This window comes from Crotalus tigris, unplaced genomic scaffold (genome assembly GCF_016545835.1).
Source record: "Crotalus tigris isolate CLP2741 ecotype Arizona unplaced genomic scaffold, ASM1654583v1 scf7180000017611.44802233496:7321179, whole genome shotgun sequence".
Taxonomy (NCBI): domain Eukaryota; kingdom Metazoa; phylum Chordata; class Lepidosauria; order Squamata; family Viperidae; genus Crotalus; species Crotalus tigris.
The window spans coordinates 1342481-1403428 of NW_024096511.1; the positions used below are offsets into that span (position 1 = coordinate 1342481).

Below are 60948 nucleotides of genomic sequence, written 5' to 3' on the forward strand. Positions count from 1 at the left end.
AGGCACTTTTTTCAGTGCCATTGTAACTTCAAACAGTCACTAAGCAACTGTTGTAAGTCGAGGACTACCTGTACTTTATTCCTTTCCCCCCCCTTTTTTGTCATCAAGTTTTTCACACCTCGCTAGGTGACTGGTGGTACTCAGATGTTGCCATATCCTAAAAGTGGTACAATGGGTGAAAAGGTTGAAAAGCCCTGTTCTAATGGCTACTAAACAAGCTGTTTGTAAAGGTCTACCTATATTCTTTCAGCTACAGTAATTAGAAAGGCAATATCTGGATTTGGTTAATAAATGTTGAAGAAAAGTTTTAGCATTCGTCAAAAGTGTTCGGGAGTGGGGGAGAGGAGGTCTGATGGAGACTCAGGGCTTTCAGTAGTATGGCCCCAGTTACACTGGCATGTGACCCCTGCCTCACGTGTTTGCTAACCACCAACTCAATCCAGCACTGAAACAGGTTCGCCACCTCTGCGAACCACTAGATAAGTCAAATCTAAATAAGAACCTGGGGAGTGAAGGGCTTGAAGCTTTGCAGGAAATTATTTGCAGTAAAAGCACAAAAGTAACATTTTAGGCCTTAAACAGGACTGGTGATGTTTAAACGCACTGCCTGAATTTGTACCAAGATGGGAAATTGGACTTGAATTCATGTACAGACTTTAACAGACTGAACTATACTAATAAATGTGTCGATTATAGCGTTATAGAATCCAGTTAGAGATCACTGCTTCATCAATGAGGAAGTGAACTGCTCAACTCTTCTGCAAAACATCTGTGTTAGTGTGCATTTCTCCCACAAATAAAAATCTTTGTGAAAAAGTAATGTTGCCCCTTGTTTGCAGTATAATGCCATTTTCTGTTAAATTTTATCATTAAGTACCCTGTAAATCCATTACTCTATCCAGTGCAAGAAGTAAAAAAAAAAAAAAAAACCTTTGAAAAATAGAAAGGTTAATAGAAAGTTGGACTAAAGATTTATAAAGGACACTGCTCGCCAGGTGGCAAGAATCCAAGAAAATCTAAGAGAAATCTTACAGTAGTGCTTCTTTACTTAGGACCAAAGAAAATAAAGACAAGGTCCTTTTCTCAGATATTTCATCCATCAGAAATCAAATGCAAACCCCACTGAATCAGGGGTGGTGGTGGTGTTATCATCAGATAAACCAGGGGTCTTCAAACTTGGCCCCTTTATGACTTGTGGACTTCAACTCCCAGAATTCCTCAGCCAGCGTGCCTGAAGACCCCTGAGATAAACCTACTAAGCAGAGCTAGTTCGGTGTTCAGGTTGAGGCACCAACTTGTAAACCATGAGACTGTGACTTTTAGTTCCACATGAGGCACAAAGCCAGCTGTGTGTCTTGGGCCGGTCCTCAGTTCCAGGAAGACAGCAGTGGCAAATCACCTCTGAAATCTTGCCAAGAATGCTGCAGTTGCCAAGAGTCAAGACTGACTTGAGGGCACCAAACAAAGAAACCTATTTTGCTTTTTCCCCATATGTATGTTTTGCTGATCGGAGAAGAGGTGCTTTGTTCACATTTCCATGCATTACAAGGCATCTCTTCTAAAAGATTTGCAGAGCTGTTATTACAGGAAATCATTTTTTCTTCAAATTTCTGTCAATGTTATATATTTTTGATGGGATCGCTGCTTTTTTTCCTCACCCAAATGATCTGATAGGTGACTTTTTTTGCTCAAGAATTATCTAATAGTGTATGCGACTAATTGCAGCTTCTTGTTAGAAAAAGTAGCATTGAAACTAATTTTTATTTAGTTTAAAGGCATACAGCTGGGGGAGTTTAGGATGATAAAGAGTGTGACTCGGCAGCTGTAATCTGTATTAATGACTTTGCAGTGCTCTAGCTAGAGCAATTTGGATTTAAACAAACCCTGAGGAATAAGTGCATTATAATAACATAATAACATAGAGTAGTTGCAAGTTCAGGGACAGTTTATCACCAAACACTTTTTTGTCAGCTTCTTCTAATTTTTAGTATGAAACTCGTCTAGTCTGATAAAATATTTTTTCCAATTCATCCGTGCTAGAAATGCATGTCATGTACCAAGCCAATCTTACCATTTTGTTATTATAATATTATACATTTAATATTAAATGAATAGAGGACTTCTGAGAAAAATCGCCCTAGATCAGGGATAGGCACTCTTGGCTCTTTTATGACTCGTGGACTTCAACTCCCAGAATTCCTGAGCATGGCTGGCTCAGGAATTCTGGGAGTTGCAGTCCACGAGTCATAAAAGAGCCAAGGTTGCCTACCCTTGCCCTAGATCATGTAGAAATTCTTATAGGTGGACTTAGAATAAGTGGGCTGTTCTTCTCTAAACCTGCCTGACTGGTCTGGTACATTACAGCAAGCTTTATTAAACCAGAAGAAGCTCCAACACAACAGGTGTGCATGAAATCAAAATATAATGTTCTTCCTACTTCACAGAGTAAACAAAAAACTATGGACATTCTTTCCAAAGACTAGGCACAGTACAAAATAACATGGGGAAAAACATTTCCTGTTCTGTATGACTGGGGTACCGGTCTGTTGGTTGTAAACATGGTTTACAACCATGTTAGGTCTCTACTTACCATTTGTGGCTAAATTCCTGAGACAAATACAAGCTTGGTTTGAAATCTAGTTGAAGGAAACAAGCAAATCAGGAGGTGAGAAAAAGCACTCTTGTCTATAAAAATAATCTAAATGTTTTCAAGCTGGCAGATTCATGTTACTTTTATTTAAACACTTTATCACTAGGATACTTGATGGAATAGGGTTCAAATGTAAGAAATATTTAATGTAAAAAGATTCTCTGGCGCAACATAGCCCAGCTTTGAAATTTTAAGGCTATACCATCAGTGTTTTACATGTGTGAGAGAGTAGCTTTTGTAGGTAGATTAAATAAATCCTTAAAGTCCTTAAAAATCCTGAAATCTTCCCCACACCTCTCCAAAGACCAAATCATTTCTTCCACCAACTCCAGTCATAAAATCACCGTCCATGTCTTAGAGCAGTGGTTCTCAACCTGTGGTTTGGGACCCCATTTGGGGTCGAACGACCATTTCACGGGGGTCGCCAAACAACGCAGTCCGCCATTTTTTCCCCCCTTTTCCTTAGGTGTGCTACTCCCTTTTATTCTATTGGCTTTTGAAAGCCAATAGAATAGACTCTCTTGAGTAGAGTCTAATTCTATTGGCTTTCAAAAGCCAATAGGAATTGTCCGGGCTGTCTCTGCCCTGCTGAGCCCACCAAAAGTCCCATTCTGCGAACGGTGCTGCACCAGTTGAGTAGTCCTCGACTTACAACCGGTTGGGGGTCACGGCATTAAAAAGGTTGAGAACCACTGTCTTAGAGCTTTGCAGGAAGGCTGCAAAGACAAAGTTATATGGAGCCCTGGTGGCGCAGTGATTAAAATGCAGTACTGCAGGCTACTTCTCCTGATTGCCAGTGCGGCAGTTAAATTCTCACTGGCTCAAGGTTGACTCAGCCTTCCATCCTTCGGATGTCGGTAAAATGATTGTTGCCAATATGCTGACTCTGTAAACCGCTTAGAAAAGGCTATAAAGCACTGTGAAGTGGAATGTAAGTCTAAGTGCTATTGCTATAATACCCAGAGGGAAAAAAGTTACTGCTGGCATTTGTATCCGTATGATTACATGTGAAAACAGCACCATGTTTGTAAACCTTGATTCAGACTACAGCATTAAATTGTGAACAAATTCATGGAGGCTCTCAGTATTTGAGAGGCTGCCACAAAGAAGAGGAGGTCATTTATTCTCCAAAGCACCAGAGGGCAGGACATGAAACAGTGGTTGGAAACCGATCAAAGAGAGAAGCAACTTGGAATTAAGGAGAAAGTTCCTAACAGTGAGGACAATTAACCAGTGGAACAGCTTGCCTCCAGAAATTGTGGGTGCTCCATCATTGGAGGTTTTTAAGAAGAGGCTAGACAGTCGCTTAGGTCTCCTCCAAGATTCTATTCTATTCTATTCTATTCTATTCTATTCTATTCTATTCTATTCTATTCTATTCTATTCTATTCTATTCTATTCTATTCTTATTATTCTATTCTGTTATTCTATTATTATTCTATTATTATTCTATTCTATTCTGTTCTGTTCTGTTCTGTTCTATTCTATTCTATTATTATTCTATTCTATTCTGTTATTATTCTATTCCATTCCATTCTATTCTGTTATATTCTATTCCGTTCCATTCCGTTCTATTCTATTCCATTGTTATATTCTATTCCATTCCATTTCGTTCTGTTCTTCTCTATACTGTTATTATTCTATTCTATTCTATTCTATTCTATTCTATTCTATTCTTATTCTTATTCTTATTCTATTCTATTCTGTTATTATTCTATTCCACTCCATTCTATTCTGTTATATTATATTCCATTCCGTTCCGTTCTGTTCTATTCTATTGTTCTATTCTATTTCATTTCATTCCATTCCATTCTATTCTATTCTTATTATTCTATTCTATTCTATTCTATTCTATTCTATTCTATTCTATTCTATTCTATTCTTATTCTATTCTGTTATTATTCTATTCCATTCCATTCTATTCTGTTATATTCTATTCCATTCCGTTCCGTTCTGTTCTATTCTATTGTTCTATTCTATTCTATTCTATTCTATTCTATTCTGTTCCGTTCCGTTCCGTTCCGTTCCGTTCCGTTCCATTCCATTCCATTCCATTCCATTCCATTCCATTCCATTCCATTCTATTCTATTCTACTCTACTCTACTCTACTCTACTCTACTCTACTCTACTCTACTCTACTCTATTCTATTCCTATTCGATTGCATTCTTTTTTCAATGTTTGACCCCCAGCTTAAAAGTTTGATCTCTTAGGGTAGTCTTCTTCAACCATGCACCTTCCAGATGAATTGTATGATCCAGGATCCCAAACCAACATGGATACATTCAGCACATGCAGAAGATACTAAAATAGGAAAAGCTGCTCCAAGGAATTCATGAAGGATGCCACATTCAACATCTATGACTTTTTCATATTCCCACATAAAGAAATGTATTTTAAAATAAAATACAAATAAGGACATTCGAGTATATAATTGTAAGCGTATTTATAGTCCACTGAAATCAAGATAACCTTTGGGAGACAAAAACCCCATATGACTCAACTTCTAGAAAAATGGCAGACAATACTCTTGATTGGTATCCAACAATCCCAAGCTTTACCTTGTTCACACCTGAAGACAGGAGAGAAAGGAGTGTCTGCAGAAGAAACCTGTCACCAACGTGAAGCATGGCTTTGTGATGCTGTGAATTTGTAGCCACATTGCTGAGAGCAGCACAGCTGTAGTACTGTAAGGACAGTAGACAAAATGGGTATAGATGCAGTAAAGAGACAAGAGTTGGCGGATTCTACGATGGGTGGGAAAAATAAAGATCAGGTCGTCTGGTCTACTTCTGAATAACACGTAACTTAGTAAGAATATTTGACTCATCACAAGAAATGAAAAATATATAAGGAGTTTGAGATGGAGTCACTTGTGGCCTAACGTTCTAAAACTGTATTAACAACCCATCACACACCTATAAAAGACCATAAATGGTTGAAGTTAAAAGCTCAGGATCCTATCCAAAGCTCTAGGAGGTTAAGTGAGAAATCTGTAAGCAGTGAATATAAATGGAATTGCTCAGCTCTTGAGCAAATAAATGACTGTAATAGATGTGAGGATTCTAATACCAGAGCTGAGGTTTGAGAGAAAAGACCATATGTTATGCTAATATAATATTTAAAATCAGTTTTCAACAGATTCTTGGGGAATGCATGCCACTGTGTAGAAATATATTCTTTTGACTCTTTGCAGAAAACTGTAAAAAATACAGAAAAGTGAACTGGAAAAGAAAATGGCTCCCAAAGCTTCAGCAATATTATCTAGGGGCAATTCTATATGAAATTTTCCTTCCTATGTTTCTGGTTGGGCTCTGTAGCAACTTTCTGAAAAAGGAAAAGTGACCACAGTCCATTGAGATGGAGCTGGTCTTACATAAATTGGGGCTTAAGATTAGCTGATAGACTGAAATTCATATATCTATTCTGTGAGGCTTACAAGCATGAAAATTATTGCCTTCCTCAATTACTTCTATTTTCCACATGAAGACCCTTGATGTTGTCCCAAATGAATTCCTATTAATATTACTCTTAATCCCAATACAGTAAATCCAATTTCTTTACTTGATTGTGTACAAAAAGGAAGATTGTGTAAAGAAACTTTGGGGCACCTTCTTCAGACAGTAATGCAGCAACTTTGGGGGGGGGGCAAATACCTTCTACTCCCATGTTAACCCATAGTTATAGGCACAGGTTTGCAGTAGATGAGGGCAAAATGTTCAGGCCCATTTTTCTATATGATAAAGGATTTAAAGATATTCCAAGGATTTAAAACATTTTGCGCATAAAACATACAACACACACACACACACACACACACACACACACACAGCCAGAAAATCTTCTGAAGGGAAAGGAGGAGCACATCACTTTTTTTCACAATTCTCCCTTACCGCAATATTGATGGAAAGAAAATCAAATAGGAGTTCAAAACTTAAAATTTAAATAGGGCAATGGCCATCTGTGATTATTTCAGACAAAAAGTCAAGAACAACAAGTAGTGCTCGGATTGTTCCAAAGTACTTTTTTCAAACCTTGGAACAAATGCAACAAAGGAAACAAGACCACAGTTGCTTAAGCTGCTAAGGCCTCTCTCACAACTGCTTTCAAAATATCTACACTTGGTGCTCAGATGTCACAAATATCTCTTATAGAAAGACTCACTCATCTATAAAACTTTATTTTAAATATCAGTTGGTTACTAAACACATTGATAAGGTGTCAGACTCCTGCCCACCTAACTGTTCAAAAGCATGCAAATGCGAGCAGCTAAATAGGCACCATGTCAACGGGAAGGTAACAATGTTCCATGAGCCTCAGCATATAGTCCATGCTGGTCACATGACCAAGGAAATGTCTTGGAACAACAATGGCTCCCTCAGCTAAGAAACGGAGATGAGCACAGCCCTCTAGAGTCAGATATGACTGAACAGGGGAAAAAATCTTTACCTTTATCTAAGGCAAGGGTAGGCAACCTTGGCTCTTTTATGACTCTTGGACTTCAACTCCCAGAATTCCTGAGCCAGCTTGCTCAGGAATTCTGGGAGTTGAAGTCCATGAGTCATAAAAGAGCCAAGGTTGCCTACCCCTGACCTAAGGTATCAGAAACTGTTGTCTTTTGTTGTGTCTTTTCAGCTCAATTGAGGATTCAGGTTCTGTCAGGCAGTTTTGAATTTAACATTATGCACTATGTTTCCAGAATCATCAGACCAGTATTTATTTACTGAGTTTGTTCGGTTTCAAAAGTTTCACTGGATGGATGGATACTAAGTTTACCTGTACTTCGGTGTCAGGAGACTCTAATAAACGGGTGAGGATTGGGAGAGCACTTTGACGAACCAAAACCCTTTGGATCCATTCTGTAAGGAATAGACAACAATCAAATGACATCTGCAATCAGTTGCTTGGATCTTATCACTGCTGTGTAAGTATATACTTAAAAATGAAAGAAACTGCAGCTTCCAAAAGACGTATCTGCAGCAAAGCCAGTTTATTTCATTTCTATCATGTACACAAAAGCTGCAAATAGAATTAAAATAATGTGGCTATCTTATTCTGCATGACAACAAAATCCGGATTGTATGTCCTAAAAAAATGTGTCCTGATGAGGTAGCATTTCTATGTGATATGGATTTATTTAAGAAGTGGCTGGAAATGATTGCACTATATATATATAAAATACTGTATTTATTAAAATGCAAAATGGCAATACAATGTTAATAATTCAGTGCATCCTCAAAACAATACATTGTTCATAAAAGTCTCCCCCCCCCCCGATCCCACACATGGAATAAAGCTTTAATAGTCAGCAACCAGCTTCACAAATTCACTTTTTGCTGTATAGATTTTCTGTGTTTCCTAAATTGTTCTATAACAATTATTCAAATACCACTATTACCAGAAAGTCCTCAATGGAACCTATCTCTAATTCTCTTTTTCTTACTATTGTTGTACAGTATTTGGCATAGTCAAAATATATCACGGCTGCCACATTACCTGATCCTGTGAGGTTGAAAATAGCTTGAACAGCATTTTGTTGAACGCCAATATCATGAGATTTAGAAAGGGAAAGTAAGGGTATAGTTCCACCTGCTGCCGCAATTGCATTCCGACAGGCCTCTGAGGGAAGCAGAAGAGTAAAAGAGAAATTCAGGGAAGTTTAGCTATGTTAGGAGATAGCCTGGAAGCAGTCATTCAAGATTAGAGACTGAACATTGTCCTAAACCAGGGGTAGGCAACCTTGGCTCTTTTATGACTCGTGGACTTCAACTCCCAGAATTCCTGAGCCAGCCGTTGAAGTCCACGAGTCATAAAAGAGCCAAGGTTGCCTACCCCTGTCCTAAACTCTAAAGCCATGGTTTTGTGTGCAGTGAATAACGTTAAAAGCCTGCAACAAGAACTATTGCTACAAGTTGCCTTGGGATAACAACTGGCCAGACGTTTTAATCAAGCAAAGCATATCAAATATGTATCCTAAGTGCCAAGCTGGAGGAGAGCAGTTGAAGTGCCCTCTGGAATGAAGTATGGCAACAGAAGAAGCAAGCAATAAGGAGCAGACAGTTTGTCTGCCTGGTTTAAAGCACCTTTCAAACACCGGTTAGTCAGATTAACTTGGGTTTGAGTACCAAGCATTGAAAGCTGAACAACCTTTTGAGGCTGCCATCTTCTTTTCTCTTTATATATTTAAGACGCTAGTCATTTTGCACAGTGACATTTGTTTGGGCGCAGCAGGATTCTGTAGGATGGATTTTATGGCAACTGTTGCAATAAAAAAGGGCTGGGCATTTATTGCAGTGCCTACTTGGGAGGGAGAAAGAATACTCCCAAGAATCTTGAGGGGCCCATGGCTATCTCATCCTAATGGGCACCTATACATCTTACTCTGCGCTCCAAGATGAACTAAAGATAAATGAAGCAAATAACATTCCTAGCCATATAACGCAAATGTACATATCTGCATAATTCAACAGTTCTTCAGACAAATTGAGGTGTGTTTATGTGGGAGGGGGGAATAGAAGTATCCATAGCTGTAATCAGTGCAGTATAATAATTATGATGTTGAATTTTGGGCTAGAGAAAGCTAGTTTTGATTCTCCGCTTAACCACCTTACTGAATGACTTTGCGGCAGCCACTGTTTTCCAACCCATCTTCTCTTTTATAGAATTGTTTTTGTAGGATAAAATTAGGGGAACTTAAATGGATGTAGATTAGAGCTCAAAAAGAAAAGCCAGGATATAAGATAAGATAAACTTTATTGTCATTTTTTTTTTTACTGCAAGCACACTGGCCCACATTAAAGATTCAATTCTGTTGCCTGTTCTCAAATGAAAGTATATATCTACCCATACACATACATAACACACATATACACATGCTACACACACACACACACACACACACACACATATAAAATATTAATCACTGTCCATTTTGAACACATAGCAGAAAGAGGAACGTTGAGAGTTCACAAGGTTGATACTATATGCAACTGCAGGAAATGGAACTGTTGCTGAACTTAAGCATTACTGTAGGCTTGACTTTTGGGAACCCTGCTCACCTGAGTCAGCCAGCATCATTAAGCAGGCACAGGAATTACCCTGAATATTGATATCATCTGATTCCAGTAGCTCTAGGATTGGCTCAAGTAAATCCATTTCTATGACATGCTCCTTGGTTACTGTTTGAAAACGAAGGTGATAGCAGCAAATAATCTTAAACATTATTATAAATTCAATACAAAATAAATTCGGTAGTAATTAATCTTAAGTACAAAGTTTAAAAATGCAATACTGAAGAAATTTAGTATTTAGTAATACTGAAGACAGCAAAAAGACACTGTCATTACTCAGCACTAGAGAAATGTGTTCCACTTGACTGGGAAGTACAATCTACTTTCAGAATTCCTATGAAATAAATCATTTCATTGGGGCAAGAATCTAACAAATTTATTATCAGCCACACACTTCAGATGCAAAAAAACCTGAGTGCCTAGGGCTATATGTGCTCCTGTCAATCTTGAGTTTTACTGTCCCCAAATTTCACTCAACTGTAAACAAAGTACAATTTTAATAGGACGAGGAAAATTATTCAACACAATTAGAAGTTTTACTCTATTCATTTTAATTATATGTAAATGAAATAAAATCAAATGAATTGGTAAATATGTATATTTTAATCTAGTCCATAATCAGAAAAATATTCTGCTTTACTGATGCCTTTTCCTCTCTTCAAATGATTCTGCAGGGCAGTTCAACATACTTGTCTATCTTCAGGGGCAGAGTCGAAAAGAACTCACATTTTAGGCAGGTGTTGCATTCAACTTTCTCAGAAAGAGAATTCTTGGTTATCCACTCACCATTTCCTTCTAATAAAAAACTGAGCAGAGATAAAGATGAAATCTGCTGAACCTCCAAGTCATTAGACTTCAGCAAAGCATAGTATGTTTCCAAATGCTCTTGGGACAGTTGAATGTTTACTGTTAAAATGAGAAGAAATATTTGAACATTCAGAACACTGGTGCTTTTGTCTTGGAATTGTGGGCGTTCAAGCACAGAAGCAGTCATAACTAGGAGATATCTTAATCCGCTTTCAGAAGATGCCTTCCGCCAATCTATCCTATGCAAACCTTCCTGATTTATACACAGTGCAACTAGCAATGCATTCTACCACACACCAGCCTTTCATACACACCCATTTCTAATGTAGCAGCTCCTACAATTCTAAGGCAAGGCCTCACAGTATATTGGATTGTCATTTCACGCTTTCCATTGGAGCAAGTTGCTAGAATCGAGGCAGAAAATTTCTCCATGGTCCCTTGAGCTTCTGTACTAGAAAGAGAACGCTAATCTCCTGTACATCCAGTGTATAAACCAAAGAAAAGGCCAGCCAAAGTGTGCCCTCCATCCTTTAAGCACCTGATTCTATGGCGAAAAGTATAGCACAGAAATAAGAGCAACGTGACTCCGTCCTCACAGATTGAGAATGTCTGCATGCACCTTTCAACTGTAATCTTAACTTTCACCTGAAAATGAAGGACTTAATGTTACAAAGAAGCCCCTCTTTGCAAGTATAAGTCCTATTTAACTAAAAGTTTGCCACCCTAGTAAACTGCTGCTGACTAGCAAGATTATGTCCCAAGATATAACATTCCACATCAGTGATACATTTTGATCCCTCCAAATGAGCCTGCAAGGCAGCTGAACAACCAACTTGCCATTCCTTAAGAGCAGAGGTGAGAAGAACTCACATTCAAGTTCTTGAAAGGAAGGTGGGATTTGATCTGAGAATGAAATTAAGTACATCTATAGAAAAATGGTACGGTTAAATTGGATTAGTATATCCACTTTATATATATGATTTTTTTCTTCTTTTTATACACCAAACTTCCTAGAGATCTGTGACTCAAAGGCTCCCCTTTCCCTGATACTTCTCAATATGCAAGTCAAAGAAAATACTTTAAGCATTTGGTCAGGGTGATATTGTCAGCTCATCTAAAGGCCTCTTGTCAGTCAGGATTCTCTTCTCTTCTTTCTGCCTTAGTTTCTTCAGCTCTCTAGTTTCTATCAAACGAGACATCTATCTGTTGGACTGCTGCTCTCTGGTATAATTTTCACTTTGACTCAGTGGTGGGATTCAAATATATGAACAACTGGTTCTCTGTGTGGATGCTGCTTCTGGAAATCCATTCTGGGCCTGGGCAACCAAATATTAGCTACCAGTTCTGCCGAACTGGTGCGAACTGGCTGAATCCCACCACTGCTTTGACTAAAATCTTTTGTATTTGCACTGATGCCTCATTCCACCTTGCTTTAACTTACACCTGTATTATCTTACTACAGCCACCTTAACACTCCTTACTTAGCACACTCTTGAACCCCTGTGAATCCTAATAATCCATATAATTGTGCATGAATGAAATTCTAATGTTAAATTAGTCTATGTTTTAATTAAAAAAAAACCCTGTTCATCCATGTTCAGCTAGAGAGGACATGCTTTGTTATAACCCTGTGGTGGCAAGTCTATGGCACGTGTGCCACAGGTGGCACGCAGAGCCCTCTCTGTGGGCATGTGCACCATTGCCCCAGTGCTAGGCCTTCAGCTGGGTTTTATAAAATCTTTTCGCTTTAGGTCTCCGCTGCCGTGTGCAAAAAAAAAAAAAAAAAGTTCAATCAATCAATCAATTTCAACTTCTCGTGGGGAAAAAAAATCTCGCAAAGTTGGAATTGATTGATTGAAGTTTTTAGTCCCACCCAGTCTGTCGTTACCACCATAGCCCTGCCCAACCAATGGGCCACGTCCACCCAATGGGCCACACCCACCTGGCACCTGAAGAAACATAAGTGGGTTTTAGGTTGCAGTTTGGGCACACGGTCTCTAAAAGGTTCGCCATCACTGTTATAACCTATTACTTACAGTCTTGGCTTATATGTAGATAATAGAGAGCAGCAAGCATTTGCAAGCCTGAGTGATCTGAAAATGCCAAGGTCTTCAAGGCCTCTAAAGAGATCTTGCCAAGTGATGACATTTCAAAACCTTAAAGAAAAATATAAAAACAGATTCTGAATTGTGTCAGAAGTAGTGAAAATATTGAAGAATCCAAAAAGAAGTAAGTGAAGGGGGAAAAAAAATCTTCAATATGAAAATATTCTCTATGCGTGTTTTGAAAACATAGTGGATAGAGCAATTGAAAAGATGCTCTCCTTGTTCTTAATTCTTTTTTAAAAATAGCTTAGCATCGTTTCCTTCCCTTAGTTACCTTTCCTTCTTGATATAATTTCTCTCCATCTTCATTTGTCCTTATTGATTTTGGATTCAGATTGTCTTTACTGAGGGAATATGAATCTAATCTAAATGAATTTAGATTTACAATATTTAAGATTTTATTCCTACAGGAGTTATCATAATCTCATTAATAAAATCATGTAGATTGTCAAATTTACTCTGATGAAATTGTGAATTTGTGATGCTGCACATGGGAATCATATAGTCAAAAAGGGAAATAAGTACATGCTTAATGTCTATGGAGATTCTCAGTCATCCAAGTGATAGTTGTCCCAAACTATCAAAAGGCAACTGGACATTTGAGGAAAAAAGAAAAACGTCCAGTTGCCTTTTGACAAAGTACCGTTGGATCAAGTGCATGCTCAAGAACAACCCAATATGTTTAACGGGAAAAATAATCTGGAAGGCAGCAAAGTTCTCCAAATAATTCAGTGAGGATTTAATGCGTTCTGAAACTATAAAATGCTGAGTGACTGCAGGGAAAATTGATGATAGATTTCAACCCTATATGTATTTTAAGAGTTTCCTATAAACTACTTTGAACTTAATTTATAAAGAAAAAGTAAGTATAAATTTGAAAGGTTAAAATTCATCATTATGTATTTCTTTATAAAAAAACCCCACAAGTTTTCTAGTTATGTATAAAAATTCTCTCTCTCTCTCTCTCTCATTCACTCACTCTCTTTCATTTGCTACTAAAATTTCAGATATCCCAGATCCTAACATTAGGATTTTCTTCTTTTTAGTAATGAGTGTGGAGAGAATGTGGTATGAAATTGGAAAAGTAAACATTCTTTTTTGTTCATCTATTAGAAGAACTAGAGAAGACTATTATCTCAAAGTGAAGATTTGTTTTAAGAAAAGAGTGCTTGGTAATCCATAGTTGCTTTGGCCCTTATTATTGTACAGTAGTTATTATGAGCCATCATGGTACACCACTGAACCCAGAGGTATTGTGCTTCTTACCCAGCCAAGGGATGAGAATGGTTGAATGAAAATATAACAGTGCACTGTGGCAGCTTTGGCAAGAAAAATCAAGGTAACTGACATGTAAGTAAACCTCTGCACATTTAAATGCAGGGATTTGGTCAATAAGTCTAGGATTGAGAATCAGCTGCCCAATTATTGTTTGGGATACTTTCAAATTTCAGCGTTTTCCTCTGTTCCACCCTTATTCACAAAAACAAAACAACCAGGAACAAAGTAACACAACTCCCTGACCTCACCATAAACTGCACAGACTTAAGCAAAGCAACAAAAACTCTAGCAAACAATTCAACACAGTTGGCTGACACACTTTCAAAAGCAGAAATGTCTCACCTCTTTCAATGTGTTGCAGAAAGTCTTGGGCAGTCTCCTCTTCATAGGGATGAAGAACAGGTTTGTAGAGCCACCTCATTTCAACATTTTTTCGTTTTAGGCAAGGGCAGTCAGCGATCTCAGCCAAACACTCTCTAATGTCCCGCAACACACCTGACAACAGTGTTTTCACCGAGACAGCAAAGTCGTAAAGCAATTGAACACACTTGGTACACAGCTGGCCCATTTTTATTTTCCTAATCCAACAGAAAACCGGAGAGCAAAAAGGAAGGGAGTGTTTATACTTTTATTGTTTATTTTATTGCTCATATATTCCCTGTACTGGAAAAATTTTTATCTAGATAATGCCAAATATGATGTGCATGAGTTATTTAAAAGTTCAAATTGTTCCTTGAATACAGACAGAAAATCTAACTCTGCATCTAACCACTCCAAATTAATCCTTTTCTTCTATTTTACATGGAAGAACAATAAATAAAAATGAAACATTCAGGAGCAACCTATGTTCTGTGTCAAACAAAGGATATTAAAAGAAAGCACAACAGTCCTAGAAAGCTAGCAACACACCCCAAGATAACAAAGAAAGGTGATGCTTATATAGAATGACATCACATGTGAGAGCAACAAATATACTGGTCCCCACCCACTTAATTGATCAGCCAATCAGTAGAGAAGAAAACAAAAACTTAAACAGGTTGTTCCAGTTTCTTCCAGACAAAGCAATAGTCCCTTTTGATTGGCACAAGCCCAAAACAGCCTTGAATACCTTTGTGTCTGCAAAAACAGAAAAATATTTACATACACCTTTTTAATTTCCTATGTTCTACATTTACCATTCAAACACCAAGAATAAGAATGAACATAGGAAATAAACCAAATGTTTAGGTCCAGATTCTAGACAAAAGTATTGGTAAGCAGGGTTGTTGTGGGGAAAATGGCAGAGAAAGTTGTGTTGGATAGGTTCACTGCTTTGAGTTATTTATAAAAATAATAAAGGTGGATATAAATACATAAAAACAAAATATATACATATGTAAACTTCCTCCTTATTGGACTGAACAAAAAAGATTAATAGTATAGTAACTTTAGTAGTGAATGTATGATAGAAATTAAAATTTGGTGTACCTTGCTTTCTTTGTTCTCTTATTATAAAGTTGCTATGAAATTTGTGCCATGCAACTACAATGTGTAACCACAGTAACTCTAATTGTTAATTATCATATGGTTAAAAAATAATAAAATATCAAAGTGGCAAAGAATGGATATGAAGAAGATATGCATTTGCTATTTGTCCTTCTTATGATACCCTTGCATATCCTTATCTATATTTTATTTTCCCTAATTCCTCCACTTTAACCTTCACTTGTACTCTCCTTGCAACCCTATCCCTTTTTCCGTTTACTTCAGTGGAGTAAGCACCATTCTCATCTACCTCCAAGTAAACATATTGCCTATATTCATGTAACACAATGAACTATCACTTTCATTCTTTTTTGACCAAGCATACTGTGCAAATCCAGCCCTTTTACTAATTTATGATTTAGCCTTTCATGTGAACCTAGAATATTGGGTTGAGTCCATTATGATTAATGTTCTGAATATGTTTTGTTCATATTCAGTCATGTAGGATTGCTCTGTTAAAAGACTATTTTTAAAATCCTGTTGAATCTAACCACATGATCATCTAGCCCTCCTTCCTCTTTCCATCAACAGAGAAACAGATAATTCAGGGACACAAGCAGGAAATCATTATTAAAATTATAACTCTCTAATAACTAGTATTTTAAGAGCCAGTTAGTCTGATGTAGTGATTAAGGCACCAGGCTAGAAACTGGGAGAGTGTGAGTTCTAGTCTCACCTTAAGCACAAAGCTAGTGTGACTCTGGGCCATTCATTCTCTCAGCCCTGAGAAGGAAGCAATGGCAAACTACTTCCAAAAACTTTGTCAAGAAAATTGCTGAGACTTGTCCAAGTAGTTGGCAGGAATCAACACTAAGTCAAAGGTACCAACCGCCCACTGCCCAAAACCCTACTAGTATTTAGGAATATATTGCTTCTGGGTAGGAAAGTTAATGATCATGTTGAGTACCCATTTATAGGATATGTTCTCTATTGTCATATAGCTCATTTGAAGCTATCTTTAAGCTCTAAAAAAGGTAATCTCATGTAAGTCAAGTTTGACTCCTGGTGACTCGTACATAGGTTAACGTAGCTTTGTTGTGTGTGTGTGTGTGTGTGTGTGTATAAATCCCAGTATAGTCTATACACATCGTATTTCCTGAGCTTGAGGGTTGGTTTCCGAATGTTTCATTACCAGGCTAGGTAACATCTTCAGCGGTGTTTAGTGGATGTCTGTGTCAGTGTTCTACTTATATAAGGGCTTCAGGTGTGGATGTGTCAAATAAGGGTCTTGTGATGGGTCAGGTGTGAGTCATCAGAGAGAGGCTTGTGAAGGGAGGGTACTTCAGTTAAGGGTCATTGGAGAGTGTGAATTAGTGGGTCAGGAGCAGTGGTGGGATTCAAATATGTGAATAACCGGTTCTCTGTATGGAAGCCGCTTCCGGAAGTCCATTCTGGGCCTGGGCAACAACAAATTAGCTACCGGTTTTGCTGAAGTGGTGCAAACTGGCTGAATCCCACCATTGGTCAGGAATGAGTCATCAGTGGGAGGCTGGTAATGGGTCTTGTGATGGGGAGATTATATCAGGTCAGGGTCATTGGAAGGTGAACTGCTGAGGGGGAAAGAGGGAGGCTTGAGGGTTGGTGCTGTCTCTGGATGGCTGTTCAATTGATTTGTATTCTGAGGGGTTCATATGCTGGTTGTAGGTCAGTGTGTCTGTTGATGGAATTGCTTGTGGAGTGCCAGGCTTTGATGAACTCCCAAGTGTGGCGGGTGGTAGCGTGGCCGATGATTTTAGTGTTGCTTCAATTGAACTGGTGTTGTTTGGTGCCAGTGAGGGTAGCGATTAGGGATTTGGGATCGGGGTGTTTGACTGCTAGCCAGTGTTCGTGGATCCTGGTTTTTAACTGACATGATGTTTGTCCCACGTGGAAGTGGTTGCAATCGTTACCGTTGATTTTGTAGATGATATTGTTTCTTTCATCCTTTTATGTCTTGTTTTTGACTCTAGATAATTCCTGATGGAGTGTGGCTGTGGGCTCCTCCCCTGCAATTCACCTTCCAATGATCCTGATCTGACATAGTCTTCCCATCACAAGATGCAGCCTCCCGCGGATTCACTCCCGATCCACTAATTCATACCCTGCAATGACCCCTACCTGAAGTACCTTCCCATCACAAGCCTCTCTCTGATGACTCACACCTGGCCCATCACAAGACCCTCACTTGCCATTCCCACACCTGAAGTCCTCATGTAAGTAGAACACTGACACAGACATCCTCTAAATGCTGCTGAAGATGTTACCTAGCCTGGTAACAAAATGTTTGGAAACCAACCCACAAGCTCGGAGAATGAACCTTCACCCTCATCCTACACCCGAGCTATTATTGCACACTGTATTGTGTAATTGTTTTCCATCCAAAATTAGCTAGGCCAAATCTTCCCTTCTGAGCTTAGAAAGATTGGTCAGGTGCTATAGCCTATTAAAACATTACTTCAGGGTGTATATATGTTTTAAAACTAGTTCTCCTGCCAGGATATCTTGTTATATGAATTAAGAACACCACTGGTTGATAATTTTTCTATTGAATGAGTGAAAATGCAACCTATTGTTTTATAAGGCATTTGCTGAGACTACTGGACACCCTCCGCTTTTTCTAAAACTATTTCATTAAATATTGCACATGCTGCAGGCTTACAATGTATACTAACACTTTTAAACAATTGATAGTTCAACTAATTTGTATTAGTTATATTAGGGGATGATTGTAATGTATCAAAGCAGTTTTAGCTAAAGATTCATCCTAACAAGTTCTACACTTTCCTAGCTAGATTGTGCTTTTGCAGCACTGTATTGTATGGATGTTATCTAATTAAAAGCCTCAGAAAAGCATTATAGGCCAATAATAAAAGTTCAGATTCTTGTTGTTTCAAACCCAAATAAGCAACATACAACCTTATGTTAAAGTTACATAGGATACTTATATTCCTATTAAAAATACAAAGACACATTATGTGCCATCAAGTTGCTTTCAGATAGATCTTTCTGAGACAATATATTCCCTAACCCATTCTTTTAGGTTTCCCAACTCATCACCTCTGCAAAAGTCATACAGACAGAATGACTTGGTTTTATGATTCCTCCATTGTATTTGACAAAATACATCTGTATTGTGGTTACTCAATCAGTCTTCTAACATATAGCTTGACGATTCCTGCAACTTTTTAAACGTAACATATATTCCAATAAACTAACATGTCAGAGAAAAGCTTATTTTTTTGTGCATACTTCATCTGATTGTTCTTATTCTCTAGACCAAAACACAAGGGCCAGTTGGGGAGTAAAATGTTCCACCAAATTTAAATATAACAATAAATCAGGGGAACATTTCATCTCAAAATAAGAGAGAAGTACTAATAAGTTCCAATGTAGTACACTTGAGTGGGATCACAAAAATTGGTAAAAGTTCAATATACAGTATAACTCATTGGATAACCCTAATTTCTTTACACTTAGTTCCTTGTTTCAGCTTCAGCTAGAACACACAGCTGTTAGGAACCACATCACAAAGACAACTTTCACTCTGCAGATGATAACAAGTTATACTGTATATTCAGAGAGATAAGAGATCTCAAAACACAGGCATTCTTTGCAATTATGCCCCCTTGCTAATACTTTGCACTGAAGTGGTTATCTCTGCAATAGTGGCAAATATCTGTAGCTCAGGTATAGAATGAGGATGAAGATTGGTTCTCAGAGTTTGTGGGTTGGTTTCTGAATGTTTCGTTTCCAGGCTAGGTAACATCTTCAGTGGAGTTTAGTTATCTCTGTTTCTCTCTGCCACGTTCTTTCCCAGGACACAGAAGCATTCCTTGGCTGCCATCTAGCAGTCAACTGGAGTTTTGCAGTCCAGAAATGGCAATCTCAGGGAAGGACTTATCATGTGACTCTGAAAAAAATATCACCTCTAGGAGTTTAAGTAATTTTCCCTGTTATAAGTGCCATCTTGACAGATCTTGACAGACTTGAACAATGAGCCTATCTAAGAAAATGATTTTTAAGGTGGTGTTAGAAGTAAGTCTTCATCCTGGTTCATCCAAGCCGGGAATAAATAAGCAACATGGCGACTGCTTTGGGAAGATGGTTACAGTTTATTGAAGACGCAGAAAGATGGTTCTTCAGGAAAGAGCAGAGGAGAGAAGAAGGGCTGAGCACATGGGCAGTAACTTTTTATACCCTCTCTAGCTTTTTGTTTGGAATAGTTTCCTCTTCCTGTGGCATGAACTTTGAACTGAGTCTGAGTGCTTTTCTAGGCCTTAGTATCTGTGGTTTAGTCCTATTATGTCCCAAAAGTCATCTCCTGCTTCCCTGGGGCTGGGCTAATGACTCTTAAGAGTTTCTTTATCTTCTTGAGTTCCCTGGCTCCAAGCTTCCTGATGGTTTTACATCTGCATTTGTATAGGGCTGGCTCTTGCTTGGGGTTAGAGAGATAGATTTGGTGCCAGGTTTGGTTTCTGCTTTTCAAAAAAATGCTTTTAAAAATCCTTTTGGTGAAAAATATATTTTCCTGCCCATTTAATAATTCCTTCTCTGGGGCTCTGACTTCCCTCAGTGGAGAAAAGCAAGGTTTTACACCTGGGCAGGAAAAACCAAAGGTACAAGTACAGATTAGTCGAAACCTGGCTCAAAAACAGTAACTGTGAGAGGAACCTTGGAGTCCTTGTGGACAATGACTTAAAAATGAATTAGTAGTGTGCAGCGGCAGCCAAAAAAGCTAATGCAATCCTTGGTTGTATAAACAGAGGCACAGAATCAAAATCATGTGAAGTATTCGTACCGCTTTATAAAACCCTAGTAAGATCACACCTGGAATACTGCATCCAGTTTTGGTCACATTACAAAAAAGATGTGGAGACTTTGGAAAAAGTGCAAAGAAGAGCAACTAAGTTAATTAAAGGCCTGGAGACTAAAACATATAAAGAACGATTTCAGGATTTGGGAATGGCCAGTCTAGAGAAAAGAAAGACTAGGGGGGACATGACAGCAGTATTCCAATATCTGAGAGGCTGCGACAAGGAGAGGGTCAATTTATTTTCCAAAGCACCAGAAGGGAAGACAAGAAATAACGGATGAAAACTAATAAAGGAGAGAAGCATTAAGGAGAATTAAGGAGAAACTTTCTAACAGTGAGGACAATTAACCAGTGGAACAGCTTGCCTTCAGACCTTGTGGATGCTTCATCACTGGAGGTTTTTAAGAAGAGACTAGACAGCCACTTGTCTGAAATGGTATAGGGTTTCCTGCTTGAGCAAGGGGCTGGACTAGAAGACCTCCAAGGTCCCTTCCAGCTCTAGTCTGATCTTTCTAACGGCCGAGAGCAGGATAGCAACTTCCCTATCCTTTTCCGGCCGCCTTCCGGCGGCGGAAGTGACGCATTCATTTATTCTAACGTCGCAGCAAGCGTTTTCTCTATGGTTTTTCCCCTTCCTTTCCGCCCTCTCCACCTCATTTCTTTTCCTGCATCAAGGCTGGAAATGGCCGCCGAGTGGTGAGAGTCGGACGGGAGGTGTCGCCCAGAAAGGGTGAGCCAAGACTAGGCCGGGATCCGAATAGCCGATTAAGGATCGAGTCAGGGAAGGATTCAGACCCTGGTTGTGTTCATTAGTGTGCTATTTTTTTGGGGGGGGGAGGGGGGGATTCGGCCGTTACATTTTCACGCGATGGTATGTACCTCGTTTCTTCCCCTCCCCGCTCGTTGTGGCGCGCGAATCTTTCTCAGCGCGCGACGCTGCTTTCCCCTCCCACTTTTTGGTTCTCTCTCTTCCCCCCCCCTCCCCGCCGTGTGCTAAGAACGCTCTTAATTTCTCCTGTCGGGATCGCCGCCCCCATTTTCTCGCGCGAGCGAACCGCGGTGAGCCGATGTGAGGGGGGGGGGAAGGGAAGAGAAAAAGGCGAGGCGGAAGAGCTTCGGTTGCTCTTCCACGCCTTTGCCGAGGCCCGGTCAGCTGCCTTATCTCCTCCTCCTCCTCCTCCTCTCCCCTCCCCCAGTCCTTCCGTCTTCTTCCCGCTTGTTTGGGCGCGGCCAAGGCAACCTGGGCGCCGTCGCTCGCGAATATTTCGGGCCTGCCAGGAAGGGGGGAGGGAAAAAATAGCCGCCTCTTTTCAGTGTTTCTCTATTGCGGGGCCGGCGATCCCTGACCTGGTCGCCTTGTGACTGCAGCGCCTTATGTAGCGGTATCGGGAGAAGAGGTAGTAAAAGGGGATAAAACCATAAGCCATCCGTGGGTTGGCATTGAACCCCTATATGCAAAACGGACTCTCTGGTATGTTGTGCCCTTTCAAAACTTACGAATTCATTTTTTTTTTAGTAAATTCAAGAATCGTACCAAATGGCTATAAAACTGCTGCGTATTTTATTTGTATTTAAAGGACAGAACGTGTAAATCCGTAAAGGTATAAATCTCTGGATTTCTCTGAAATGTAGTAGGGAAAAATGGGCCAAAAAGTGATTTTAATTTAATGTAAGCCGTTGGAAATGAGAGAGTGTACAGATAAGAGCCGTTGAGTAAAAGATATTGTAAATATTGAGAAAGGCTGATCTGTTATCTGGGGTTCTTTCTATTGATTTTTTTCTCTTACGCTTAAAATCCCATGCTGTCAATTATTCTTAGGCATTCCATTTTGAGATTGAGTTGGAGCTATAGGAAACATTTGTGTGAGTAGTGTTAGGGTAGGGTAGAGTGTTTACTTTAATCTTAATTAAGAAACATTGGATTGGATCCAAATGTACACAGATTCGTTTTGGTTAACTGAAGAAGATGCTTGCACCTCTTCCCTCATACTAGGCCTCCCCCCCCTCCCAATATTTCACAAGGGTCATAGAATCTTGTTGACTTGGATTAAGTTGTGCAGGAGATAAGATAAAGATAAAATTGTCTTAATGGACTTTGCTTTTTAGTCTGTTTTAAGCTATGGTACACAATAAAAATGGAGATGTATGTATTATGATCTATTTAGATTAAAATACAAAATAATTTATCTCTGCTAATGATAAAATTAGGACCACATGTTATCTTCTATTGGACAGGTATAAAGTGTGGAAAACATGGGTCGCTCTAATACTAGATCCCATTCCTCAAGATCAAAGACTAGATCTCCCTCCTCTTCAAGATCCAGATCCAGATCACATTCTAGAAAAAAACGTTACAGGTACTTTGCATTTTATATGTTAACTCAGTTGCTTGATTTTTACATGCTGATTTTTGGTAAAAGTTCAAAATACTGCTTAAAATTGCACACCTTCTTTCCTTTTTTCTGTGAATCCTGTCGCTCCTTGTTGCTCTTTATTTTCTATGAGATGTTAAAATCTTCCCATTGACTCCAAGCTTCTGCTTGCTGTTAATTTGCATTTTCTCAGTTTCATATCCTTCTACCCAATTGTTTCAGATTAATTTCCCAGTTCTACATTTTCACTAAATGTTCATAGCGCAAACCATATTTGTTCCATTTTCGTAAAAGTGAGGTAGAAAGATATTGCTGCCTGTTGAACAAGCAGACAGAATAGTGGATTCTTTCTATGGGGTGTGTGTTTTTTTGATTACTGAACCCAGAATGTCTATCAAGACTCTAAAAATATGTAGAGTGCTGTATGGTTAGTGAAGTTAGCAGCGAGAACTGCTGTTGATTATGGGGGCAAGAGAGAAAATACCATAATCAAATAAGTTGCAAATAGTCCTGATGAATAGGGAGGAGGGAAGAGAGAGAGAAAAAAGGAAAAGGAGTTTAAAACAATAGTAGATATGGAATATTTAGGCCAAGGAAGTAAAACATAAAATAGTCTGCTTAATGTAGGAGATAGGGGAGGAAAACAAAGCACAGAGTTTCTCTTTTGTTGAGAAAGATACTTTCTTTCAAGTTGAAAGAACTTGACTCATCATGATGTTTAGCCAATAGCCCTGGGAAGTCTTACTTGACTGCTAAGATTATAAACTTTAATGAAATCAGCCAGGAAGGAGGAAAGCCTTAAAAAAATGTATAGTAGTTGTAGATAGTTAAGTTTGTAGATACCAATGAGTCTTTTTCCTATTGTAAACATTTTACCTATTAATCTCTGAAATGTATCATTCTCAGTTCAGGATACTAATCTGCTTTCAACAAATAGGATAGTATTACATTGTCTATAGATAATACTAGAGAAATAGTCATTGGTCTCTGTTAATTCATTATTTCATTATTTCCATCACACTCTGTCAATAAAGATAAAATATTTCTATTTGCAAATCTGGGCCAGGTGATATATTCTGGTGGTAATTCTTAACACTCTTGGAACTTGCTGTTCCAAAACATCTCTTGCCTTTCCGTATAAATTATATATTATTGTTCATACTATAAATAATTTGCTGTGGATCTTGGACAATATAATGTTCTTTGAAAATTTTGAAATTTGAAGATACTAACATGCTTTTTATCTTAGTTCTAGGTCTCGATCTAGAACATACTCACGGTCTCGCAGTAGAGATCGTGTTTATAATAGAGATTACCGCAGAGATTACAGAAATAATAGAGGAATGAGACGTCCTTATGGCTATAGAGGAAGAGGTAGAGGGTATTACCCCGGAGGTGGAGGCAGATACCACCGTGGAGGTTATAGGCCTGTCTGGAATAGAAGGCATTCTCGAAGTCCCAGACGAGGCCGCTCACGTTCCAGGAGTCCAAAAAGACGTTCAGTCTCTTCTCAAAGATCTCGAAGCAGATCACGTAGATCCTACAAATCTTCTAGATCTCCAAGATCCTCTTCATCTCGGTCTTCATCTCCATATAGCAAATCTCCAGTCTCTTCCAAAAGACGTGGGTCATCAGAAAAACAGCCGAAGAAAACTGAGGCAGCTGCTTTGCAGGACAGCCCATTAAAAAGTAAATCACAAGAAGAAGAGAAAAATACCTTCGAGCACGACCCTTCTGAGGCTTTAGATGATTTTAATAAATCGGCAGCAGCTTCAGCTGATATTTGGCCTGGTCTTTCTGCTTATGATAACAGTCCACGGTCACCTCGTAGCCCTTCTGTTGCCTCTCCACCTAGTCAGAGTTCTTCATGCTCCGATGCTCACTTACTCAGCACAATCCACTCAGCAAAAGACACCCCTCAGCATTCACATTCCATTCAGCATAGCCCTGGAAGATCTGGGTCTGGTTCCCTTGGAAATGGCTCTAGTCGTTATAGCCCTTCTCAGAATAGCCCATTACATCACATTCCTTCAAGGAGAAGCCCTGCAAAAGCAGTTGCATCACAGAATGCCGCACGTGAAGAGACTCGCATGCGCTCCTTTTATCCGGAGGCTGGGGAACAGGAAAGCGCAAAAGGAGGAAAGTTTCTGAAGAGGTGAGCAATAAAAAAGAATGGCGCTTCATTAGTCAACATAAAACATTTCTGTTATGCCGTGCAATAAAAAGTATCCGCATGTTTATTCAAAATACATTTTGGTTTTAGAATATAAACAATACTTGATGTTTATATTTCACTGAGTCAGAAATATAAATGTATTTTTTAGAATATTATAACGAATTCATAGGAAATCTGTCAACATTAAAAGTACGCTATCTATATCAGTGACCCCCCAATCTTTGAGGCACCAGGAATTGGTTCCGTGAAGAGAGGTTTTTCCGAGGACCCGAGGAAGCGTGGTTTTGCATGCTGCCTACATCCCGTGAATGGGGCTTTGCTTGTTTGTGTGGCCTGGTTTCTGCCATGCTGTGGCCCAGTGCCAGTCCACAGACCAGTGCGCTATATCACTTTGAAAAAAATTGTTTTGAGAATATTTCTGTATTTTTAGCAAATATAATATACCTTTTCTAACTTACATTATACACATTAATACCTTGTTGAGTAGTAAAATAAAGAAGAATCCTTAATAGGATTATGTGAACTCCAGTGATTTGAGAACTGATTTTTCCAGCAAACGTTGGAACATTACCTCTCAAATTCTGTCCAGTTTGGGGAATTTACTTCTGGAAATTTTCATGGTGTTCCTGAAATAATATGTTCTGGAGGGGAAATGATGTTTTGGAGCTCTCCAGAATATTCCATTCCTGAATTGCCAAAGTTTGTACATTCACACTTAAAAAGAATCATTATTATAATTTACAGTGATGTGCCATAGACCATGCATAATTTACTTTGGACTGTTAAATTTAACTGATTGCTTTGCAAGATACATTTAAAATGTTTTTCATTTATGAAGATGACAATATTTGTTTATCCTATGTATGAAATATAACAGTAAGCTATATTTGTATGCATAGCTATTCCCTTGTCCGGCTACTAAGTTAGTCAGAAAACAAGTTACACTTTTATTTAAAAAAAACCCAACTATAATAGGTCAGGGCAGCAGCAAAAGGGAAGGAGGAGTGTCTTCTATTTGTGGACTTTCTATATCTATCTGGTAGACCACGTGAGATAAAAGGCTGATCAGATGGGTTTAGTCCTCTTCCACCAAGCTATTTTCATATTCTTATGAAAAAGACTAGTGTTCCAAATGCTGCATTTGTATTGAAAGCTATGAGCTTGAATATATAATTCAAACTGTTTCTGTCTGTACAGTTTTAACTTCTCTATCAAAATTACAAAGGACTCAGAAGTAATCGAATTTGTGCAAAAACAATGTTTAGATTTTGAAATAATGCACTTTCAAAAAACTGTTTGCATGTAGAGCTGTGCTTAAACTAACATTTAATTGCATTGGTTTTGGATTTTGCGTTATTTTTCAATTGAAAATAGGTGTTATTTTCTTCTTCTTTGCTATCTACAGGTATACAGATGAAGAATCTAGGGTATACCTGCTTGATAGGAATAACACTAGAGAAAAAGATGCTCAGAAAGATAGAGGACCAGAAAAGGGGAGGACAGAGGGAGAGAGAGAGTGGGAAGACCAGGAAGCTTTGGAATATTATATGGATAAGGAGCCTGGAAAACAAAAATTTAATGAGTCAGAAGGGGAAGACACAGAAGAAACTGAAGACTATAGACAGTTCAGAAAGTCTGTTCTGGCAGATCAGGGTAAGAACTTTGCTGCATCTCATCGTAATGTTGAGGAAGAAGGCTCCAAGTACAAGTCTAAAATCTCTCTGAAGGCAAATAGAGAAGGTGATGCATTTAGAGAAGATAAGGGTTATAAAGTTAAAGAGACAACTAGCTACGTAGTTGAAAGACCTCTTTTAGTAAAAGATAAGCACAAGGAAGATGAAAAAATCTCTGAAAGAATGATGAAGAAAGAGATTCAATCACCTGAACAGGTAAAGTCTGAAAAGCTCAAAGAACTCTTTGATTATAGTCCTCCTCTACACAAGAATCTGGATATGAGAGAGAAATCTACCTTCAGAGAGGAGAGCCCACTTAGGATCAAAATGATAGCCAGTGACTCCCATCGACCTGAAGTTAAACTTAAAATGGCACCTGTGCCACTTGATGATTCAAACAGGTAATTATCCATATGTTTAATAGGTTCTCATATCCATAGAAGAACACATTTTTTCATAAATCTTATTTTCCTTTTTGTTTTTATTACGCATCTTAGACCTGCTTCCTTGACTAAAGACAGGCTGCTCGCTAGTACACTTGTCCATTCGGTCAAGAAGGAGCAAGAATTCCGATCCATCTTTGACCACATTAAGCTTCCACAAGCCAGCAAAAGCACATCGGAGTCATTTATTCAGCACATTGTGTCCTTAGTCCATCATGTAAAAGGTACATCTTGAGCTTACCGTATGAGACAAATATCACATGCTGCTAAGAAAAGAATAGTGCTATTAATTTTAGTCTGTTAAATTCAACTCTTCCACTTGATTTTTTGTACATGCTTTCCTGTTAAATAGCATTCTAGAAAAAGGATGTCAACATTTTGTAAGTATTGGAAAGCTTTATAGGAGTAGTAAAACATTACTTGATCCTTTTCTTCATAGATTCAGAAAGAAGAGCTATAGGAATTATGTAAGCAGAAGAATATAATGCAGAAATAATTAAGATTATTACCGCGTTTCTCCGAAAATAAGACTTATCCTGAAAATAAGCCCTAGTTTTAGGGTGAGGCACACACCTAAAAATCAGGCTGGGGTGGGAGTGTGGAACTGCCCCCACGCCTCGCCAGTCCAATTTTTCTGCAACGTCTCCAGGTCTGCATTTTGCAGTCAGAGGCCTTTCTGGAAGGCCACTGAAGCCGAGAACCAAGCTATGGATTCAATCCGTAGCTAGGTTCTGCAAGGCTCTGCAGCGGAGAATCAAGCTGTAGATTGAATCCATAGTTCAGTTCTCACCTGCACAGGCCTTCTGGAAAGGTCTCTGACTGCGAAATGCAGGCCGGAGCTACATTCTCAGTTGCAGAATGAAGTTGCTCCTTTGGCCACAGAAGAAGCGGGCCAGTTGGGTAGAGCTGTTGGTGCTGGAGGTGAGTGGAAAAGACATTCTCCATCCCCCCCCCCAAATAAGACCTGGTGCCTCTGTTGGAGGCAAAAAAAAAGTAAGACTGGGTCTTATTTTCGGGGAAATACGGTAGTTACAGTAGAGAACAAAGAACAAGTTACTGATTGTAATGCTAAACAGATGTATATTGTCAAATTAAGACTTGCATTTTATGTCATGATACCATCAAATTGGATAGTATGTTAATTAAATAACTTTGCATTGATATCGGGACAAGTTTGGATTTCACATGACAACTCGTATAAAGTTGCGCTTCAAAATAGGAAGGTTTGAGAATACAAGACTAACAGCAACATATAAATCCAAGGAACAAGTAGTGTGACGCTCATTTGCAAATAACGCCCTTTTGGAAGTGCCAAATGAATGAAACTATTTAAATAAAACAATCCTTTTGCTTCTCACGAAAGCTTTAATGGAGGGCATATACTTAAAAGATAAGATGCCACTTTGGAATTCCAAAAATCACTAATAGATTACTTACCGGATCATCACACACAATAAAGAGAATGGTAATTAGGCAATATTAATGCAGTGGGCATCTTGGTCTTTGGATAAAAGCACTTTAATTTTTATTTTACAGTACAATGAACTAATATTTGCATTTCAGTTTATTTGATTCAAAGAAATATCTAAGTGGTATTTGTTTACGTTGCCAAGAATTTACATCCTAATTTAAGAAAATATGGGCATAATTTGGACTGTGGAAATGGATAGGCTTACACTGAAAATAAAATGGAAAGAAGATACAGAACACTTTCAAACATGGGATATTTTTTACAAATGGCTAGAAAAACGGAGTAGAGAGTAGGAATGGGAGTTGTATTGTTATAAATGTAAAATAGGTGGACCCAGACAACACGATGTTTACTAAGCACTAAAGATTTGTAACTATAAAAATTATTAAAATATTTAAGAAAAAGAAAATATGCACTAAAATGAAACTAGATCATTTGTAATTTTCTTCTTAACATTATTCCTTCTATGGGAGCTAAAATATTGCAGTTTGATGATCAAGTCCAAGAGTTCCCTTAAAATTTAACAGAACAAGCTAAAACTAGAGTATTATGTAGAAAACAATGTATTTGCATATCGTAGACTTTCCTAGCTTAGTACTCTACATTTATTTTGAGAGATAAGTCTTTACTGGAGGATACGCCTTGGTGAAAAAAGCTGACTTTGTGTTATGTGTAAAAAACAGGAACAAACTACTAGACTAAAACTGGAAGCCTTTAGTTTTGATTACAAATAGAGAAGGTGGCGGAAAGTACTGGAGAACTTGTATACAGCATGCCAGCCTGTAAATTAACATGACCTTACAGGCAGAGTCATTAATTAATTAACTCTGTTCTGTTTTAGAGGATTGACGGAACATTATTTCCAGGAGTAATTGGGAGCATATAATTATATACCTAAAATATATCAAAATGTATTTTATACATACACATACATTGGTTTTCAATTATAGAAATTGCTTTAGTTCCCTTAGAATAGGCAAGGAAGTAACATACATATGTAGCTTATGTTGAACTGTTTGCCTACCTTTCTCAACGTTAGCTTCATTTACTGCGATACTACCACCTCAAAATCTTTTATATAAATTACTATCTAAACCTGGAACTGTGTAATGGAAATTGTTTGCTGCCTTGTTACATTTTTTCCCTTATTATAGCATTCCAGTTCAGAAACGAGCATTATTCAGATGTAATAGAATACTGTAGGGAAGTCATCATAATTGAACATAATGCAGGAAATCCAATTTAAACAGATGCTATATTCATATTCATTAATTATATCTGATAATTTGAATACTCATCTTGACATTGGATTATGCCATTCAATTCTGCATAGGTAACAATATGGTCATATATTTTTCCTATGTATTTTATATTGCTCATTCTGATGGAGCATTTAATATTATCAGGTAAAGAAAAATCTTGAAAATGTGAAAATGCTTATGAAGTGTGTACAAATTTATTGATGAAAATCCCAACAGTCCTGTAATTTTTTTTTGTCTAAAGTTACAATCTTTGAAAAGAAAACACATTTGCTTCTTAAAGATGTCACAATATCATATTTTACTGTTCTGACTTTAAAGTTATTAATTGTTTAATAAAGAAATAGTAGGCAACTTTTTAAAACTTATTTACAATAAAAATTACCTTGGGTTATTAGAAAGCTTTGTTTAACAAATACATAATTTTGAATCCAGATTTTGCCACTGTTGGCAGGAGCATTTCTTGTGAAGCTGCATGTTCAGAAGCTGTGAAAAACTTTGGAGGATTTACAATGTTTTAGAACAGACATGTCAAACTCGCGACGTCACATGACGTTGTGCAACGTATTGGAGCTTTTCCCCCATTGCCAGCAATGGGGTGGGCACGGTTTTGTCATGAGGTGTCTGGTCCACGGGCCGGCAGTTTGACACCCCTGTTTTAGAACCTCATACCAAATTTTAGACACTTCTCCCTGAAATACATTTACCTAGAAAAATTGGAAAGCTAAATGCTTTACATTACTCAAAAAAGCTATATTTTCATATTTTATTAAGACTGAAAAAGACTTATGAGGTTATAAAATCCGGTGAGAATGCTTGCCAAAGAAATTATTTAAGTTGAATGTTTTCAATTAGTATATCAAATATTTACACATACCTTGTTTTAACTACTGGTCTTTGGCCAGTGTATTAATATGTCTCCATCACAGTTTGCTTCCCAAGGTTATTTAAATCTTTCTGCACTCAGTAAAAGGAATCTGTGGATCACATTTTGGTAAAAATGTAGTAATTTTACATTATTGGTGCAATGCAGCTACACTGAACAGCTCTTCTCTTACATAGAGCTGAAAATGCCCAGTGATGTTTTCTTTTTCATTGCAACTAGGTCCTGGAATGTGTTTTGAAATGGCAAAATCCATATTACAAAAGTAAAATAGCTGTTGAAAGATAACAGATGCACAAACAGGCAAAGTTGAACCTTCTATCTTCCTGGCAAAAATGGCACAAAAACTGAATTGCTAGCTCAAATTCCTGTGTTTGATGGAATTATGATTGAGGCACTACCCTTGTAGTGGCCATATCAAGTTTTAATGATTGGTTTTGAGAGATGTGCTGGATGTTGGGCGGTAAGTTGATACAGATGTACATTGACCTGTTAAGCAGATAGTTTACTTTATTTGTAACATTTCATAGTCCTTTTTAATTTACACATGTACGATTTTACATTTGAACACATCTGTTGAACTGGTCTTTCAGAATGTAGTGTGCGTGTTATCAATTTATTGGTCTCGGTTAAGACAAGAAACTTTATGCTGTCAAGTTTGCCAGAATGCCAGATGTTAAAATCTAAAAGTGTTACCTTGGTGTTAATTTTTTTAAAAAAAGAAATTGTGATCTTTAAAAGAAATTGACTTGTGAAACTTCATTTTATGTATGTCTTTTGGAGAATAAATCCAACTGACTTCAAGAGGGTTTATTCTTACAGCAGTATGCATAGGATGATGTTATTTTAAAAATTGCAATATATGACAATGCTCCGTCTAATACTGTAATATTTCTCTCATAATGTATTTGACTCCTGTGGGTAAACAAGATGCACACTATAAACTTTGACTGCTTTTTTAAATAAAAAAAGTGAACATTCGGTTTATAATGGCACAAGTAGCACAGATGTGCAAGGAATTTCTAAACGTGATTATTACAAACAGATGGGCCAAATGTTTGTTACTTATATTACGAAGTCCCTGGCTTTTCTGCATTCTCACTTGATGTGTTATGTAGATATGTTTTGGTAAATTAGTACTTATCCTCTGAAATTCTACAGAACAATATTTCAAATCAGCTGGAATGACCCTAAGTGAGAGATTCACTGCTTATCAGAAGGCTACTGAAGAACATAGCACCCGGCAAAAGAGTCCTGAAATACACAGGTAAGGCATTGTGTTATTGTTTAGTGTTAGCGACACTCACTTTTCTAATGATGCTTACACTGATAAAAAGCACCCTGTTTCTTGAATATAGAATATGAATAGAAGTTCCTGAGTAAAACTGCTGTATCTGTTGTGATACATGAGATTTTATAATAAAGGTAAGTATCTGTGAAATGTATATTCATCAGTTCTTTTTTTCCATTCCATTTAAGTGGAAACTCATTTAAAATTGAAGAAAGTATTAAGTTATGTCTGGGATTTAAAAAAATTGTTGAGTGCATTTTTAATGTAAAAGTTTATTTACATTTTCTGGAAAAAATGGCCAGATGTATTCGCATACAAAGAATATTGTGTATTGTATGGTTTTTCAATACTGCAGTTGGATTCTTGAATTGTGTGGGTGTTGATTTGTTTACATATATGTGTGGCATCTTTAGAGTGGCATATTAACATCTTAATGGTTAGTTTTAATCACTTCTTTTTGTTTTCAATTTTCCTTTTGGCAATTCTGAATGTAGTCCTAATAATTACTTTTGAAAATCTTGCATTTAGAAGGATTGACATCTCTCCAAGTGCCCTGAGGAAGCATACCCGTTTATCAGGAGAAGAGAGAACCTTTAAAGAAGAAATTCAGAAAGTAGGTTCTAAATTGATACACTTTTTTAAGTAAAAGCATCCTACATAGTCCAGATCTAAGTATCCTTAATAAGCTACTTTATAGCTTACTATTCTAGGTGATACCAAGCTTGACCTATTCATCATTTTTTAAGGATAAGTCAGTTTTGAATTATGAGACATGAACATGAAAAGGTAATTTTAATCAGTGTTCTCACAAAATAAAGGTCATTACTTTCTAACGTGTCCCATGAAATAACTGAATTAAACAAGACTATTTTAGTAATAACATTAATAAATTATGCTGGCATTTCATTCCCATGCAACATTTGGAAATGTTTTTTGTTTCAATTTTTTTTTAAATTAAATTATTTACAGTCTAATGTAGGGAACTTTTATTTCTGTGCAAAAGTATCATGTTCTATATAGAAAAGTATTGTTAGGAGGTTTAACCTTCTAGGAAAATGGCAAGATAAAAACCGAACAACAGTTTATTTAACAGTTTATTATAATTGTCTTTTGAATCAAGTCTCATTTCCGGTGATTCCATGAACAAGTCCCTGCAGTTTTCTTGGAAGTGCCATCTTCCTAAAACTGACTGCCCAAAGTCATTCAGATGGATTTTGTGCGTAAAACAGTACTAAAACTCATAGCATCTTGACTTCTAATCCAGCATCTTTAACCTCTACACTCTATTGCCTTCCTTCTATGTAGAATAATTTTGTTATAAGCAAAATTTATTGTGTTTAGTGGAGTTTTCAAGAAAGTATGCATAAGGCTATAAACACAAAAAATTCATCACATGTATTTCAGCATTTGTAATTGTAAAATATTTCAATGAAATGGTTTTGACCTAGGGAGATAAAAAATTAAAGTGCGATTCTGCTGATCTTCGACATGACATCGATCGTCGTAGAAAAGAACGAAGTAAAGAACGAGGAGACTCTAAAGGTTCCAGGGAATCCAGTGGATCAAGAAAGCAAGAGAAAGTTCCAAAAGATTACAAGGATTATAAAACTTTCAAAGATGATAGGTAAAAAAGTATGATTTTGTAATTAATGTTTAAAGTCTTAATTATGTAATTGTAAGCTTAATTGCTTTCAGTTTTCCCTTTACAATGGCACGTCTAAATGTAAACAATTAAAATTATTTGTTTTACAGCAAAAATGTATTTGTCTTTTACACGGCTTATGGTGGATGAGGACAAAAACTTTGGAATAGCAAGCTAACACTGAAAAAAAATGACAAATTAATCTGTCCTATTATCCAGGCTACATCAGGAGTTGGACTTCAATGCAGTACATTTCTGTAAACAGTTTGTGTAAGAACTTTGGTTCGTTATGCTTGATTCCGCACTTTTTCAACTCATAACACCCAGATTATGAGAATTTAACTGAAATTTAAATTTAACTTGGGCAGGGGGAGGGTTGGCAAGAGGAATTGCTTTTTCTCAAAACTTATAATATGAAATTATACAGGTTAGTAGTTTAGGAGCAACTTAATTCTATGTACAATACGGTGGTAATACTGGAAATAACTCTTTTATGCTTTTGTATTTGGTATTAATATTAGAAGTCTATGGTCAAATCAATGCCAAATGTATTTCCTATTGGAATATTGAATATGAATATTTTATGTCCTCATTCGTATACTATATATATATTAATATTATTAAATCACTGATTTACTTGTACTTTCTATTTACTTCTCCTTCACTGATGTCCACATAGTTGTCAATTAGTGATTAGTTCTGCATCTTGTGGCAACATATAGTTAAAAGATAGTATCAATTTTTATTGATATTTTAGGTATTAAAGTAGATGGAACTAGGCAAAAGCTTAGCAACTTTACTTTTAGTCATTTCCCCCCGGCTATTGCTGCGATTGTGTGAAAGCATGCATTTAAATGTAGCTTTTACTGGCTAATTAGCTTTTTTTTTATTAATAACACGCTAATGAGCCACAGCTGTTAAAATTATAGATGGAAGCTGGATGGAGTAATAATGTTCCACATTAGCTTCAAAACAAGAACAGAGGAGAACTTCTAAGAATACACAAAACACATCCAATACGTAGGGCACAACAGCAAATAGTATGGTTTCTTATTTTTCAGTAAGCAAAAAAGAGAACAAGACCATTCTCGATCTTCCTCAACTTCCTCCCCATCTTCCTCATCCAGTTCCCGAGAAGAAAAGGACTGCAAGAAAGAAAGAGACGAAGAACTTAAACCCCATCATGACCAGAAAGAATATCCAGGTTTTACAGGAGTTGGAAGACCCAGAGGCACATTTGTAAGTTTCATTCTGTGCGTTTATTTTTAACTGTAATTTATAACCATTGAATTAAAATATCCAGTGTACAGTTGAAGTGTGGGAATGCAATTAGAAATGTTCATGTTGAAGTGTAACTTGCAGCAAGATGTGTTTATATAAATTATAGGAAAATACTACTACATTAGTTCAGCATAAAATGAAAAATATGCAAGAGCGTCTTATTGTACCTATATTATTATACTACCTAGGTAAATTGTTGCTTTAAATATTCACAAATGTTTGTGCGCTGGTTTAAAGCCAAAGCATCATTAATTATTCTCTCTTCTTTTTGATTTCTTGCATCTATTTATAATAATTTATTTATAGGCATTTTCTCTTAATTTGTTCTTCAGGTTTGACACTGATTTCCTTCTTTTTTTAAATATTAAATCTGTGTATTGGCAGTTGGCCTTAGTATTACCTTATATCAACGTAAAACAGAACAGCTAATGGCAAATGCAATTTACTGAAATTTGGTGACAGTTTTTGAAAACTGCTATATGTAATTTTATAGGCTTTTTTAGTTAATTAGAAACATGTTAGTTAATTATTAGAATTAACAGCTGCTCAGTGGATATCAAAATTGCATTTGAACTAATTGAACTAATACTGTTATTTGAACTAATTATTTTTCTCAAATAGTTTCTTAGAAAGTATTAGTTAATTAAGTACCGGTATACTGGATCTTTTAGCTTCTTTTTTCCCTTTTTGTTTTTTCTGTTGAGCAGACTCAGTATTATTATGTATCAGTGATGACGAACCTTTTAGAGACCGGGTGCCCAAACTGCAACCCAAAACCCACTTATGCATCGTCGAGTGCCGGGTGGGTGTGGCCCATTGGCTGGGTGTGGCCCATTGGCTGGGCGTGGCTGCAGTGGTAACGGCAGACTGGGTGGGACTAAAAAGTTCAATCAATCAATTCTAACTTTGCAAGATCCTTTTTTCCCGCGAGAAGTTGAAATTGACTGATTGAACCTTTTTTTTTTTTTTTTGCACATGGCGGAGGCCGAAAGCTAAAAGGTTTTATAAAACCTAGTTGAAGGCCTAGGACTGGGGTGACGACACGCATACCCACAGAGAGGGCTCTGAGTGCCGCCTCTGGCACCCGTGCCATAGGTTCGCCACCACTATTATATATTGTACATTGTGGCTCTACAGTAACTCCCATTTTCTTCATTTTTCAAACCTGAGCCTTTTATCTGTATTTTAGGAAAACTGGTGGGGCTGGCAAACATGGCAGAATTGGTAAACCATTTAATCTTGCAGTGGGAATGTCCTCACATGGTCTTCCCTTTAGCCTTTAGACAATTAAAGAAGAGGGAGATGTTATTTTCGGATTCTATGTTCTCTCTACTGCCTCTCCCAATTTTGGCACTCTGTGAATTTAACAGTGCTGGCTAGAGCATTCTGGGATGTGACCCATATATTTAGAGGATGTCTGTTGGGAAAGATTTCCCGAGTGCAACTGCCTGCAGTTTTTCCAGTTGCAATCAGCAATTTGGGGAAAGGGTGAAGTGAAAATGAATTACTGGAAATCACTTCTCTTATTCAACCAGGAAAAAAGGCTTCTCTCTATGTGGGGAAGCTGTTGCTACATCTAGTTATTAACTATTGTACACACAAATCCAGTTTTTAAAATCTGGACTTTTCCATAAATCAATACTACACATAAATGCTATTGTGCAACAATGAACCTTTATATTAAAGGAGGTGTACGTAGCTTTGTATTAATTTTGAAATAATTTCATTTTATGTGGTGTTAACAGACACTTTAGTTAATGCAATAATCATTTATTGCTGTGTGTGAATTAAATATATTTATTATTTAAATACATACATGCTTTGGTTAATCAGTTTCGAATAAGAGGCAGAGGAAGAGCCAGAGGCGTGTTTGCTGGAACAAATACTGGTCCTAGCAATTCAAACACTGCTTTTCAAAAGAGACCAAAAGAGGAAGAATGGGATCCTGAATATACTCCAAAAAGCAAGAAATACTTCTTGGTGGGTGTCATATTATATGCATGCATCTTTTCTAAAGTCTTATTTTATAGCAGCGATATCTAAAACTATTTCTGTTATTTCAAGAATCTCCACTGAGTCCTCTACAGTGAACATCTGTATTTGTATTTGCTTTTACATACGTCTACATAGTCTAATGAAAGAAGTTCTTCTGCACCATTTCTAGCTAGTCAGTCAGCAACAGGAGAGAAAAAAATCTAGCCTGTGCAGACTACATTGTGCAATTATGGATTTTCTTCAACAGATTGCATTCTGTTGTCTGTAAGTGAAGGTCTAGGCTGTCCTTAAAGCCAAGGAAAAGCCAGATAATATAATAATATCTCAATTGCTCTGAGTTGACTGAGATAATGCTATCTTGTAACTTTGTATAATGGTGTTTGTGGTTGTGATATCAAAGTAATTATTAAATAATGATGATGTGGAGTGTGTAACTGCTTTTCAAAGAAATTTTCTAATGCTTAATTTTTTTCACTGTAAATTTTTTTCCTTCATTTTCACATCATATATTTTCCCTTTCATGAGTAACTAATGTTTCTCAGTGAATTACAGGTGGGTACACAAGCACTCTTTCAGTGGATATTATATTTTCTATTGCTCTAATGTGTATTAAACTAATATGTGTATTTGGAAAAAACAGGATTTTGATCAGGTGTGACTTTTCACCCACTGGAGGCACTGTTACGAGGATGAACATTTAAAAAAAAATTAATTCTAATACTTTCTATTTATTTTGTTAAAGACAGACTTAACACCTTCAGAAAATAAAATGCTATCCAGGTCAGAAATAAAATGTTCTTTATAATATTTAGAAAAGATATTACTGCCTATTGTCTCTCTCTCTCTTCTGTGGTCTACTCCAAGCCAGATATAGATTGGGTTGAATCGAAGAAGTATCAAATAGACTTGATAACCTTGAAGCTAGCTGTCTTGACAATAATGAAAAAAGGGATACTTCTGTTTCTATATTAGCCAAGACCCTCTGATGATTTTTCCTCCTTTCTTTATATTTTCTCCAGTTTGATACTTTTTCCATAATGAAGGGTAATAACCATCCATATGATGTTTTAAATGATACAACCCAAGAATAATACTGGCATCATATCCTGGAAAAGTGTTGCTCCTAGTTATTGAAGAGCGAATTAAGTATTCCTGCTTCACAATAGAATTGAGAACGCTCCCTGCCTACAGTTCCTTTTTATGGGTTTGTGTAATATTTAACAAGTGTTGGGACGTGCATAAATATGCAAGATAGCTGTTTAGATGATTATCTTAGATGTAAAACAAATGAAATATATACACTACAAATGGATATTGCAAAAAAGTGAAGTGATTCTTCTAGGATCAATCAGCCATGTCCTCCTCCATGATAGTTATTCTATTTCCTGTTTGTTTTTTACTTTTCAGTCGATGTTACATGGTTGCAGAATGTATTTGGTCGTTATCAGTTTGGGTAGTAGATTCTTTTGGAGAAATTGTTTTTAACACTGTTTTACTTTTAAGATTATTTGAGATTCTGCCAACTTATATATTATTTATTTAATATGCTGCCTGTCTCACTATCCAAAGCGATTCCATATCTTCTAGTATCTTGTATCTTCCAGTACTTCCCTCTTTATACATGTTATATTTTGGGTAACAAACCGCAGCAATTATTTCTATTCATTATGAGGGAATTAAACTGTAGGGATATTTCGGATTTTGCCATTTTCTTTCTATTCCCCCCCCCCTTTTAACCATCTCATCTAATAAAGAATTCTGAGTAACTTAAAAATTACTGTTATTTTGGTTGGGTTTAATAATAATTGAGAGAGCCAGTTTAGTGTAGTTGTTAGGGCATCAAATCAGAAGACTTCTAGTCTTGCCTTAGGCATAAAGCCAGCTGGGTGATCTTGGAGTAGTCACTTTCTCAGCCCTAGCAAGGAGGCAAAGGCAAATCACTTGGGGGCGAAGGGAACCTTGCCAAAAAAACTGCAGGGACTTGTTCAGGCTCTCTCTGAGAATCAAACGTGATTGAACAGAAGAAAAATAATAATTGGAGACGCTCATTTTTTGTGTAGTTCTTTAAATTTGTTATGTGTTATTTCTAAAATTGTTTTTTCAGTGGACCTATTTTATTTTTTGCACTCCATAAACTATAAACCAGATAGTTAAGGCGCAGAACACAACATAGAATATGTTACAGAACATAAAACATAATATTAACTCAAGCTGTTAGAAATGTGTATAAAGAAAGATTAAGAAACTAAATGTGCTACATTTAAACTCATGGGCATAAAGTTGTCAGTTTCCCACTGGGTGAGTAGGTTGAAGTGCAATGAAATAATAGGTGTCTTTCATACAGCTGGCAAACATACAAAAAGAGAAAGAAAGAGAAAAGAAATGGCGAGAGTGCAGAGAATTGGGAGACAAGAGCATCTTAGTGAAACCTAGGGTGATTCAACTAAATTGAACGTACTTTGTCAAACAAGTCCTTGGGGTACTTTGATGACACTGCTTAGCTTGGTGGAGAGCATGATACCAACTGGGAAATTCCAGGGGCCGTATGCCTTGCCCTCCATGCTTCCCAGAATTTATATCTTTGCTTAGAATTTTAAATATAAACAGGGCAAACTTATTGTTTTTTTGTATCTTACCAAAGTATTGATTCATTAAAAAAAAGTAACTCTTAGTTCAGTGATAGAAGAGCACGTGTCATATATATTTTTGCACTAACTTCAGGTTGGAGAGATGTGTCTTTGAACTTGGAATCCTGATTAACAAAATATAATGTATTGGAATAGCTTGACTAATGGTTGAACCTGGCATATATGTTACCTTTTTATTGTTAAGAATAGTAGGATCAAAGAATTCAACCAACCACAGTAAATAATTAAACTGATGATAAATATAACTCTTTTTAGTGCTGCTTAGGTTCTCCATTTTCTTTAACTGAATTCCATTTACTCTAGCATGATGACAGAGATGATGGTGTTGATTACTGGGCTAAAAGAGGAAGAGGACGTGGTATTTTTCAGCGTGGCAGAGGAAGATTCAACTTCAAAAAATCAGGTAGCAGTCCAAAATGGACGCATGATAAATACCAAGGCGATGGGCTTGTAGAAGATGAAGAAGAAACAATGGAAAATGAAGACAAGGAGAGACGTAAAGAAGAAAAGGTATGTATTGTGCTGTATCAGTTAGGTTTTTTGGTTTTTGTATTGTTAGTTGAATTTTAAATAGGCTAAATACTGTATCGTAATTGTGCATATATTTAAATCTTTTTTATACAGGAATAATAACTCTGAAGATCAGTTGCAGCTGAAAAAAATACTTGCTATCTGCGCAGCATTTTTAATATGACTTGTCATCAAATGAATGTAAGCATTTTACTTAAATTTTACTGTTGGAGAGTAGTTTAGTTTTGGTTTTGTTTCTGTTTTAATCCTTTGGTAATCTCACTAGTAATTGTTGAAGATTATACAAAGCAAGTAGTAAAGGTATGATACTATTTGTCATGATCAACTTTTTAAAATGTGTACTGTTATACACTGTGTAATTTTGCTTTGTCCAAAAGATCTGATTTTAAACAGAGTTGTACTTCATTATCCCCTCCACAGCTATGTTTCATTACAAAATAAAACTTAGGTCTGCGCATTTAGATATTGAGGCAGCATTTTAAAATAAATCTGTACTAAATCTTGGAGCTAATAATTTCCTGGAGCTTTTTGTTTGTGTGGCTTATATTTAAATTGCAAGATTGTATAATCTGGAGTGGGGGGGGCTGATATTTTGTTTAATTCAGCCACTTAAGTAATTGTGGCAGCATGTAAACAGCACTGCAAGGCTAAAATTCTGCAATGAGTTTTCACAAGGCTTGTCCTTGGATAGGTTTGAGAACTAGAGTATCCCAGTAAAATGAGTGTGAGTAGGAGGTTATAAAAGTAATTTGGGGATCTTATTAATTTTCTCATACATTCACATTTCTAGAAAACGATGGGCGTTCTCTTCTGAACAAATCTAGATCTGACAAGTAGAGCTGTAGCTTAACAGGTGCTACGTTTCTCCGTCCACATAATCTTACTTCTAATGGGGAAATGCTTCATCTATTTGTGTAACAGCACTAAAAGTAGTTTGACCTTCTGCATATTCTATTCTTGTGAGAAGACCTATCCTACATTCCAAACCTTTAGGCGTACAGCAGAAAGAGGTAAATTGTAGTGAAAAGTTACCTTTAACACAAGCATGTTTGAGTGTATTGTTTCAGTGTTTATATGCCTAATAGACATAGTCTTATGTAAAACACAGGATGCTATTCATTTATAAAATTTAAACTGTATATAATGAATGTGAAATGGAGTTATTATGCAAGAGCATTAGATGAAGTTTCATTGGCATCTGTTGAAAAATATTGGCCACAAATTTACGGCAATACTGATTCAGCTATTATCGCATCAACATTTTCCCCAATTTGTAAAATAATATTTCTGTGGGTTTTCTTTAGAAAAATAACCTAAACTATGGGATATTTCAGTTGTGTTTTCAGTCCTCAGTGGAATAAAGATGTGAAAATTTAAAAGGAAATGAGCTTGTTATTACAGTTGAATATTACAGAAGCTTTATATCTGTACTATGTGTAAAGCCATGAAGTAAAAGAACTAGATTAAAACCAGAATCATATGAACTAAAACTTTTTAAAATTACAGTTTAATCTTTTTTTTCTAATCACACTTATTTTAACCTTTTGTTAAAGTCTTGAAATACAAAACTGAACAATTCCTGTACTCATGGTGCCATTTTAATAACCTGTAAGGAACAGAAGCTAGTTTACACTAAATCATACTTGCCCTTTTATTTTACTAATGTGTACCATTTCAGCCATCAGGTTTTCAAGCATCGTGAAGCAGAATTTTTTTTTTTTTTTTTTTTTTTTTATAAAAATTCTGAAGCAGAATTTTTATCAAGCCTTTCTATCAGATATTAAACTAAATGTCAGTTTCAAGTTGAGACTTTCCTTATTATGACAGTTTGAAGTACATCTAAATTGATAAATTATAATATCTACATCAAATTGGATCTATTATGACAGATTAGTAGCCTTGCCACTGTAATGGCCACATGAAATCACAAATGAAACTAGATTGCAAACTAGACAGGGCTAAATGGATTGCAATGGTACTTGCAGACATCAAAATGTCTATCACTTCCTTGATGCCCAATAGACTTTCTGCCCCACCTCAGTTGGAGGGATGAGTTGGTGGGTGGATGCATATTTGTAGAGCTCAGTGTATAACATTTGTTTGCAGCAATACTTTTCAGCCTCCCAAAAGTCCCATTAGGCTGGTGAAGAGCAACTGAGAGGTAATTTGTCTTCCCAGAAATAAATAGCTTGTGCCTACTACTGCACTTTAAGGCCTCTCCCCCTCCCCCCCAGCTCATGTTATCCAAATTTCCGATGTTTCCCAAGCCCTGCAAAGTTTTCTCTCCTTGTGACTTTAAACATACATAGGTACCTACAATTGACAGACTAGGGAAAAGAATTATCAATTTTGTCTACAAAGATATTTGACAAAAATTATCAACATTATGTCGCAAAATTTGGCTTGTTTGTAAGGTTTTTTAAAAATGTAATCATTTTTATAAATCTTTGTAATTGGAATTGTTTTGCAAACAGGCACTCATTGAGGGTGCTGCCTTCTTTTTGACTTTTCTTTGTAGCTATTAGCATGCTGTAAATAAAAATTTCTGAGTGTTAAGAGAGAAGATAATTTGTATCAAGTGACAGAATATTTAGCTGATGAAGTATTCTGTTTCATGTTGTCCTGAATAATTTTAGTTCACCACTAAAGTCTTTGGATTATGGATGCATGCAACATTTGGATTTAAATCGCTTCAAACATAAAACAGCATTTCTCAAGCCTTTTGGAAGAGTTTCATCATAATAAGATTTTTTAAATAATATCTTGTGTTCAGAATGGTTCGAAACAATTTTTTTTTTTTTTGCATACTTCAGCTTGGAATCCCTTTCTAGCTATTTGGTTACTAACATAAATCAAAATCCTTGGGATTAAAATTTACTAAACATTTTAGTTCTCATAATGGTATATGGACACTGCATAGGTTAATAGGAGTGTGTCATTGATGGTTAGGTGATAATCCATGATTTCTTTTATCATGACCTGGTTCACAACATTAAGCTAAAAAGTAAGCTTTACTGACCACAGTAATTGGGCTTACGCATAACCTGAAACTAACTGGTGTATTACACTATGTAAACTCAGTCAATCTTCATTACTGTTAAAACAGTTAATTTTTTACAATTTGATTTATTTTTAATAAGATTTCTAGGTTGTCCAGCCCCAACAATTTTGTTCAGGTTAACAAATGCTAACAATATTTTTTTAAAAAATGAGGATAATGCAATTTAGATGGTTCAACAAGTAATTCTATCCTCCAATAATGGATAAACTACCACACCCATTACCCTGACTCTAACTACAACCCTAAAGCCTGAGGAAGTGTAATGTTTTTAATGTACTATTTTAAAGGCTGATAAGGTGGAATCATATGAATCTTGAGGTGGGGATGCACAGAAGGCCCACCTCCTGTAACTGATGAAACTAGAAGTAGCCAACTGTATCAGATGTTATAGGGTGGGCAGAAACCATAGGACACATATGTCCCTTAATTAGCTATGCTCTATGCCAGGGGTATCAAACTGCCGGCTTGCAGGCTGGATGCGTCATGCCCAAATTGCGCCCACTCCATTGTCAGCAATGGAAAAAAAGTCATGATACATCGTGACACGTCATGTCACGTGACGTTGCAAGTTTGACATCCCTGCTCTATGCCATAGAGGGCTTTTAACACTGACAGTTGCTCCCTTAAATTGTATTCCGAAGCAAAGTGGAACCTGTGTAGTTCCTGAAGCAGGGGTAACCGTGGGTATGGGTACAACCTGCCCATTACTTCTCATGCAGCTGTGGAATCACTGGTATCTTCCAAACGATTATCAAACCAACCCTTTTTACAGCGCATTGCAATAAGAAGGGTCTCCCAGTCAAAGAAAGGACACAACTGGTGAACAAGATTAGTGTGAAAGACCCTCCTGAACACAGCTGCTACCTGCCTATCAAGCACTGAGGGGCAAAGATGGAAGAATTTGCACTAGGAATCTCAAATATCCACAACCAATTTTGCTAGGGTTGAGGCTTGGTTTGTTTTTCCTCATCCAATCTTCAGAGCAAGTGCTGTAAAAGGTATTGGGGTTTTGCTGTTGTTTCTTTTAATCAGCAGGGAAAAAAACTACACAAAATAGTAAAAAATACATAGAAGAATAGATGGGCTTATGTTGCCTAGCAAAGTTAGGTAAAACACAATCTAATCTACAGGGAAAAAATACAGAAGAGTAATTGTGTTAGTACTAGTATCTGGAAAGGTGTTCTCTTAATTTGTTTTGACCCTAAAATAAAGGCCTGGGTAAAATACAAAAATAAGAAATGATGAACTAGTACTATCTGCCAAGCAGTCACATAAAAGGGGTTAGCCGCACATTAAACCAGCAAACAATATGCTGTGTTTGAAGACAAAAATATTGTGTGTTTTATAGTGCCATATTTAGGGAGTTCCACTTGGTTCTAATTCTAAGATCTAAGTGTAAAGGTCCGTGCTTTGAGGATAGACGGACAATATAAATACAGCAATGAATGGAGCAGCTCATATAATGTGGAAAAATACCCAGAAGACAATACTTGCTCAAGACTACTTTCATAATGTTTTCAGAAAATTCGGTAGGTTCATTTAAGAGTGCTATCAGCAAATAATAACTTTTCGTTCAGCCAATAAACAATAACGGACCTTAAACGTATTTTTGTAGTAGCAAAAAAGAAAAAAAAACAACTAAATTTTACTTCGGATGAAAAAGACAACCAGTGTGATTACTAGCAGTGCATATCTAAACGTTCCGTGAGAAAGTTCTCTAAACTAGGTAAAGTCTTGCAGTCAAGATAAATACACCGACAAACCATTAGCAGTAGAAGCAATATATGAGTAAAGGTCGTGGCGCACACGCGTACCAAAAGCCTTTTTTTTTTTTTTTTCTTTCCGGGTGATCAATGAATTCAGTTGCACGTAGGCCTCGCTCACGATCTCGTTGACATCAGAAACAGGAAAACAAGCAAACGTTTGATCTTCGAAGGCTAAGTTAGTTGGGAAGACGGAGCAATGCGGTTCAACGGGTGCAGCGGAACACGAGCGACGTGCAGCGGATCAAGTGTCCGGCACTAGTCTTAAGTCAGCGCCTTCTGCAAGGCCGAGCAATAGACCCGGCACATTCTTATTTAGAAATCGACTTTCTCCCCAGTTTGGGGGAAAAAAAATAAGCTTTCGCTTCTGCATCGTAAATTACGGAAATCCTGTGAGCGTGCTTAATTAAAAATACTTTTATTTTCCTCGAAATATCCATTCTTACTTTTCCTCTCTCAGGCATAGATCTATGAACAAAAAAGCAAGCTCTGTGATTGGTTTGAGCGTCAGCTGTTTCCCTGCTCCCGCCTGATTGGCTACACTGATTCACTCGCTCTCCCAATCCCACCAATCAAGAAAAGGGGTGCCAAGTTTTGATTGTCGCGGAGGGGAAGCTTCGAGCCCGGTACCGTCTCTCGCCGCTTTCCCGTAGTTACATTTGGTAAAGAGCTGGCGGGGGGGAGAGGTTGGGGGAGTCTCGCGAGGAGCTCGCGCAGGGGTACCAGCGAAAGGGTCGCCCCGCTGCTTGGTGGGCTTCGTCAGTGTTTCGCAGTTCTTCGACGGGCTGGCAGCTGTGAAACCGCCCCGTCCACGGTGGGTCCGGATGGCTCGCGTCTTGGCCCGCTTGCACCCTCGCCAAACTTCTGTTTGCTTTATCTGCATGTGGCTCTAAAGTGAATTATATAAAGACAATCCCACTGGTCAAATCCAGTAACCAGTTAGCCTTATGTGAAGAACGGTTCTTAAATCCCTGTTCAAAATGCTTTGGGAGTGGCCGTATTACTGCGAATGGCGTAATGCAAAACCAGTTTATATTCATATTTTGTCTGCTTTCTCATTTTTCTTTACATCGGAAGTATATACCAATGTATTTCGATGTTACCATTTCGAGTTAAGAACTAGAATTTAAAACACTTGTTGGAGTCACGTTTAAGTCTTTTTCTAATTTGCTAAGAGACCTTGTGAGATAAGTGTTTTGATAGCATACGAAGACATTTATTGTAAAACATTTTTGTATAAATGTTAGACGTATTTAAAGAAGTATGTAAATGCTTTCAATAAATGTTTTTTTTTATTTTGTAAATCTGATATTTCCCATGTCAATTTAAGAAAAACGATAAATGTTATATAGAAAACAAAAATGATATTTATGTTTGTGAAAGGATCAAATGCCAAACTTCTAATTCAGATATGTTTGGTACTATCAGATCTGGGATGTAAAAATCTGAATAACCTCCAAATAGTAGCAAAGAATTAGTAATACAGATAGTCCTTGATTTACAATCACAATTGAGCCCAGAATTTATGATATTTGTTAAGTGAATTTTGCCCCATTTTACGGCCTTTCTTGCCTCAGCTGATAGGTTTTGCCTCATTTTATGACCTTTCTCACTGCAGTCATTAAGTGAATCACTGCAGTTGATAAATTAGTAACCTGGATGTTAAGTGAATATGGCTTCCCATTGACTTTGCTTGTCAAAAGGCTGCAGAAGGTGATCACATGACCTTGGAACACAACATGGTCATCATAAATATGAACCAGCTGCCAAGCATCTGAATTTTGATCACATGATCATGGGGATGGTACAAAGGTTATAACTGAAAAATGGTCATGTCACTTTTTTTCAGTGCCATTGTAATTTTGAATGCTCACTAAATGAACTGTTGTAAGTAAGGACTACCTGTACTAAATCTCTTTTCCACTATTTTGTGACTGTCTGAATTTTTATTTTGTTAATCTCACAAGTAAAATTCTGATATATTGTTTTGTGCATAAAATACAAAACATCAACGATGTGATTAGAATTAAAAACTAATATGGTAAGCCATCCATGTAAATTATAAATTATTTTAATGGTATGCTGATATCTGGCATTTTGGTAAATGGATCCCTCTGAACTTATACAAGATCGTAGCTTGTACACATGCAACAATACCTAAAGCTATTACTATTTATAATATTGAGAAAATGAATCTGAGAGACTGGTACTTGGATCAAAGCATCTTTCCAAACCAGCCATCTTGCATTCAGAGATGGATATCTTGAATAATCCAAACATAATTCATAAGTTTCATTCCAGCATAGGCGGAATGACATGAAAGGTTTTGCAATTTTCCCTTGTGTGAGAAAAGTGAGTTTTCACTTTAAGCCATAGTCAACCTTTGTCCTGACCAATAAATGTATATATTGCACTGGAAAATTCAACAAAAAGATTCTTGTGATTTCTAGAATTGTTTCCCATTGGTTTCCATCCAATTTTTCCACTGCTTGAATTTTTTTTTCTCTAAGTATCTCATGATTCTGTCACAAACAGTTTGGAAAAGATTTTGTTTGTTTGTTTATATGTGTTAAACTATATAGGAGAATGCACACATATAGTATGTAGGCAAGCTGATTTTTTGTAACTTTAAATCAATCTTATTTTCCTAGCATTGCTTTCTGTTGTTCACAATTGAATATCACAAGCTGCTTTGCATTATGTTTATAAATTGGGTACTGGCATGAAACTAAATGTAATGTATTTTTTTTCTTGCAGCTAAAGTAAATAGTTACTGAACTCTTCTGAGTTCATCAATTTTAATTTGTGTCTTAACAGATTACACTGTTTTCTAAATGTCTCTGCTATTGAATCTCTTACGGCAATTGCTGGAATATTATGGTGTGGTCCCAGAACCGGTAAGCAGATAAGTCTGAAAAACAAATATGTTTTTGCATGATTTTTTTTATATTAAAGGGTATACAGTTCCATACCACTTCTCTTTCTCTTGTCTTCTGAGAATTTCAGCCTATCTCTGTACAGGTGGTCCTTGACTTAAAACCATTTGTTGAAAAGTGACTTACAACCACTCCTTGCACTTAACCATCGCAGTGTCCCCATGAACAAGATGCGTGCACTTGACATGGATTTATGAGGGTTGCAGTGTGCCAGGTTCATGTGATCTCCATTTGCAACTTTCTTTAGCTTCTGAAAGGCAAAGTCAATGGGGGAAGCCAATTCACTTAATGACTGCAGCAAAAAAAAATAAAATTCAGCATGTTTCACTTAACAGTTGTCTCACTTAGTGATAGAAGTTCCGGTTCCAATTGTGGTTGTAAGTTGAGGACTTCCTATAGTTTAATGCAGAACCTTTTAAAGACAAGTGCCCAAAAACTGCCTCCGCCCCATCCCGCCTGCTCTGCCCTGCCCCCATCCTGCCTCGCTCCGCCCACCCAAAGGGCCACTCACCACCTCCACAGCCTGCCGCAGATTGCCCAAGCAGCCCAGCAGTGCCATGGTGGCCACGCCCTCCGTCCGCACCACACAGCATTAACTGCGCGATAGGGCATGAGGGTGGAGTCTTGTCCCCGCTGCCTGGCTGTCATGTCTTTGGCTGTGCTGCTTTGCGTGGGCCATGCTCTGGAGTGACTCTTCTCCAGGGGGGCTACTGGTGAGGCCGCGGGGGAGGTGGGACTGGGGCAATGGTGTGTGTGCCCACAGAGAGGGCTCTGAGTGCCACCTCTGGCACACGTGCCATAGGTTCGCCACCACTGGTTTAGTGCTGCAAATGGAATGGAATTTGAAGTTTACCTTTCAAGTCGATTGCTGTTAGTAGCCGTGAACTGAGCGCCACATATTCCTGAAGCTAAATTTATTTTAATCATGCTGCAAATGACACAACTAGCAGTGGTGAGAAATCACAACCTTAGTATACACATATTTACATTACTTAGAAGCAGCTGCCTGCTGTGTTTTACTATAAATAACTTTAAATTATAATTTTATACCTCTTCACTGTAAATAATATATCTGTTAAAAGTGTTTTTGCAGCCCACCTATGGTAGCCCTAATGTTACAAAAATTGTACAACTGAAGTTCCCATTTGGAGCTAAGTCACTTGTTTTGTTCTTTTTCTTCCAATTCAGGCCTTGCAAAGGTGTAAATTTTATCTCAATGGCCTTGTTCGTATGATTGGATCTCGTCTTTCTTCAAATGCCTTTTCAAGAAGATACTTCCAAGAATTATGTATCATTTCCAGGAATTGTTTGGTGAGGTCATCAATACTCCCCCCCCCTTTTTTATTTCTAGAGGTTATATTAAAATATGTAGATATTTGTGTATTGATTGCATCCATTTTGTTTCATATTACCTTTTCAGCCTTAGATAGCTTGCTTTCTTAATTTGCCATTGCTATTAATAGGGAATGAAAACATACTGGCATTTACCTACTGGTAGCATCTCCAACAACAGAATTCTACCCTCTTAGAGAGGGGGAAAGGATAGTTCAATCTGTATATCTCACAAATATTTCCTCTGTAGGACTGGAAGTTCCTATAGGATACTATGGAAGATGGCACAGGGGGCTATAAATTTCCATCCCTTTCCATTGTCAGGGCTTTCTGGTACCTTTCACAGAATGAAAGTGTCTTTTGTAAGCAGAACTTGAATCTAACTTTTATAAAGCAACATTTTAATTTTTTTTAATAATTTAAAAAAATACAGGTAGTCCTTGACTTACAACTTCATTTAGTGACCATTTGAAGTTACAATGGCACTAAAATAGTGACTTATGTCCATTTTTTCACACTTATGACCATTGTAGCATCCCCATAATCATGTGATCAAAATTTAAATGCTTGTCAATTGACTCACATTTATGACGGTTGCAGTGTCCCGGGGTCATGTGATCACCTAGTGTGACCTGACAAGCTGTCAAGGTTCCGATAGACAAGACCAAACAAATTAGAACTCCGAGGCTTGAGATTTCCTCAAAGAACACATTTATTGATTACATAGCATCGGCACGGTCAAAAGTGAAACCAAGCCTGAAGTTCCCTTCAGAAAGCAACAATATTACAAAGTTGAACTCCCCACCCCAGAGCTATGCAATTAGCTGCGTTCCCCAATAGAAGAGTTTGGCAGGCTTTCTAACTAAATGCTCCAGCCCCTATCTAACTGACAGAAATGATCTTGGTTCCCACGGGACAGTAAAATGTTTAGACTAGTAGAAATCCTCCATCCCTCTCCGAAGCCTGTGGCAACTGAGAACGAAGGAAATGGCTGCAGCCAGGTTTGTTGTAGAGTTGACACAAGCAAAGTCAATGGGGGGGGGGAAGCAGATTCACTTAACAACCATGTTTCTAACTAAACAGCTGCAGTGATTCACTTAACAACTGTGGCAAGAAAGATCATAAAATGGGGCAAAACTGACTTAAAAAATGTGTCATGCCTCCGTCTGAGCCTGAATCTGCAGAGGAAAATGAACTGGAACAGGACCCTATGGAGGCCTGGCTTCAGAGGAATGTGGGGAAGAGCAGACCAAGGCAGGCCAGGGCCCTTCAGGATTGGAACAGGAGGAACAGGAAAGGCAGAGTTCAGGCGATGAGCAAAGGCCACCCCCACCTGATCCTAGAGCACAGAGAATGGAGAGAAGGAGGGAACAACGCAGGCAGGCAGGCTCAGTTACTCGTAGGCTCAATTACTCGGGAGGAGAGCATTGCCCTTCTCCACAAGGAACACCTGGAGATTGAGATTTAAGAAGACGCTGTGGGAAGGGGCATTTGTTGGGAACAAATGCTGATTCTTGGAGTGTTGTGTATCGTTGCTGATCTTTTCTTCTGTGACTTCTGTTTGGAAACCTGGAAACTCGAACTGTATTTCAGATTCTCTCTTTTGAAAACTGCTCAGGCAAGCTAGGATTCAAACAGACTCATTAAGTTTACGTTTTCTTCCTTGTTATCTCTATGGCCTTGAATACTTTCTTATGCTAATCAGACTGTATTTGAACCTATTTTCAGCCAGAGTCGGCTGAAGAGGTGTGTGTGTCCTTTTGTTGGAGGCTTGCCAGCAAATGTGGGAGCATTTGGGGAAAATTTGGAGCAATAAAAGAACTGTTTGAATTGCCAGCTGACTGCATTGCCTCTGCTGTGCCCTGGGTCATCACAAAATGTTTTACTTAGCAACATAAATTTTGAGCTCCATTGTGGTTATAAGTTGAGGATTACCTGTACTAATTAAATAATTGTAAATCATATTATATTTTCTTTACTATATCAGATATACCAACATTTAGTTGATATATAGTTAAAATAGTTAATTAACTTTTATGCAATTTTTTTTTCATTTAAAAATGTTTCTATTTAACTTCAACAATTTTTTCAACCCTTAGATATCCTGGGTTTCAGAACGAAAAAGATACGGATCTACCCGAAGTTTTGTTCGTAGATTGGGAGCATGTCTTACATTAATTCCTTTTTCAAGACCTCACTTTCAGGTATATGAGATATTTGCAAAGTTTAGAATTAATAACTTGTTAATTTATTTTTTTTTCCAATATTGCTATATATAGCATGGATTAATAGAGAAAACATATTTATCATTTGGGGAAAAGTTGCACATGAATTAATAGAAATGCATTTTAAATAACAGTGGCCATTGTAAAATAATAAGTAAAAAAGATTTAAATTTATATGTCATAGTTGCCTAGATTTTTATGAATATATAATTGAAATATCAAAATAGATAACTAATTGCAGCTTTCAAAAGCCGAATTTCAGACAATGAATGAACTCCTTCTTGCTACTTTGAATAATGTTTGAATGCAGTTTGTTAAAATTTATGATACCGAGTATATACATCGTTGTATGCTGCTGCTGTTATACTTCAGGTGAAAAATGGTGCAACTGTCACTATTAAAAATGAATTGGAAAACATTATCTTATCACCTTAGTATTCATTCTGAGGGAGATTAATAAGGATTTTAGTCATTGTATTTTAAATATCTTTAAAAGTTATATAGGAAATCTTACTTACTTTAGCTCCTTACCTAAAAATGGATGAGTAGAATTTTGAAAGATCTAAAAATTGTTGAAGGATTAGTATTATCAGTGTTAAATAATACTAATAATGAACAGTATATCTTAATTCTTTTGTTTACACTTATCAGAGCTACTTGCAGGGACATGAGGAGGGGTAGAAATAACAAAGAGTTAGGTGGTTCTTGCTTAGCAACCACTCAATCAGTGGCCGTTGAAATGCACTTTTGTACTTACAATGGTTGTAGCATCCAGCTTGCCATTATGATATTGCAGTGTCCTGTTTGTGACCTTATCTACCAGATTCCTACAGGCAAGTTCAGCGGGAAAGCTGGCAGGAGGTCACAAATGGCGACCACATGATGTCCTTTCCATAAGCACTTGGGGTGATTTGCTTAACAATGGTAACCAGAGATGCCAGAATGTCTATTGCTAAATCATGTAATGTCATGATTTACAACTGCTTTACTTACCCTGTAATTCTAGTCCTAAATTAGTATCTGTAAGCACTGCAATATCACAGTGCAAGCACGGTGCTTGCATACCAATATGGTTCATTCTAATGAAACTGGTATTCTGCAGACTCTTCTGCTCCTTCATTGCTTCTTTTCTATTGCGAAGGTTTGATATTAGAACAAATATGCATCTTTTAGACAACTGCTAGAAAGCTAATAATTAAAAACAATTGTTTTATATAAAAGTGTGTTTATGATGCTTTAGCTGGTCCAAAGTCTGAACTCTTTAGAAGAACAATACAGCATCGTTAATTCTGTTCAGCTGTCTCTTGCCGATGCCTTATGGATGGTAGATGAAGACAGAAATCCATGCACTAAATTCAGGCAAGTAAAACCAACTAGACTTTTTCACGTATTGTCAGGTGCAAGCCAAAGATGACCCAATTAATCCAATTAATTCCAATCTTTTTTTTTTTTTTTTGCTTATACCGAATGGACAGAATCTTGCCAAACTAAAACTATAATCTTCTACTCTCATAGAACTATCCTGAGGGATTCCAGGATGTGGCTTCTCTATCAATCTTCCCCCTTTCCCCATCCAACTTAGGACGGCACATTCTCCTAATCTGGGTTTCTCTCTGATGGAATCACTATCTTTATTCAGTCAATGATTTATATGCTATAATTAAGAAAATTAAAAATAGTGACATAGAGCTTAACCCTGTAAAATTACAGCGCTATAAGGAATTGAGAAGATTTAAATAAATAAGAAAGCAAATCATAATTAACTCTTACTGTTGATTGATTAAGTATCAGTATTTTTGAAATGGAATGGTTTTGTGCACACAGTCATCAGTTTATGGATTTTGAAAAACCAATGCAATGCAAATAACAGAAGCCCTGATGCTATAAAAATACATTTATTTTTCTGTTTAGGGTGCTATTTATAGCCAATTGTTTGGCCTAAACCCTTCTGAATTCAGTGCTACTTCTGTACATATGATTGTGTTGTAAACATTTCAGTCTACGTGTTAGGCTTGTGAGTTCACTTTATTCCCAAATGTCTTGGCTTTTGGAATGCTTACATTTATTTACACAGTGGTATCCTGATATTTTCTAGATTTGAGGACTGGAGAGGGGTTGCCACTCCATCTGTACTTTCTTTGCCAATTACTCCAAAAGAAAAAAATGAAAAAACAACTGTTGTGGGTGAAGATGCATTCCAAAAAATTCATGTTCTTGAAAATGAATTAGCACATCTTCGTAAACAGATTGCTGCAATTTTGGCAGCAGATAGGGCAGTAAATGATCAATCCCGTAAGTATGTCTATCTGGATTCAAATGAATGTGTTTCTATGTGTTTTTCTTGTTCCTAATGATACTAAGTCATATTGCCATCTGACGGCAGCTTTTATGTAGAAAATTGTTTTGCTTATAATTGCTTCAGGTTATGTTTGCACCTAAGATTTACTCATTTTACCACCAACAGTAAGAGAAGATGAGCCCAGATTCTTTCTAAACATAAAACAACTAATTAACTTACTGGGCAGGGGAGATATTGGACTTTGAGCTTGAATCTTTAAAAAATTGCACATTTATTTCTACTTATTTTTAAGAAAGATGTGCATGTGTTTCTTAGATTCCAATGTGCCACTTGACAAATTTCTTTTGAAATGGAGGACATTTTTTTAAACAGATGGCATGGAAATTTCTTTTCAGAGGAAAAAAAATGAATTCTCAAATTTTGTATTTTATTATTAATAAGAACGTTAAAGGAATGTAGCCCAGGGTGAGAGATGAGATCAAAATTATCTAATCATCCTTGTGATTAATTAGTATCGAAACCAGTGTCGTGTAGTTTTGCTTTTCTGTCTTTTGATTTCATTAGCTTCTTTATTTATGCTTTCTGGTTTTCAAATGTAATACTGTTCTAAAATAAGCAGTCACTATTTGGTATTTACATTTATTCATCAACGCTACAGGTGCCTGTTTTAATATTACCTCTCTCTTCAACTGTCTAATAGGTTCAGATACTGGGACTTTATCAAACACTCCTAATAATTTTCTGCAGCCAGGAATGTTTTCTACGCCAGCTCCTACTTCTCTTTGTAACGTAGTCATACCTCCACCTCCACCACTGCCACCTTCATTTGTGTTAAAATCTGATTTTGATTCCCGTAATTCGGCAGTTCAGCTTATTAAACAACGTCGGGCTATAAAGACTGAAAAGATTAAAGACAATGCTGAACATCAGACAGTTAAAGTTATTCCTGATATGATGGATGTTCTCAAGGATATAAATAATGTTAAACTCAGAGCTATTGAGAAGTAAGTTGAACAAAATGTAAGTTCTTTTTTTTAAAAAAAGTGCTGTTACCAACTTATGAAACTACGTGGCTTGGTTCTTAGTTATCTTCCATGAGAAGCAGCCCAGCGCTTCACTTTAAAGGGGTGAAGGAGCCTGAAACTCAGTGCCACCACTGTCTTTTCAGTGGCTGTCCTGGTCCTTAGGAATAGCAATTGGTTTTCACCCTGACCGCCTCCCCAGGGTGTGTAGGGCACAATTCTGCCTTGGTTTCATTACAGCTTGGTTTGGTTAATTTGATTCTGTTCTATGTTTTCATTAGGGCCTTTCATTTTTATGCCTTTGATTTTTGTAATTTGTTTTTGTCTATTGTCCTTGTACATTGACAAGGGATTTAGTAGTTTATAAAAGTAATAAATAAATTTCCTTAGGGATTTAGTAGTTTATAAAAGTAATAAATAAATTTCAGCCTTGCAAAGAATATTCCTTTCTGGAATAGGTTTACTTGGAAGAGCTAGGAGTTTAGTTCTTGCTTTTAAACAGTACAGATAGCCCTCAAATTATGGGCGGCTGCTTAATGGTTGTTTGAAGTTGCTGCAAACTTGAAAAAAGTTACTTAAAATCTGGCCTTGAAGTTACAACTGTTGCACCGTCCTTGAGGTCATGTGATTGGGCACTTGGCAACCAGCTTACATTTATGACTGGTAGCAGTGTCTTGCAATCACACAATCACTTTTTGTAACTTCTTTTGCCCTTTTTAGCATAAAACACCTATTGGATAAACTAGTTTTGGATACACAGCCACATGATTCATTGAACAAACAAGTGATTCACTTAACAACCATTGTAAAATCAACTCCAGTCACATAGTAACTCACGAGTGCAATGTCTCATTAACAAAATTCTGGGGTCAGCTGTGGGTTGTAAGACTAGGAGTACCTGTAGAGTAAAAAAAAAATAGCAGAGTACAGTTGAAACAGAATGCTGACTGCTGTATAGCTCCCTGCAAAACAACATGTGCAATATTGCTACAGTTCATAGGGCAATCAAGGGTCCTCTAGAACGGAGGATGCTGAATAAATTAGAACAAAAGCAGATTGGAATGTATAATACATGCTTTGATTTTTCAATAGCAATGTCTTGCGTTAGAAATTACACATGTTCTGCTTTTCTTTCTCCAGATCTCCTGGAGGTACACCTCTACCCAAAAGAAATAAAATAAAGCAATCTCAGTGGGATCCAGCAGCTTTAATAGCAGAAGCTCTTAAAGAGAAATTTGCATCACAAAGCAGTCGTGATGATTCATTTGACAAAGAGAACAGTTCTTATGGCACTTCACCATTTTCTAGTCCAGATACTCCAATGGTATAGATATGGTTCTTTTCTTAAAGTAGTTTTTTTTTTCATTTGAATAAGATTCGTAATCATACAGAAGAAAAAATATTCTGGGGATGAAAAAAAAAATCAAGATAAATATTATATAGATAATCCAGAGACAGAACTTAATGATCACAGCTGGAACTGTATTCTTATTTGTATCCCATGAAACATTGAACATATGGGAGGGTTCACGGCTCTTGAGTGATTTGGAATGGTAGTTCAGAGTCTAGAATTATTGTAAGTATTGTATTACTTTCTCACAGTGCTCTGAATAGGAGACTTGTATTTTCCCCTGTCTCTAGTCTTTTCTGCGATGCTTGATGATGGATGCTTTTTATATGTTCTTTAAAGTTTAATACAGGTAGTCCTCATTTAGAGACCACAGTTGGGACCACCCATTTTTTCGCTAAGCAAAGTGGTTGCTATGTGGAAAATCATCTAACTTCAACTGTGCTTTCCAGCTCAAAGTGACAATACTGTTCTGTTTCACATCTTCAGCTTTTATTTGCTCCTAACCACTCCCCTGGTCTTTGGAATGCTCACCCTGGCACTGAGATCATTAGGAAGAAGGGAAATAATGTTTGTATTTATACATATTTATATTTATTGCAGAAGAAGGGAGTATGAGAGAGTAAGCAGGCACAAAATGGAGAATACATATTGAAAGCAATGCGCTTGTGCTGGCAGCTACAAGGGTGCTGTGCAAACAGTTTTGTGTATTTACAACTGTGTGCCTTTTTATCCTGTCCTCTCCATGTTTTCTGCTCTGTTGGGGTAAGTGGATGAGTCAGCCACAGGAGAGATTGCCTATAGAAATCACTTGCTTTCCTTCCACACCTTGCAGAGTGGAGAGATTGGAAAGGAAGAGATTATAAGAGAATAAAACACACAAAGCAGAATACACTGAGGTATTTACATAGCATGTTAGTGGCTGCCAGCATCAGCACCTGGCTTTCAGTGTATATTCCTCATTGTGTACCTGCTTAGTTTCTTGTAATCTCTTCTCTCCAATCTCTGTTCTGCAAGAGGTGGAAGGGGGAAAAATAAAGGTCAGGTGTAGACACCAGTGCTGACTAATAGCAATCACATGGTTGAGTGACAGCACCATAGTTGCTGAACGAGACAGTAAGTGAGGACTACCTGTGTACATATTAGAAATGTTTAATATAGACAATTGTTTAATATAGACAACTGTTACTGTGATAAGTTGCATCAATTCAATTTATGACTGGCTTTGGTGGATAAATGACAGCTGGAATGAGAAGGCATTTGGTCAATATAGGATTTGAGAGCAATATTATGCATTGATTCTTGTCCTATTTGTCTGAGCACTTTTAAAAGATAGCACTGTTGAGTCCATTTCTTTGTTGATAATTGTGGTTAGCATGTGGTTCCTCAGCATCCTTTTGGCATTCAAAGGGCCCTGATTTTCAGATTATATACAGTTCTAGGGTTAGACACCATCACAATGCTTGTGATAACCATCTATCACTCATTGTATGAAAGCTGTGATGAATTGAAGTAAGGTAATAAGCTGAGATTCAGTCAGGCCAATTGAAAGTTTTCCTCGGAAGACAGACTAATAGGCCAGAGATATTGCCTGTTCTGAAAGGAACTGAACTCTTCCGAAAAAATGGTTTTATAACTTCTGCATCAATTGTTCTTTTTAGGCTATAGATTTGATGCTCTGTTAAATGAACCTTTGCTCTCTTTTAGCTGGTACCCATGTAGCAGTGTTCCTAGACTCAGGGAAATCTTTCTACTATGATCCTTGTCTTAATCATCTCCCATTTAAACCACTGTTGTGGATCCTACATGGTTTTGCTAATGAAGCTGTAAATAATATAAGATAACAGCTCAATTGCTGACAATATTACATAAATCACACGCCAATTCCACTGGCTTCCATTCTGTTTCAATACATGCTGAAAATGCTAGTACAGTTTTTCTTTGACTTTAATTATATTGTCCACTTTTAAAAATGAATTATTTATTCTTTAGATTTATTATATTTTATATATTTTAATTTGTATGTCACCTTGAATCAAAAAGCAATACAATTAGAAATAAAATGTTTTTGATTACAGGTTGACTATCGCATTTTGAAACCAAGCACGAAGCAGAGACTTAACAAAACTGAGAAACTAATAAATTCATCATCTTCAAAATCAAAACTTCATATGTAGCCATGATGTTGATCTTGTGGGACCAGCTATGACTATTAAGGACTCTTTTCTTTGATTGCATTGTACAAATACTTACAAATCTAATTGTTCTGAATTGTGCTAACAGAGTGTTTACATGAATTTTTTATTGCATTTTTTATCATCTATAAATCTACAGGTTTTTTGTATCAGTTTTATGATATTTATGCAAAGTGTTAAGGCCAGTGAGTAAATGTGTAAAAAGATAGTAATATGGAAACAAAATATAGAGGGAAAAGTTACATTTTAACCTAGTTTAAACAAAAATACTATATTGTTAAAAAAATGACACCTTCCTAAAAAGATTATGTTACTTCCTTGATATATGGAAAGAATCATTTTAAGTTTCCCTAACTGATGCTTATACCATTTGCTTCCTCTTGTGTACAAATGAACTTTCTGCTGTTGTGAATATAGTGGATGATCATGAAGAAACAATGGGATCTATATTGATATTTGACATTTATGATACAAATGTTACTAATGTGACTTCTTAGTATCTCTGTAAATTTATTTTCTGAAATAGCTTTTTTAATGTATGTGCAGATTGTTATACTTTTTCACAGCTTAAATGTATCAAGTTTTACAGTTCTTGTGTGTTTGTCAATGTTTATGGAGGGCCATAAGCTCTCATTAATAATAAGCCCCTTGTCTTGTAATGCCCAGATGCTAAACATAGGGGACTCATCTAAAATTAGTTCACACATCTCCACAAATAGCTAAATCAGCTTTGTCTGATCTGGTTCCAGAAGCAGTAGGCAGCAGTCACTGTGAATCCCAAGAACTAAAAGTTGCCTATTGTAAATGTATGTGTACCATTTCTGCTGGTATGTTCCTCATTTTTATAGTTATTTGCAATTTTCTTCTGTATACAATTTGAAATTGTATTGTTCCCGGCAGTGATCCTTTCAACTGGAAAACTTTGATAACAAGAATAAATCTAGCCTAAGATAGTTGGTTTCCTTATCAAATATGTAGGTGCTTCTTTCTGGGAGTATATTGACTCATACTTCGCTGTTGTATGTTGTTACAGGCTTTTTTCTTGGGTAGGAAATATTTCTGCACTTATATTTGCAGAGATGTACAATGAAATTTTAGCAATTATTTGTAATTTGCATTGGGATGTTTCAACTAATATATTTAGGCACCTTCCTTAGTAGTTGAGTCTTTAATTTAATTTAAAGTGGCTTGCATGTAGCTTTTTTATTAAAAAAAAAAAAGGGCTGTGCCAAATAGTTACCCTTACTAGAAGAAAACATCTGAAACAGTGTATGATTTATTCTGCTTAGTAGGCTAGTTTCTTATTTTCCAGAGTGATAACATCATATATACTGTATCAAATCTTCAGAACATTGTCTTCTACCTGTAGAAAAATGTGAACGCTCTTTCTTTCAGGAAGAGACAATCTCTAATTACTATTACTATGGATCATTGCACAGTCAGCCAGATGTTCAGACTGGATTTGGCATTTTGTCTAACTATCGAGTCCTTACCCAGGACTTGGGATAGGCAGATGTGGATATTTGATGGTATTACAGATATCGTCGCAGGATGGAAGCAGTTCCTAGTAAGGCTGCCTTTTGCAATTGACTAATAGCAAATTTGTCAATGCCAATGGTGTTCAAGTGGTGCTCCAGTTGTTTTGGGATTGCATCCAAGGAGCCTATTACTATTGGCACTACCCTTGCTTGCTTTTGCCACAGTCTTTCTATTTCTATTTGTAGGTCTTTGTATTTTGTTATCTTCTCCAGTTCTTTCTCTTCTATTCTGCTGTCTCCAGGCACTGCCACGTCCACTATCCAGACTTTTTTGTCTTTCTTATCGACAATTGTTAAGTCTGGGGTGTTATGTTGCAGGTGCTTGTCTGTTTGAATTCTGAAGTCCCAGAGCAGTTTAATTTTATCATTTTCTATGACTTTCTCTATTTTATGATCCCACCAGTTTTTGCTTACAGGCAAATGATATTTTTTGCAGATCTTCCAATGCACCATTGTTGCTACTTTGTCATGCCGCTGCTTGTAGTCAGTCTGTGCAATCTTCTTGCAACAGCTTACCAGGTGGTCCACTGTTTCTTCAGCTTCTTTGCATAGGCGGCACTTACTGTCTGTTGCTGTCTTCTCAATTTTGACTTTATATGCATTTGTCCTTAAGGCTTGGTCTTGTGCAGCCAGAATTAGTCCCTCGGTCTCTTTCTTCAATTTTCCTGCTCTTAGCCATTGCCAGGTCTTGTTATTATCTGCTTTCCCAGCTATTTTTTTAATGTATTGGCCATGTAGTGCTTTGTCTTCCCATGCCTCTATTCTGTTCTTCATTTGGTCTTTCTTGTAGGCCAGTTTGGTCTCTCCAGTAGTAGTAAGCCTTCCTGATATACTAATTTCAGTGCATCTTCATCATTGTTCTTCAGATATTCTTCCAAAGCCATTTTTTCTTCTTCAACCATCTGATGTACTTGTAGCATTCCACGCCCACCTATTTGCCTTGGTAGATAAAGTCTATCAATGTCACTGCGTGGATGAAGGGCATGATTCATTGTCATTATTTTTCTGGTCTGCCTATCCATTGCTTTTAGTTCTGCTTGAGTCCAGTCCACTATTCCAGCTGTGTACCTAATGACTGGGATTGCCCAGGTGTTGATTGCCTTTATGGTATTTCCTCCATTGAGTTTGGACTTTAAGATCTTCTTCACTCTCTTGATGTATTCACCTCTAATCTTTTTCTTGACTTCAGTGTGCTTGATGTTGTCAGCTTGAAGGATACCCAAGTATTTGTAGTAATCTTCCTCATCCAGACTCTTAATGTTATTTTCGTGAGGCATCTTGATTCCTTCAGTTTTCACTACTTTTCCTTGTTTGATAGATTATTATTATTATTATTATT

At 37.0% G+C, this 60948-nt stretch overlaps 3 protein-coding genes across 17 annotated transcripts in view; 2 read left to right on the top strand and 1 right to left on the bottom strand.

Moving 5' to 3' along the window:
- Positions 1 to 14811, bottom strand: part of LOC120298979 (vacuolar protein 8-like) — a 27019-nt gene extending 12208 nt beyond the window's left edge. For 2 of the 4 annotated variants that reach the window (XM_039323316.1, XM_039323290.1), the window contains exons 1-8: positions 14252 to 14811; positions 12563 to 12682; positions 10446 to 10625; positions 9708 to 9827; positions 8146 to 8268; positions 7426 to 7508; positions 5211 to 5336; positions 2591 to 2636 (exon numbers count right to left, since the gene is read on the bottom strand). In XM_039323316.1, coding sequence (XP_039179250.1) covers positions 2591 to 2636; positions 5211 to 5336; positions 7426 to 7508; positions 8146 to 8268; positions 9708 to 9827; positions 10446 to 10625; positions 12563 to 12682; positions 14252 to 14477 — 1024 coding nt within the window. In that variant the 5' untranslated portion in view covers positions 14478 to 14811. The remainder of the gene's footprint in view (positions 1 to 2590; positions 2637 to 5210; positions 5337 to 7425; positions 7509 to 8145; positions 8269 to 9707; positions 9828 to 10445; positions 10626 to 12562; positions 12683 to 14251) is intronic. The other 2 variants (XM_039323300.1, XM_039323308.1) reach the window with 2 other exon arrangements.
- A 6016-nt stretch (positions 14812 to 20827) lies between these two features.
- Positions 20828 to 41274, top strand: BCLAF1 (BCL2 associated transcription factor 1). 9 transcript variants are annotated; one of them, XR_005554294.1, is made up of 13 exons: positions 20828 to 20955; positions 22461 to 22582; positions 23847 to 24752; positions 26179 to 26847; positions 26944 to 27113; positions 31664 to 31769; positions 32322 to 32406; positions 33242 to 33417; positions 34497 to 34674; positions 36550 to 36696; positions 39663 to 39869; positions 39984 to 40070; positions 40681 to 41274. XR_005554294.1 is itself a non-coding variant. In XM_039323329.1 (12 exons), exons 2-12 carry the CDS (start codon positions 22479 to 22481, stop codon positions 39987 to 39989), a joined length of 2754 nt encoding a protein of 917 aa, XP_039179263.1. In that variant the 5' UTR covers positions 20828 to 20955; positions 22461 to 22478; the 3' UTR covers positions 39990 to 41274. The 9 variants fall into 9 exon arrangements, 6 of the variants coding, with proteins under 6 accessions (XP_039179263.1, XP_039179283.1, XP_039179291.1 ...); XM_039323329.1 differs by having other exon boundaries at positions 39984 to 41274; XM_039323349.1 differs by having other exon boundaries at positions 34563 to 34674; positions 39984 to 41274.
- Positions 41275 to 41645: 371 nt separating this feature from the next.
- Positions 41646 to 59561, top strand: MTFR2 (mitochondrial fission regulator 2). Of its 4 annotated transcripts, none has more exons than XM_039323399.1 (9): positions 41646 to 45376; positions 47532 to 47611; positions 48839 to 48961; positions 51082 to 51186; positions 52448 to 52566; positions 53303 to 53499; positions 54207 to 54510; positions 55669 to 55852; positions 57955 to 59561. In XM_039323399.1, exons 2-9 carry the CDS (start codon positions 47549 to 47551, stop codon positions 58051 to 58053), a joined length of 1194 nt encoding a protein of 397 aa, XP_039179333.1. In that variant the 5' UTR covers positions 41646 to 45376; positions 47532 to 47548; the 3' UTR covers positions 58054 to 59561. The 4 variants fall into 4 exon arrangements, with proteins under 4 accessions (XP_039179333.1, XP_039179350.1, XP_039179342.1 ...); XM_039323416.1 differs by having other exon boundaries at positions 41646 to 45340; XM_039323408.1 differs by lacking the exon at positions 41646 to 45376 and adding an exon at positions 45406 to 45528.
- Positions 59562 to 60948: the final 1387 nt, after the last annotated feature.

What these genes read in the sequence shown, in the direction of transcription:
- BCLAF1 (XM_039323329.1), top strand. Translation starts at nt 22,479, where the DNA reads ATGGGTCGCTCTAATACTAGATCCCATTCCTCAAGATCAAAGACTAGA. An exon ending in CTTAGTCCATCATGTAAAAG is followed by an intron (nt 27,114 to 31,663) that starts GTACATCTTGAG and finishes GAAATTCTACAG; the next exon opens with AACAATATTTCAAATCAGCT. An exon ending in TTAAAGAAGAAATTCAGAAA is followed by an intron (nt 32,407 to 33,241) that starts GTAGGTTCTAAA and finishes GTTTTGACCTAG; the next exon opens with GGAGATAAAAAATTAAAGTG.
- MTFR2 (XM_039323399.1), top strand. Translation starts at nt 47,549, where the DNA reads ATGTCTCTGCTATTGAATCTCTTACGGCAATTGCTGGAATATTATGGT. An exon ending in TCATTTCCAGGAATTGTTTG is followed by an intron (nt 48,962 to 51,081) that starts GTGAGGTCATCA and finishes TTCAACCCTTAG; the next exon opens with ATATCCTGGGTTTCAGAACG. An exon ending in CTAGTCCAGATACTCCAATG is followed by an intron (nt 55,853 to 57,954) that starts GTATAGATATGG and finishes TTTTGATTACAG; the next exon opens with GTTGACTATCGCATTTTGAA.